At 33.1% G+C, this 72089-nt stretch overlaps 6 protein-coding genes across 6 annotated transcripts; 3 read left to right on the top strand and 3 right to left on the bottom strand.

The window, feature by feature from the left end:
- Positions 1-6680: 6680 nt before the first annotated feature.
- LOC109164011 (putative invertase inhibitor) lies at positions 6681-7519 on the top strand. The gene has a single exon (XM_019312754.1). It carries the CDS (start codon positions 6752-6754, stop codon positions 7325-7327), a length of 576 nt encoding a protein of 191 aa, XP_019168299.1. The 5' UTR covers positions 6681-6751; the 3' UTR covers positions 7328-7519.
- Positions 7520-8687: 1168 nt separating this feature from the next.
- LOC109164012 (acyl carrier protein 1, mitochondrial-like) lies at positions 8688-10762 on the bottom strand. Its single transcript, XM_019312755.1, has 2 exons — positions 10452-10762; positions 8688-9255 (listed from the first exon to the last, which is right to left on the bottom strand). The coding sequence occupies exons 1-2, from the start codon at positions 10641-10643 to the stop codon at positions 9079-9081; spliced, it is 369 nt and encodes a 122-aa protein (XP_019168300.1). The 5' UTR covers positions 10644-10762; the 3' UTR covers positions 8688-9078.
- Positions 10763-15251: 4489 nt separating this feature from the next.
- On the top strand, positions 15252-15659 carry LOC109163963 (1-aminocyclopropane-1-carboxylate synthase 3-like). Its single transcript, XM_019312697.1, has one exon. It carries the CDS (start codon positions 15252-15254, stop codon positions 15657-15659), a length of 408 nt encoding a protein of 135 aa, XP_019168242.1.
- Positions 15660-21357: 5698 nt separating this feature from the next.
- On the bottom strand, positions 21358-24320 carry LOC109163974 (vesicle transport protein GOT1-like). Its single transcript, XM_019312710.1, has 7 exons — positions 24281-24320; positions 23581-23658; positions 22338-22426; positions 22120-22200; positions 21935-22032; positions 21772-21850; positions 21358-21650 (listed from the first exon to the last, which is right to left on the bottom strand). Exons 2-7 carry the CDS (start codon positions 23609-23611, stop codon positions 21606-21608), a joined length of 423 nt encoding a protein of 140 aa, XP_019168255.1. The 5' UTR covers positions 23612-23658; positions 24281-24320; the 3' UTR covers positions 21358-21605.
- A 19941-nt stretch (positions 24321-44261) lies between these two features.
- On the bottom strand, positions 44262-45037 carry LOC109163979 (putative ripening-related protein 1). The gene has a single exon (XM_019312712.1). The coding sequence runs from the start codon at positions 45016-45018 to the stop codon at positions 44446-44448; it is 573 nt and encodes a 190-aa protein (XP_019168257.1). The 5' UTR covers positions 45019-45037; the 3' UTR covers positions 44262-44445.
- A 12963-nt stretch (positions 45038-58000) lies between these two features.
- Positions 58001-58912, top strand: LOC109163965. Its single transcript, XM_019312698.1, has one exon. It carries the CDS (start codon positions 58001-58003, stop codon positions 58910-58912), a length of 912 nt encoding a protein of 303 aa, XP_019168243.1.
- The last annotated feature ends 13177 nt before the right edge of the window (positions 58913-72089 follow it).

Genomic DNA, 72089 nt, shown 5'->3' on the forward strand with positions numbered 1-72089 from the left:
GGTTCCAAGCAACACATAGACCGTAGTCGTTGATAGTTGGATTGCACATTAATGATTATATAATCAACAGTAATTACATTATTCTTGATTAAGTACTTATTTATTCAATTCCTACTTGCTCCTATCTTAATTTATACTAGTTTTACACACACATTGCGCGAAATGGTGGGCTGTGGCTAAAGTGTTTGGGGTAGCTGACGCCGGATTGCCGGCGGTTATGGTCCTCTCCGACGAGTTTGTCGACATCGGATGATGGGGGTTCGACGATAGGGAGAGAGAAAAAACAGGAGGATCTAACCTACGACTTAGCTGATACCAGATGAATGTAATAGAAACTGAAATTGAATAAACCAAAACAGTTACAGAGATAGAGTCTAATACTAGAGAGATCTGTTACACGTAAAAGTCTCCTAACAAATAGACTTGTACTATGCACTATTCCTATACCACATAATAACTTATAACAGGGCCGGTTTTTAGTTTTGTGTGGCCCCGTTCTCAAAATAAACGAGGCCCTATCAAAAGCCTAATTTTTTTTTTAATAATAATAAAAGGATTTTTTGAAAAAAATGAAAGATGTCACAAGCTAGAATTGAACCTTTGACCTCCCAAAGAAAACACAATAATCACATGTTTTTACTATTCCTTCATGTAATCTTTAAACATTAATTGTAATTTTTATGTCTTTTAATATCTTAACTAGTTAAGTAAAAATTAAATATTGGGCCCTCTAAAATTTGGAGCCCTGTGCTGTTGGGCTGCTTGCAAAGCCCAAAATCCGGCCTGAACTTATTACAATAGGAAATAATAATATTCTAATTACATTATTCACAATGTCTAATGTTTACAATTAAATAAATATCTGAAAGTATATCAATGCAAGATTATATATGAGAAGTTCATACATAAGTAATTTAATGTAGAATTTGTTTATTTAAATATGTAACTCATAGTATATGAATACAATGTAATATAGGAGATTCATTATAATTGTTACTAAACTTTTTTTAAATAGTAACCAAGTATTTTTGTTGCAAAGGGTTCTAATAAATTTAATGAATGCACATATATACAAGATCAATGAATGAATCAACGGTATCAGTCCTTTAGGCGTTTTGCTCAGTGTTCATTTTTTTGAAAATCAATAAAAACTTCATTCATCATAACAAGTCTGAAATACTGCTCAGTGTTCATTTAGTTCAACCATTATTGTTGAATAAATTATTATGGATAAAGAAATTCCTAATTTAAGAAATTTAGATGTAGTAAAAATTTAAAAGTTTTAATTATAATGTAACTCAAAGATATTGGACGATTGGTAAATATGATGTAACCCAAAGATCAAAATGCTAAAGAAAGTGTTTGGTTATTCAATAGTTTGAAGCAACAATTTGTTCCAAACCTCTGAAAATACAAATATTGCAATTTATAATATTTTCACTTAGCGTTTTTGAGAATGATTTCCCCAAAACACATCTATATTAAAAAAAAAAAAATTACTGTAGAGTCATTTCGACTCCTTCAATAACAAGAGCCAATTTCACTGGCTCACTGCTTGCCCATCAACGGATGGGCAAGCTTAACTTTTAAATTAGAGGGTGGAAAAAGTGACAAAACTAAGGGGAGCCAAATGTTCGGCTCCGCAGATATTTTATTTTTTATTTTTTATTTTTACTTTTATTTCTTTTAGTGCATTATTATTATTTTTATTTTTTAAAACAATTATTATTATTATTATGCAATATATGCATACCCTTAGGTCATTTTAAATGTTAATCTAAACAGTTAATTTTTCAAATATATTTTTACCAACCATAATTCGCTGGTCAAATCCGCTTACGTTAACCGCCAACCATTGATATAATTCGCTAGTCAAATCCGCTTACGTTAACCGCCAACCATTGATATAATTCGCTAGTCAAATCCGCTTACGTTAACCGCTAACTGTTGATTGTCAAACAGAGACATTTTTTTGGGTAAAGATAGTTTCTCACTTCAATTTGTTACTGGCTCTATTACATTGTAGTATCTGTTCATATACTTTCTCAACCTATTAAAACACAAAGAACCAATAACACCTCCACTGAGGCTTGAACTCGTAATCTTCCAAATGGAAGTCCAACCCGGGTACCATTAGACCACATAGTCCTGGTATTTGTTGTATGATTTGAATACTCTTTTTGTCAACAAATCCCTCAAGTAGTTAATATGATTGGCTTTATTAATTATATATATTTTTAATTTTTTCATGATATTAATAAAATACTTGGTAAATAAATATATAGCATTATTTTGTATTATAACTTTGATATTTAATTAAAAAAATAATGCACAGAAAAGATAATAGATAATGCAGTGAATATAATCAATTGATGAATTTGAATGCAAATAATTTTTACATTGGAGAAAAATAAAGACAATATAGCTAATGAAATTATTTTCTCTTAATTAATTTATTGATCGATAATGAATAATTTTTTTTGAATAAAGACATTGTAGGGACAATGTAGCGAATATAATTAATTGATGAATTTGAATGTAAAGAATTTTTATATTGGAGAAAAATAAAGACAATATAACTAATAAAATTATTTCTCTTATTTGATTTATTGATAATGAATAATTTTTTTTGAATAAAGACATTGTAGACACATAATTCTAAATTAAAGAACTGCATATGAATTATATTTTTGTTGTACCTACTAAATTATTATTTAATTTAATAAGAGTAAAATAGAGTACTAATTATGTCAACTTTGATTGGGATGGGGTTCGAACCTAAATCCTTTTTTTATTGAAATTAATGAGTAAGTTAACGGTGAACTAACAGAAATTAACGGAAAAGATAATATTTAACGGAAAAGTTAACAGATAATCATATAATTAAGGATAAATTATGAAATCTCAAGGAAAAATTAAAATCTGATTAATCTGAGTCATTCATTTGATTAAAAAATTTGACCGTCATTTTTTTTTAATCCATTATAGGACTAACTCTATTTAGCTCTTATTAGTATATATATATAGTAAACATTAAATATTGTCGTAAATAATATAATGTGACTTTTAAATTGATGATTAATTTTATGATAAATTGATCAAATAAAATCTAACCTAGCTTTTGATCGAAATATGCATAATTGATATAAAAGATTTGTACCGAGGAGCATTACTTACGAAAAATAATGCAACTTTGAGTACAACTCAACTATTCAATCAACTAAAAAAAGTTCATAAAAGTTTTGTTTTGCTAGTCTTGTTGTGACAAATTTTATTGTGGATCATACATCAAAACATGTTGACACAAATAATGAACTTTATGCATATAAATAGTATACTTAGATTTACTGAATATCATATTTAATTTCTAAGGAGGTGGGAATATCATATTTAATTTCTAAGGAGGTGGGGTATGCCGAATAAGTTTAGTAATGCTCTACAAATAATAAAATATAATGTACAGTATAAATGAGTTTAGAATATACATGCCTAAATAATCAACCTTCAATTCAATCAGTTTGTGTATGCTCAAATAATGAACCTTAGCACACAAATAATTAATGAATCTCATGCATATAAATAATGAACCCTTAATTAAGTTGTTTTCATACTATTTTGTACACATTCAAATCATAAACATCACACATAACAACAATGTATTATATGCGTAAAAATAATGTACCATATGCATAGAAATAATTAATGAATCTTATGCATATAAATAATGAAACTTAAGTTGTTTTCATACTATTTTGTACACATTCAAATAATAAACATCACGCATAACAACAATGTATTATATGCGTAAAAATAATGTACCATATGTATAGAAATAATAATGTAACATAATAAGTCAAATTCGTACACATTGTTAACCTCCTTCTTCCATTTGTTCATGAAATCTCTTAGGCTCTCTCCTCTTTCCTGCTTTATTACGCAGAGATGAGATAAAGGACTTTTGCATTGTATACTACCGGAAAAGTAAGTTGGCAGGGTTCTCGAAGCCTTACAAATTTAATACTAGCTCACTCCACTAATTTGTAGTAGTGGCAAGACCAGGTCAAATCCCAAGAGAACTAATGAATTTCGTTTTGTAAATTAAAAGGACTCAAAGTGGGAAAAATAGTTTGGAAAGAATTAATAAAATAAACAATACTTTTAAACAAGTTCAAGGATATTGAATTCTGATTCAAGGTAAAAAGAATGTTAAAGATGTGACTTAGATCATTGGCTCTTACAAATAAAGTTTAAATTCAAGTACTTAACCAAAAACTAATTAGGATAGTCATAACTAGCATTTAATCTCTCTGAATTAATTGATTCAAATTAAGCATTCAAACCAACAATTGTTATTGAGTAAACTGGGGGGATAGCGTTCCATATTCACCCAATAACATCATTACACTTAATGGAAAATAACTAAGCCTAAATCACATACTGAGAGAGCTACAACCTGCAACTTAGTCTTCTTGTCCTTTACAAGCTACCGGGTCTAATTGTGTATGACAATTACGGATCATAAATTCATAGATGGTACTAGGAAAATCAATAACAAACTAAGTTGTCAATTTAATTCATTATCAACATTCCTTGGAAATTTTAACTTCAAAAGAACAGGAAATACAAGAATCTAACAATTCAATTAAAATAAAATCTCCCTAAATTCACAACTAGAACTTCAATCCCTTGAATCAAAATTAAGAAAATTAGCTAGACATAGAGAAAACTATTCTAAAATACTAAGAATATGAAAGGAACAATCTACCAAAAATACATCAGAATAGCTCTCCTTTTATAGGGTTCCAAATTAACAAATTTCCCTAAAATCACTGCTCTTACCGCATCTTTCTCTACTAGCTTCATCTTCAAATTCAAAAGCTTGTTAAAATTCCTCACGAATTTCGCGCTAAAACCAGTCCAAGTCGCCGTTCGAAGCCTTCCTTGCGCATTCTCCGTAGCTGCCTACTGAAACTACTCTGGCATTTGGATTCGCTGCTTGGTATTCGTAAACAAAACAAAAGAAAGAAAAATAAATTAAATTAAAGCACCTTTTGGATAGCTCTGCAAAATTTTGGATTAATCCATCAGGGATTGTATTGAACTAATCCTTGGTCGTCCCATCCAAGATAGACAAGAATGCCCTGCACATGATGGCATCGTTTGCCCCAATCATCACCATAGCTGCCTTGTAATGTGTGCACGTGGGTCCAAGATCCCAGCGTAAGCTTTGATAGCCGGAAGCCTGAAATCCTTTGGAAGGGGTGCATCCATTATCCTCGGGGTAAATGGTGCAGCCATCCTTACCTCGGGTTCAGGCGACTGCTCCCTCTCGCCCAATCGTTCCAAGACTGGCATATAAGCTGTCAGACGATGTCGGACAAAGCTGCCTACTTGAACTCCTTCTCCTCGGTCTTTCACCTCTCTTCCCCTGGAGCGAGATTGAGTTTCAAGGCAACCGCCGGTATGATCGGTTGTACCGCAACGTTGGGTACTCTCTCGTCGTGGCGATATCACTTCATCTTTCTGAGCGGATGCTTGGGGCACTTGACCTTGAATCCCTGCCACCATTTGGGTTAGAGCCGTCGCTGCTTGCTGAATGATTTGGGTCGTCGCTTGATGATCCATAGGTGGTACCTGTGCATTGGGCTCTTGCTGCCCTCCACCACGATTGTTGTTGAGTTGGTCCCGGAGGTCATCCTCGCGGTTGCAGTTGAGCTGGCGCTGGAGGTCGCTAGAGTTTGTTTGTCGGGCATCCATATGAGTACTGCCATTGCCATTGATGTTCAGGCCACAGGAACCATGGGAGCCACTTGATCTACATCGTGCCATTGCTTCAAGCTTGTTGATGAGAGAGAAAGATGTATGTTGTTGCCTTGAGTTGATTCTCAAGCTCTCAATGAAAGCACCAATGACGGTAAATATGTTACCGAAATAATTGTATTAAGTGATTTTGTATTTCTTAAGAATCTAGTATAAAGTTTCAGCGTGTCCCTTCTCATGTGTCATTGGCTCATCCTTTATACTATAAACTTGTAATGGTTACAATAATTGCACAACGGCCTCATACTAAGTGCAACGGCGGGCTCCTTAGTTAATTGATGCGCCCTCCTCCATAAGTGCATTGGCTATCCATAACTCCTCTCTTTGATGAGGCGGCGCTCTTGACCGTTACTTTTGACTGTCATCACTGCTTTGATGGGTTAGACCAAGTGTACCGAGTCGGACCCAATACCTTGTCCAATTATCTTGTCAACATCTATCCCTGACTGTATTCAACATTTGTTCTTGATCTCTTAAATTTTAATACATTTCTTTCTTTAAAAAAAATAAAAAATAAAAAAATAAAAAAAAAAACTTATTGAGATATATTTTGTAATTTACCTTCTCCATGATAAAAGCAAGTTAAGAGTCGTGAAAAATAATGTAAGGAAAGATTTCCTCTTTCTATCAAACAGAAGCGATAAAATTAAGTGGAATTATAGATTTTCCATACTCACAAGGACTATTTTCCATACTCACAAGGACTATTTTGCAGATAAGAACGTAAAACAGAAACGAAGTGCATTGGGAGTTAAGTCAAGTCGATTTTAACCGTAACCCCTTCAACTTTCTTTTAATTTAAGAAACACCCCCAAACTCGCCATACCCGCGCGCCTATAAATAGGGGTAATGAGAGACCTAAACAAGAACAACACGCCATACCAAACACACGCAAGAAAATTTAAAAAAATAAAACAAAGATCGATCGAGAATGAGAATTCGAATTCCTCAGAGCTCTTTTCTTCTTCTTCTTCTTCTTCTCCTGGTTTGCTTCTTCAACAATGGCGTCCAAGCCCAGAATCTAATCAACAAGACATGCAAGATTGCGGCGAAAGGCGACACGAACATAAAGTACGACTTCTGCGTCACTTCCCTGCAAGCTGCTCCGGCCAGCCAATGCGCCGCGCTCCGCGGCCTAGGAATGATCAACATCAGACTCATCCGCTACAACGTTACTGATACGAGGTGCCGCATAAAACAGCTGCTGAGGGAAAAGAAAGCGGCGCAGGATCCGTACGTGAAGGGGTGCTTGGGTGATTGCCTGGAGTTGTACTCCGACGCCATTCCCAACATCAAACAGGTTATGAGGGATTACAATGCCAAGAAGTTCTTCGAGGCCAACATCAAGGTTTCGGCCATCATGGACGCCGCCACCACGTGCGAGGACGCGTTCAAGGAGAAGAAGGGCGTGGGTTCGCCGTTAACCAAGAGGAACGACGACGTTGTTAGCTTGTCTGCCATGCTTCTTTCTCTTATGGATATGATTCAAGCAGGATCCGCAGTTTAATTTAATCAGAGTATATATATATATATATATATATATATATAGTATATGTTCACCTTTTTTCTTGTTCACTGTAGTAGTATTAATGTTTACCTATATATATTATGCAAAAATGTTACAGGGGAGTTTGTTAACCAACTTAGATCAATTAAGTTTTATTACACCTTTCAAATCCAAGTAAGCCATATAGTGAGATGTTTTGTGCTTTTTATTGACATGGAATGGAAATATATGTTTTTATTTACTCTTTATACAATCCTATAACTACAACAATACAATTCTGAATCAAATACAATTTTTTCTTAGTGCACATCTTCCGATAGTGACAGGAGCGGGAGTTACCCAAACGCAAATAATACCAAACTATTTAAGGGTAAAATATCATAATTTTAAATTTGTTATCATTTTTGTGAAAAAGTACAAGAAAGAAAAAAAATAAAAATAAAAATATAATCAATCTTAACTTCAAATCTATCCATCCTTCCAGAGCTGATTAGTCAAAAATGGTAAGAAAATGTTTCTGGCAAGGCAAGTTAAATGAGTAATTAGAAGTAAAAGAAACTTTTTTTGCAGGTTTGATGATGAAAATTGAAATTTGGAAAAGTAGTAGTTAAGTGTTTGGTCTTTATATTTCTCCATTCTCAAGCCTCATGACATGTCTTCTTTAGTTAAGTGTTTGGTCTTTATATTTCTCCATTCTCAAGCCTCATGACATGTCTTCTTTAGTTAAGTGTTTGGTCTTTATATTTCTCCATTATCAAGCCTCATGACATGTCTTCTTTAGTTAAGTGGTTGGTCTTATATTTCTCCATTCTCAAGCCTCATGACATGTCTTCCTTTTTTTTTTTTTTTTGGTATACCCAGGATTTCCTTCAAACAAAGTGACTAATCCCCTCGCTGAATTATAGGCACATTTTTTGAGTGAAACAGCTAATCTGAAGATTTAAGGTTGTTCCATTCTCAATCGAACTCTTGACGGTTAAGGATGGATGAGTCACTTACACTCAATCACACCCTCCAGGTTATGACATGTCTTCTTTGATTTGTCACATCAAAAGCTTGACATTGTTCCATTACAAACATGGGCTTATTTCATATTCCATCTGGACATCCAATACTTTATATACAATTACTGAATATCATAACCCCACCCAGATCCATGTTTATCTTAGGCAGTGTGAAACTTGGGACTTACCACTGTAAATTTTCACTGTATTTGCACATTTTTTAAATATGCTTTTCTGACATCAAAAGAAGAATACTATGCACTTTGATATGAAGTGGCAATCACTTTTCTCTCAAAAGAAAAGCAATACCACATTGAAAAGAAAACACAACTCTGGAGGGGGGTTGAGAGTTCTAGTTGCAGGAAAATTATCACAAAAATCATCAAAGGGAAGGCTCATGTTTTGTTCACAGACACAAATTATCAGACAAGCAGAAGGTGTAAAATGAAATTCATGGTTTGATCCCGTTCGAGATCGGGGGCCATATTGTGAGACCATTGACTAAAGTAAATATGAAGAAAGGAAAGATTGCAATTGCATGAAAATTAACCCACATCTGCAGAATAAAAGCAAACTACCAATGAAAAAAGTAAGGAGTCCAAAGCTTCCAGAATGACTATCTGTCCACCATAATGATTATTGGATATTTCCTTATGGATCAGGTTTCCATGATCTTCCACAAATCAGAACATCACAAGTCACAACCATTCCCAAACAAAACTCAAAATCAAGGCTCTGCTTAAAACCTTAACCTGCCATCGGATGGTTATAAATATACTCAATTGCAAGTGTGCATGAGTCGATCCTAACAGCCTCCTTGTCTGGAATTTCAAGTTTGAACTCTTCCTCGAGAGCCATTACAATCTCAACATTGTCTAAGCTGTCTAAGCCCAGATCCTTCTGGAAATGGACATCAGGAGTGACCTGTTGACAGTTGCACAACGTAATATGGTAAACAAACCCATATGAGAGGGAAAGAATATATTCACCAGATATGAGGGAATCAAAAAACTTTCTAAAATCTGAGTACAGACATGGCACATGCATATGGAATGCGCAAGATATATGATACTGTCATGTAGCTGTACCATCTAAAACGTATGCCTCGGATTTAGCATATAGTGAATTATCGAAGATATTGGTTTTACAGAATATTTCAACTTGAATCTCTCTGAAAAACTAAAACTAATCGAGAGCCCCACTCAGTAAATGCATGTATAAAATGAATACACATGAACACAGTAGTGAAAGAGACAAAACCATTTGAATAGCTGAGGAACCAGTGTACCTCACACAATACCATCTGAATATTAGAGGCACCACACATAAAAAGACTCCTTTAAAGCATTCTCCAAATTTAACAAATCCACGCATTGCAGCTAAATCCACCAATATTATGTCTAAATATACTTGCAGAAGCTCCTTGTGATAAATTATAATCAAGAGCTTTAATGTAAAAGATTCTAAAACGCCTTCATTTTTTTTAATCTATTAGCCATTAAACATAGATTTTCATCTGCATATGAGTGTCACAATTCAGAACTGTCATCTTAACAGCCCTCACTTCCTATGAAGATCCCTCCACCCACCCCCAGATAAAAGGAAAAAAAAAAAAAAAAAAACTACCAATTGCATTCTAATATGTTGTGATTCCCCTTAAACTAAAGGTCCTTTCCTTTATTACTGGAATTGAAAAGCTCATAACTCCAAATTAAGCAAATAAAATAAGACTGGCCATTACAAACTACTTAAATATTGAGCTACACATTTCCAAAATATGATTAAACGCTAAACATAAAGAAAAGCCTGCAAATCAATAGAACTTATTCCCAGCCTGCAATAGCTCTCCAAGCAAAACCCTAATTCTTCAGCTACATTAGCCTCTACAGTTCATATATATATCGATAGTTGCCAATCAATCTCATCAATACACACACAAATACGCACCGGAATACATGAATTATCAGAATTTCATTAATTATCAGAATTCATAATTAAATTCATGTGAGTGTATTTTTTTCTGGTCCTATTTGATTTTAAAAAATAGTTACTCCGTAATAAATAATGCAAAAATTAAATCGTTTCCAGCCAGCATAAATTAGGTTAATAGATTTGGATACCTTGGAGGGATCGACTTTGGGGAAGGTCTTGACAACGTCGAGGACTCTGCCGGCGACTTCCTCCTTGCTGAGGTGGTCGTCGTGCGACGACATCCATCGAGCGGAGCTCAGTCGCGATCCGTTGGCTGATATGGCTTGAGTCGCCGGGACTCGCACGTGACGGAGTATAGCTGATCTCAACGCCGACGCCATTCCTATTGTCTCAGGTGGGCTATGTGTCTCCTTTGTCAGTTAGTTGGGGGGATGCGACTGAACTGCCGAGTGAGTTAGACTTTAGCTCCAGGACAATTTCGGTATTTAGACCGCCGGTTTCGGATTGTTCGTTCCTACGGTTGATAAAAATTTCCTTTTATGTAACAGTATTATGAATAACATTGTGTTACAAATTATATTTTTTTTCATTATAATATATTTAATTGGAAAATAACGTTAATATCATTGTGGAAATAATAATTGCTGGCTGAAAATAACGTTTATATCATTGTGAAAATTATATCTAAAATGGACAAATTTTTTGATTGCACCAACATTTGATCATATATACTAGGGCCCTTAGGATTGGGGATCAACCTTTTAGGGAAAAATGAAGTCAAGTTTTTTTTTTTCAAAAATAAAAAATAAAAAATGAAGTCAAAGTTCTTTGTAATATAATGCTCCATATTTATTTTTGAAATAATGCTTAAATAGACCATCAAACTACACACAAAATACAATTCGGACACCAATTCAAAAAATTACAATGAGCTTTTAAACAATTTAAAATTATGCATTTAAACAAAAATTAACTTGTCCTACCGATCTTAGCTGATCTGGCAATTACTTTTATTTAAAAATTATTATTATTATTATTATTATTATTATTATTGATACGGTTAATTCCTCGCGGTACAGGGGACTGCCACACTAAGTAGACAGTATTGGAACTCGGGGTCCTTCGATAGTGGGTCGGGAGGCTCCAGTCCAATTCAATGCCAAAAGTCCCTTTCAAGTAGCAATAAATGCGCTATTTATAGGAGAATGAGGGGACATGCTCTGGGCCTCCTGCATGGACGGCACGTGGCATGCATGCACCGGTCATTGTCGAGGCCGCGACACGCGGCGATACCTCTCTGGAGCCACCAGGGGCGTGGGCTCGAGGGCACGCAGGTCGGGGTTGGGCTCGAGAGGTCGGGCAGCTCGAGCCGACCGGCTAACCCTAGGGGCTAGACCCGCAGATCAAGCAACCCAGGGAAAGACTGTCGGGAGGGCGCCCAGACGGTCGGTTCGGCCGGTCGAGACCACAAGGACTTAGAGCTTGGGTACTAACCAGCCCCGGTCGTACTACTACCTTTACGGGGTATATCCCTATCAATTATTATTATTATTATTATTATATTTTGAAAGTGAATTGAAATTATAAAAATATATAGAAAATAGTAGTAAATTTACAAATATTTTGATATGACAGTAGAGTTAATTTTTAAAAATTGAGAAAGAATTACATGAATGTGGATAATCTTGTACCTCAGTATAATAGAAATGATATTATTATGCCAACAAGCCTCTTGAACCTACCAACTCCCGTAGTAGTAGTAGTATTCATGCCCAACCTAGCTATAAGATTGCGGTAAAGGATTTGCAATCATTTTACTGTGGACCATGATCCAGCTTACAAGATAGACTATTAACATAAAATTTTAATATTGAAAATTTATTTTTAATACATTTAGGGTGTGTTTGATTGGTGGGTTTTGCACATAGAAATGGGTATGAAAGTGATTGTTGTTGTTTGGTTGATAGGTTTTTAGAACACTACTATGGGTTTCGAATACCCCATCAATTGAAAAACCCATACCCAAATAAAATAAGGGTTTCATTCTCTTATTCATTCTCAAGCACTACTATTAGTAACCATTCCCATTCCAGCCTATTACCAAACATGTTAAATACTTTCACCAAAACCCATTACCATTACCAAGTATTTAATACCCATTCCGATTCCGACTCCTATGTGTGAACCAAACACACCTTTAATGTTCATTTTTTGAATTTTTTTTTTTTTTGTGTATTTTATTTATTTATTTCTTTGAAGTGAATTCAAATCTAGTGATATATCTCATGTTTAAAAATGGAAACATGGTACATCAAACATTGAAAACTTATGAGGTTAGGGAAAACAACAGACAAATTCACAACCACAAAACAAAAAGCCATTGACTTTAAAGGTTCATGCATGTTTAGGTATACTATCAAAAAATAAAAATATTTTTAAAGCATATTAAAAATCAACAACCAATATATTATCAATGGTAATATAATTTGTCACGAACTTGCACTAAGGTATGACTTTGATACGCATCAAAGAAAAGAAATAATTGGCGGTAATTGGTGATTTAATTAGTGGAAGGTCTAAAAGGAATGAATCATATGTAATTAGAGGATAATTATTAAATATTAGTATAAGGAAATTATGTATATTAGAATATATCATTACCTTGTATAGTTAGAATAATTTTAGTAACTTCTACAACTTTAATAAAAGCGAATATTGTTAGACCCTTAACCGGAACAAAAAAAATGTCGGTACGCCACATGCTCAACAAAATTGTACTTTGCGCTTTCGTAATTGTACAATGCCAACTTAAATTCCTAATATAACCTCATTCTTCTAAATTATACCAAACTTTCACTGTTAAACTTAACAATTCTGTCAAAAGAAATTTAGCGAATTAGAATGCAAATCTTAATAGATTCCTAATTTCGAATTAGAATATTGATCTCTTAATTAATATGATTTCCTTGTTTAATAATAATTTTCTTACCTAATATTCTATATTTTACATAATTATTTCGTAATAAAATTAATCAATACACAAATAGAAATTTATTTCTATATTACGATACTTTCTTATTTACTAATTATGTCATCTTCACTATATCAAATATATTTACTTGTCATGTCATTATTACCATCTATATACAATTGTAATTTATAATTAGAATATAGAATACAAATCTTAATAGATTCCTAATTTCAAATTAGAATATTGATGACTTAATTAATAGGATTCTATAATACAAATCTTTATAGATTCCTAACTACACCCTTAATCTACCTAGAACAACACTATATTAACTCTTGGTATTCAACAAACACAAAACCTAACTTCTGTTGCAACACACAGTATTCAAGAGACATTCTACAGGTATGAATATAAATCTCCTATCATTACTGCATAATTAATTAATATAATACTTCTTGTTACTCCTTATATTATTTCAATCCCATGATTTTTCAATTTATGTTATGGTTCCCATTATATTATTTCTTTACATTCTTTATGCGCATATTTTCAATGATGAAAGAATATTAGTCATGGCAAATGCACTAAACTTAATTGATATTGACAATACAAATCTTTATAGATTCCTAACTACACCCTTAATCTACCTAGAACAACACTATAATAACCCTTGGTATTCAACAAACACAAAACATAACTTCTTTTGCAACACACGGTATTCAAGAGACATTCTACAGGTATGAATATAAATATCCTATCATTATTACATAATTAATTAATATAATACTTCTTGTTACTCCTTATATTATTTCAATCCCATGATTTTTCAAGTTATGTTATGGTTCCCATTATATTATTTCTTTACATTCTTTATGCACATATTTTCAATGACGGAAGAATATTAGTCATGGCAAATGCACTAAACTTAATTGATATTGACATACAAACTGTGAGATAAAATTGTAAAGTTTGTGTCATTAAGAAAAACGAACCAAGGAATGCTATTAAATCGCCTGAGAAAAAGTATATGCTCATCATCCTCGAGGATGAAACTGTAAGTACATAATACAAAATTTCCTCATTCCATTATTATTATTATTATTATTATTATTATTATTATTATTATTATTATTATTATTATTATTAAAAGGTTATATTGTGTATTGTTATGAGTACATACTATTATGGACATGAATTTAGTGATGGATTTTTATATGCAACGTGATTATAATTATTTTTAAATAATAATAATAATAATAATAATAATAATTATTATTATTATTATTATTATTATTATTATTATTATTAGTCATTTATTAATTTATATTTATTAGATATGTATAGTTCTTTATTTACACTCAAATCAAGGTGCTTTCATTCACCACCAACATCATTGTAAATGTTATATCTATATACAGGGAACTCCGATTCAATCAATATTGTTTGATAATGACATTGAAATTTATGATAGCACTTTAAAGACCAACAAGAGGTACATAATTTCAAATGTCATTGTCAAACCTGTCCAGACGAACTATAGAGTACTTGACAATAAATAAAGTATACATGAATTTTAAATGCTCGGAGTATTTCAAATTTCTTTATCTTTTATTACAATATATAATCACCAAGACTATTTCTATATCTTTTATTAATTTCGCATTTTTCTCTCTCTCATCATTATATTATGTGAATACTTTAACCAATTAAGAAACACTAATTTATAAATACACATTGGGCATTGGTCTAATCGCGCAAAGCGCGTGTCATAACTAGTAATTATTATAGGTGTTAGTAATTTAGTAGAGAAAATTTCAATTTTGGTCACACGACTATAGGGGCTTTGTTAATTTCAGCACCTAACTTTTAAAAGTGTCAAGTTAGTACCTTGAGTATGTAATTTTTGTCAATTTTAGTCACTCCGGCCAAATTTCCGGTCAAATTTGGCCGAAAAATTTAGTCCAACATTTAGTCTAAACTCTGAGGGGCAAAATGGTCTTTTATCTCCTTTCTCTACATGAAATTCACGGAAAACTACGTAGAGGAGAGTGGGAGAAGACTGAAGAAAAGGATAGAAACCATCGTTTCATGGCTCGACGGTTTCGGTATTCGGTGTTTGGAGGGAAATGCGGGATTGTTTTGCTGGGTGGACATGAGGCATTTGCTGAGCTTCAACACCTTTGAAGCAGAAATGGAGATTTGGATGAAAATACTGTGTGATGCTGGGCCGAATGTCTCCCTCGGAGCCTCTTTTCATTGCAGCGAACCCGGTTGGTTCCGCGTCTATTTCGCCAACATGTCGGAAGAAGCCTTGGTTGCGGCGATGCGGCGGATTAATGCGTTTGTGAGTTCCGTGGTCGGCGTCGGAGAAGATTGCCGGAATATTCATCCTGGGAATGAAGAGGTCACTTGTATGCAGTATTGACTGAATTATCTAAACTATAATAAAGCTATATGATTTGGGAAGTAATTAATGTTACTTCCCAAACCATATAGTTTAGATTGATATTACAATTAATTACCAACATTATTATTATTATTACTAGCTATAAATATAAAATAACCACAACATTCTTTACTAAAAAAAAAAAAAAAAAAAAAAAACACAAACATTTGAAAAATAAAATAGCTATGTTTTTCTCGCCCATAACAAAGGATTACATTTATTGAATTAATGGAGTTATTAAATATTATGATATTAGGATTAAGGATTCTGATTCCCGATTAATAGAAAATATGAAACGATGCAATATCAATTAAATCTCTGGCTTTACAATGAAAGTTTATTTGATATGTTTTTGTTATTTATGGTGCTTCTTGGGATTACAATATTAATTAAATTTTCGATGAAAGCCTATTCGATATCTGAAACAGTGCAATTAATGCAAGCCTCTACATATAATTTTTCTCTCTCTCAAATGCTTCAGAAGCGAGAAGGGATGAATAAAGCAAATGCTGCGGGCCGTGGGTCAATTATTGGACTTCAGAATAAAAAAAAATCATTTGAGCCATAAATAAAATTTTAAATGTATATATATCGTATGGGTCTTTAATGTTTTTCAGCATTTCTAAACTTCGGACTTTTAAAGAAAAAAAAATACATTTGAATTATCTCCACAAAAAGTGGTCTTGGACTTATAGAATGACATTTGGGTTTATGGAATGACATGTGCATAAAGAATATATTATATAATCATATAAAAAAATGTGTTCAATTAGAGTTTAAATTTACTCATACAAAATTTGAAATTTGCTTTCTAAATGTAATTATCTTAGTTATTATTCGTATTGTGAAAATTATAATATAGATGAAATACAATTAAGAACAAATCAATGTAATTATGTAAATTCTCTCTATAAGTTTATTTGAATATGTACATAATTAGAGATTATATTAACCATAAAAAATTTTAATTTTAATTTTAATTGTAATTTTATATTCTATAAAATAATAAATACTTGACCAATGGAAGCTCAAAAATATTATTATATTAAACAATTTAAAATATTTTTATTTTTTCTATTTTTTTATTTATATTTATAATAACATAATTTTTTCTCATGCATCGCGAGGGTGATAATTATTAAATAACAAAAATTTATATATAAATAAACCTCATATAGGATATATTTTTATAACATATTTTCTGTGCATCGCATAGGACAAATACTAGTCATAATTAATAATCAAATGGCCTGGTTAAGTTTATTCCACCAATGTAAATATATTTATTATGAAAAATTCTATTATATGGTTTTAATTCAAAACATGTAACCATTCATCTGTGAATTGGTAAAGTGCTTTGGGAGTGATCTTGATGGCAATATGCCAATATCCCCGGTTTCTTGTACCAAACACCGAAACTAAAGGATAGGAAAGACCATTTTGCCCCTTAGAGTTTAGACTACATGTTGGACTAAATTTTTTCGGTCAAATTTGACCGACAATTTGGCCGGAGTGACCAAAATTAACAGAAATTACATACTCAAGGTACTAAATTGACACTTTTAAAAGTTAGGTGCTAAAATTAACAAAGCCCCTATATTCGTGTGACCAAAATTGAAATTTTCTCTAATTTAGTATAAATAGGTCCTTTGTATATGAATATACCAGGAGCCACCCAGAGAATTGTTATTCTAATCTTTAGTTATTCTTCTTGGAGCCCTCACACGCTCGAAGTGTGAAATTGGAGTTTGTCGTGACTCGAATACGGTTATGAGCTAGAAGCCTTTTAAATCTCAGTACGTAACATTGGTGCTTTCATTGAGGATTTGTGGATGAATCACGTAACAATTGGTGCTTTCATTGATTTCATTGGTGAGAGTATCCCCTATCTTTTTATTTTTATTATTATTGTAATTTTATTTTTTGTTGGCTGCATTTCTTTAGAAAATCAAAAAATGGAAAACATTATTCATCGGTGCTTATTGGTTTCTGTACGCCAAGTATGGTATCACATCGATGATTTTTGTATTGTATGAGATCTTTTCAACGAAAGCACCCGTGCAATATATTCATATTTTAAAGGATGATGCTCACACCTTCCAAGCTTTGGTATGGTTTGATTCTGTTTTGGATGCGTTCATGACAAAACAAGTTCTTCATGGCCAAAATATTTATGATGGGTGTTGTGTTTTATACATTAAATATCCTCCTTTAGAGGTGTTGATGGCTGTGTTGGAGAATTACAGACGGACCAAGATGACACTTTGGAATGTCACACTCCTAAGTATTCTAATTCAACTTTTCAAGAAGAACCAAGTAGCTAGCCCAGAGTCCCAAGAATCATCAATGCAATAGTTCTCCCAACCACTCACGATGAAAGCAACATTCAAGATTTCAACAACATAGAGTATCTTGAAGATTATCTTGAGACAAGACTTGTGAGTATTACCTTAGACTTGGAACTCAACATTGGGGAGAAAAAAATAATTTTAGACCGTGCAAGCCAAAAGGAGAGGTCATTTATGTGTCACGATCGAGCTCAAGAACCATTTCAATCATTTGTTTTGCCAACTAGCCAACATCCAAAGTTGCATGAACCGCTTCAACAAAGATGTGTTTATTCTATTCCTCTCTACACCTTGAGGACAAGGTGTTTTTTGAAGGGGTGGAGAGTGATACGCATCAAAGGAAAGAAATAATTGGTGGTAATTGGTGGTTTAATTAGTGGAAGGTCTAAAAGGAATGAATCATATGTAATTAGAGAATAATTATTAAATATTTGTATAAGGAAATTATGTATATTAGAATATATCATTACCTTGTATAGTTAGAATAATTTTACTAACTTAATTATTATAGGTGTTAGTAATTTAGTATAAATAGGTCCTTTGTATATGAATATACCAGGAACCACCCAGAGAAATATACTATTATTCTAATCTTTAGTTATTCTTAGTTATTCTTCTTGGAGCTCTCACACGCTCGAAGTGTGAAATTGAAGTTTGTTGTGACTCGAATACGATTAGGAGCCAGAAACCTGCTCGAAAGGTTTCTTCCGTTGCGTATTAAATCTCAGTACATAACAGAGTTGTAACCTACATTCATACTCATATAACGTAACAACATGACAGAGATATATATATATATATATATATATATATATATATATATATATATATATATATATACACAGTGGCGGAGCCACAATGGGGGCAGTGGGGGCTGCTGCCCCCACTGCCCTACTCCATATAAACTGACTATATATTAAACATACCAACAATTAATCAAAGTTAGGCTTGGTTGAGATGGTTAGGCCATTATTGACCTTATAATTTGAGTGAAAGGTCAGAGTTGTTTAATAGTTATGTTAATTACTAAGGACGAATACATTTGCTAAAAAATCGTTAATGTTAGTTGGTATAGTTGTTTATTTGAAATAATTATTTAATGTTAGTTAGTATATTATTGTTTAACAATTTTATTCGTATTTGAACATTTTTTAATTCATTTTACTTTTGCTTTTTTGCCCCCACTCAACCTAAATCCGGGCTCCGCCACTGTATATATACTTCAATAATCTATCCATTATTTGATCTGTTATATATTTTTAAAAAAGAAGCACCAACAACATTCCTCAACTCTTTTAAAAAAATAATTTACTTCCTTCTAGGTAAGCTAGCATGCATTATCCTAAACATTCATGCATTCTCTAAAATTATATATATATATATATATATATATATATATATATACTAGTATTTGTCCCGTGCGATGCACGAAAAATATGTTATAAAAATATACTCTATATGAGGTTTATTCATATATAAAATTTTTGTTATTTAATAATTATTATGTGTGAATTCCTATGATAAAATTATGAACATAAATATATTTACAATTAAAATAATATTTAAGGTGGTGATTACTACAAATCTTAAACTATATTAAAAATTTAGTACATAGTATTTAATATTACAAAATTTTAAGAACTTAGTAAAGTACAATAGTAATTGAATTACAATTTTAGAGTCACCACGGATCAAAATTTTTAGACCTTTGAGATTTCTAACTCTAGATGTAGCAACATATAATTGACCTTTAAAGACCAAAATCACAATCTTAGTTCGAACATTGATTTTTTCTTCCAAATACTATTGAATTAAGTGTGTAATCAATAAAAGATGAGAACTAATAATTCGAGAATATAATCTTAATGTTACTAAGCCTACTTCACGTCAATTAAGTTGGAGAGTGTTGTTAGATAATATCCGATGAATCCACGAATAACGCATCTTTGTCTCCGTAGTCCTCAATATGCACATCAACAATCTTAAATATTAGGCCACCTAGCTATGTCATATATTAATTTCAAACTTATGAACTTTGGGGTTGCATGCAATAAAAAGTATATTTTAAATATACTAAGGGTACATTATATATGTATGTAAGGTACTTTCAATATAAAAATAATTAATTTTTAATATATTAAAAATGTATTTGATATTCATGATCCATACAATTATGTGGACCATCGTTCACACAATAATTTGCCAGTAAAAATTGAAATATAAATATATATATATATATATATATATATATATATATATATATATATATATATTATCATTATTATTGTTGCAATTATTATTATTATTATTGTTATTGTTATTATAATTAACAATATTATTATGGTCTTGTAAAAATTAAATGTCGATTATCACCATTTAATTTTCACAAGACCATATGGCTTTATTATATATAGGATTTAGTTAACATCTTAGAAGCTCAAAATTAATTGAATAACCAACATAACATTTATGAATATGGAACCATGATCCTAATTAAGAAAGCAAGAGAGAGAAATTAAAGGATGAAAAAACAAAGTGGAGTGTGTGATAGTGAAAGCTAGTGATGCATGTCAGCAATTAAATTAAAAGTTAATTCTACCGGAAGTCCCTTTATTTTTTGTGGTAATTTCAAATTTAGTCTCAGACTATCGTTTTTGTCATTTTACATTCTAGACTATCGTTTTTAGACACTTTTAGTTCTTTGCATAATTTTTTCTATTTTTAGTAAGGGTATTTTTGTCTCTTCATATTTTTCTTTTGTTATTTTTTCGATTTCAACCAGTTTAATTGGTTTAGGACTTTACTAGAAATTGGTTGAAAAATATGGTTACTAAAAATCAGAGGTTACCTAAAGTTCTAAATCAATTAAACTGGTTGAAACCGGAAAAATAACAAAAGAAAAATTTGAAAAGACAAAAATGCCCTTACTAAAAATAGAAAAAATCATAAGAACTAAAATTGTCCAAAAAACAATAGTCTGGGGTGTAAAATAACAAAAACGATAGTCAGAGACTAAATTTAAAATTGCCACAAAAAATAAGGGACCTCCGGTACAATTAACTCTTAAATTAACGTAAGATTGACTATATGAGAAACTAGTACAAGACCGGGGTGTTAAGAAAAGCATGTACTAATATAACTACTTTAAAGAATATATTTTATTTTATACCACATAATTCATGAGTGTAAATTTGATCCAAAAATTATATTTTGACTCAAATTTTTCTTAAGACCTATGTAGGAGTGTAGGACACATCACTATTGTAGAGTAAAAATAGAGAAACTAAGCAATAATCTAAAAGAGAGAAAACATAGTGCATATAGTGAGGTGTGTGCAAATTGTGCCATAATTTTTGAAAACATATATATGAACTATTCCGTATGTAGTGTGTTCAGTACAGTGATCGATACCCTCGGCATATGGTTTGTTTGGTTACTAATGAGTAACTACCTTTACACTGTGAACAGCAAAAAGTACGCAGAGAACTAATTACAGTATATTTGATATTTGAATTGGGATCAGTGGGAGCTTGAGCCTTTCTGATCTGATTGTTTCTTAATTGAATGTTTCTCAGACTCAAATGGGAACGCGCCTACCCCCCATCTTGTAAGGTTGAAAGAACTGCATAAGAAATTCATTTGTAAACACAGAAATGCATATCAATTTTAATATTATTCATGACCTCAACTGATAGTACAACTAATTTATTGCAAATATATATACAGAAGCAAATGAAACATACCGATGAGACTGATGGTTGCCAGAATATCCAACCAACAACAGGTAACTTTCTCAGATAAGCTAAAAGGCCAGGCCAAGAACTGTTGCATGAAGATCTATGAGTTGTAAGCCAAATGTGAAGTTAGGATTCACTTAAAACCACAATGTAAGCTAATTTACTGTACCTAAATACCACAACAAAACCATAGCATTCCAAGATCATGCCTATGATTGGCCACCCAATGCTAACCAAGAATAAACCAATAGCGAATGAGACAGAACCCTGTGGAATCATATATAGCATATGAGAGAAGGGGAGAAAATTAATGTGTAAATAATAAGGCATATCATGAAAGTGGAGCAAGGTTACCTTGAAGTTTTGGCGTTTAAGAAATAATTGCAAGGTGGACTTTACTCCAATGGTCAAGGCCACTCCAAGGAAAATAAGGATCTAAAAAACCAGAGTGCATTCTTAGATATGCGGCGAACATACTTAAGGTATACAAGTAAAAGCACAAAAAAACAGCAATTAGAATACAAGAAATGAAAAGATGGAAATAAAATTGATGTATATTTATCTCTACTTACATTCCCCTTGATGAGAAAATGTTTCTCAAAGAAGAGTAGTCCAACCACAATGAGAACTGCACCAAAACCAGTACATCCATGCCCAATCTCTGTCACATTTTAGAGTAAGTAAGAATTCCAACAGAAAACAAGGCATTACAGAAGCAAAGTAACATGCTTTAACCCTTTGTCCTTTGAGGCAATTAGGAAGGTTTTTAGGTACTCCATATTAATTATGTGCCTAAGATGCATCCAAACTGTGCTTGAAAGGAAGTTCTAATTATTTTCACATCAAACAAGAAAATGAAGGTCCCACCATTCAACAAACTTAGTCATGATGATTCAAGATGTTTTAGGTTTAATCCATTCATTGCAAAGATATTAGAAAAGAACATTCTCAAATAAGAAAAGCAAAGAAGTCTGATAGTTTCTGTTATTCATTTATCCATTCCAAGTTCAATTAAATGATATACTACCCTGCACATCTTTTACTGCTTAGATTCCATCTGATTAGTAGTATTCAAGCTGCACTCTCAATTGCCATTTGCAGTCTTTAGTTCAGGATGGACTAATGAAAATATTCATTATAAAATGTAGACCCATGGGTATATAAGAGAGAACACATGCAAAACTACTTGGCACATCAAAAGTTAATATCTCTATTTCATAGATCCACTCTGTGGCAATTTTAATTGCTTAGTAATCTGCTACATGAAAAACAAGAAAGACAATGAACTACACAATCCATGAGAAACCACAGGCACTCATTTGTAATCCATTATTACAGATTTTTGCAACTTTACCACATACCACACTTGCAAGTATCATTTGGTTTAAATGGAGTCAAGAATGACAAGGATAAATCCTTCAACCTGTAATAAGAAAATCTGCTAGTAGATGCAAATTGATAGCACCACTAATTATGCAAATATTCAGAAGCTCATGCAAGACTTCTGAAGAAAATTACCTTAGTTTAATATCCACACTACACCTTTTAATTTCGAGCAACTATTTTGGTAACAATAACGGTATCTATGCTTCGTTATCAATCAACACCTCAACAGCAACTTCGGTAATTACTACACAGATTACTCAGGAATTAGCACATATCAAAATTACACTACTACTGACAATCTCTTCAGTGATTGAACAAAGCAGCAATGACTCCCACTACAATCAAATGCTTCACTGTAACTAGATTTTCTCTGAAACATGGTAATTAGAGCTAAATAACAAAAGTATAGGCAGAGTGTAGGGGACCTACTCTTCACATCAAGTGACTCAAAGGAAACCATCTTTTCCACTAGAACTTGAAACTTCAAGGAATGAATCTCTGAAGCACCTAAAAAAAAATGTCCCAAGATTGGAGAAAGAAGATCCAGAGATAATTCCATGCTACATAATCAATGAATATGATTACTATTATAACTCAGAGAAAGTTAAGCTGCAGAAAAGTAGCGATTCTGGTGATCATGATGGCGATGACAGAAATTGTAATTACACAATAATTACATCAAACGAAATGAAAAACAAGGGGGAATAAAGATAAGAGGAAAACTTCAGTTGCTCCAGTTTCTACGATTTGTTTGGAGAATTGGCCAGATGATATCATGAAATGAAGTTCAACAAACTATTATCAGCAAAGTACACGAAGGGATTATAACTGTCTGAAAAATCAGGGTTCCAATACATGAATTTCGAACTAAGTAGATGATGCGAACGAATAAAATCGAGAAAAATGAAACACATCCATAACCAGAATCCATATCTGGTAGTACAATGGAAATGAAAATTCGAAAGGAAAAGCTTAGCGAACGTACACCAAATTGAAAGCGCCTCATGGAAAACCGCAATGCATATGCGTGAATCCATACAAACAAATGAAATGACAGTATTAACCTGTGTATATCTACATATACACAATACAAGTGTGTGTATAGAGAGAGAGAGAGAACGATTGTTACCTGTATGAGTAGTGAAACAGAAGAACAGACCAGAACGAGAGGGAATTTTGCACTTTGCTTGGAGTTTTATATCAAAAAAGAAATGGCGGGGGAAATGGGGTAGTTTGCATTTTGACTTTTTTTCTTATTATTATTATTACTAGTATTTTCACCCGTGCGATGCACAGAATGGATTTGTTGTAACATATTAAGAATATTTGAATAGAAATATAACTATTTAAATACACAATAGAGCCGTATTAGTCTCTAATATATTTTTGAGTTTTTTTCAGACTATAACTACATTGGGATTTAAATGTGTTGGAATTTGAAAGGTTGCTGGCTTGGAGCACATCACAACTAACTTGAGTTAAATGATGTATCAAATATCTCTTCAAGTTCTGATATTTTGTATCATCATTTTCCATCTATGAATCTTATATAGTTTAAAGTATAAATTTGAAATATTTTTTGGTATCAACCTTTGAATTTCTGATAATTGTCAATATAGTTCTTTAAGTTCACTTTGCTTAATAATAAATTATTGGTAACAACTTCCTTAGTATTGCCCTGTGTATATGCAGGAATATAATGATGGGCAGATTTGTAAGTAATACTCAACACAGCATGTTTTCCTAGATTTGAAATATATCATATAGTTAGAAATATATGAATTTCCTAGATTTAAGCATAGTTAGAAACATATGAATTTCCTTACAAAAATTAAGCTTCTTACTTGCAGATTTCATTATTGTGTGGACCATGTCAACACAAATTGTGTGGACTATATTTTGTCTACTGTAAAATAATATATATTCAATACAAAAATAATGTACATTCAGTATAAAAAAATATACATTGTATTCAGAAAATATACATTATTTTTGTTCTGAGTGTACATTATATTGTATAATGTACATTCATTACAAAAATAATTTACATTTAATATATTAAACATGTACTTTTTTGTTATAGTCCACATAACATTGTGTGAACCAATAATTTGACAAAGTCAACAATCTTTCAAACTAAACAATAGCAGTTTTAAATCTTTTGCCAGAAAAATACACCATAAAGAAAAAGAACATTCAAAACAAAATTACTATTACAAAAGCAAAATTGAAATACACATTTGTACATAAACACATCTAAGAATTGAATGGTCACACACTCAGGATAAGGACTCTCAATATCTCACTTGTTCTAATTCTTTGAAGTACCAAAATGAAAATTAGAAGTAGCCTTCACAATTCGCCCTCAAAAAACTCAAACAGAAGCTGCTGCTGCCTTCTTCATCGGAAATGCTTCAATACCATCCTTTTTGCCTGTATCCTATCATAGGAGAGGTAGCATACAAAGACTTATAACAGGAAACATTCATACAACAACATTAGAACTAAACACCGAATATGATTCATAACTGAGATTGTATTCTTACAGACCATGTAATAATTTTACCTGTCCATCTGTTGATTTCTTAAAAATGATGTCTTGGAATAATAGGGATGGCTGTGCAAATTTCCTGGAATAATAACAGTTTTATGGAAAATTGCAAATATGACTATTAATTGTCTTGACCATTCATATCTTCAGCTTTAGTATGGAATACAGAACCTGAAAACATGAATTTAAGAATCTGCTTAATTGTTTTTTTAATTAAATGTATTACTCCGTATAAATTAGTCATTCTTTTATTTATCTCATGTCTTAGTATAATATAGTTTTTATAGCAGATTTGTGAATTTCCTAATACTGTATCTAGTGCACAGCTTTATACTATGCATTTGTAAAGCTAACAAATCAATGAATTCGTTCCTTGCAGGATTTAAAACATACCCTAGGATGCAATTCAACAATGTATTCGTGAAGGTATGTACTGTATCAGTATGCAAAAGGGAAAACAATAAAAATGGACACCAGGTACTTGATCCTTTTCAAGTGCAGTATCACGTACTTGATCCATCTTTGTTTGTAAGGGACTTTGTTGTATTTACTAAATAGACTTCTAAACAATTTTGCTAACTTTTACCTAACTTTACTAACTAATAAACACTTAAACACTTGCAAACAATGATGTTACAGTCTGATGCACTATTTTCTTCCCACTAAACAGAAGTAAAATGAAATCTGAAATATTTCCTTGATTTGCTTCATACGTAATATGTACTATTGTTCCAATACATGTATTTAAAAATTGTTATATATTCACAACCAAATCAGCTATAATGTTTCCTCCTCAATTTGAACTACCTGCAAATGAATGATTGAATCATACAAAAAAGATGGTCACCACTGCAATCATCTACTTAGAAGTGTAGGTGATTGAAAACTCAGCTCTGAAAAAGAAAACTGATTGCATCAGGTTTTCAAACCCTTATGTACATGATAACAATCTATATCAAAAGTAAAAACAAACTAATATACAAAACAAAAAAATGATTCTTGTGCCACCAGACACAATTGTTTTATAAGACCACCCTTCCCAGATTCCTGTGCCACCAGGCAAAATTGTTTGAAAAAACCATCAACAAACCAAACCAAAAAATTCTTATTACCGTAAACTGACACTTCCTTAAACTTATTAAGGAACTTAGGAACATAATCTTTTGGGATGTGGGCATAGACTAATGTTCTCTACATATACACGTAATTTAAATCAGTACTGATGCTTCTGTATGAGATGGTGCTTACCGTATGGTAACTCTTTTTTCTGAATTACCCCAGAATCATAAAAGGCAATCTCCATCCACTTGATAGCTTCCTTTGTGTTCCGGTACACTGTATGAACGAACCACAACTTTAATCGCACTCCAGATATTGAATGGAGAGACCTCACTTCCAAGAATGTACAGAGAATACATTCTGTTTGAGAGATATGTATTCTGTGATTTTTTGGAAGCAAATTGTACTTTGCCCAGCAATATGTGGTTGAATGCCGGGTTCTACAATGAATTCACATATTTATACAAATTTGGAAGCACTGATTTGTTGAGACTTTAAGTTGTAATACAAAACGTTTTCTCCGAAATGTAAATTTAATAGTGATTTTCCATTTAAATAGATATTTGTATATTTTTTGAATTTGTATAAATCTGTATACAGGAGAAGGCACCATTATTTTTTGTATTAAATTCCAACTGTTGATATTCCCAAACGGCACATTTACAGAAGGCATTTACTGCATAATAAATCCCCATTTGTTCCGCCAAAATGCAGTGTTTTGACTTGGCGGGAACTTTCTCTATTTTTTTTTTTACCAAAAAGGTTCTGCTTTATTATTATAATAATAGAGGATAGAGGATTTTTGGAAGAATTATTATTATTATTATTATTATTATTATTATTATTATTATTATTATTATTTTTTGACAAACATTATTATTATTATTATTATTATTATTATTATTATTATTATTATTATTATTATTATTATTATTATTATTATTATTATTTGTGATTTGCGAATATCCATTTATCCACATTTAGGTGGACCCAAAAATATTTCCGGAGGCCAAACAATAAAACAAAAGAAATAATTTGAAATAAAAAAAAAAATTGAAACACTTAAAACAATCGATATATCGTGAACAAGGGCCCACAGTACACTGTGGACCCTTATCCAATACATAGAATTTATGTTATAATGCACATAATTCATGTTCATAATACACATACACATAAACACGATATAATGAACATGAATTCTGTGTATTATGAATATTAATTTTGTGTATTATATAGCGGAAGACACATAAACACTTAACATAACACACATGATTCATGTTCATTATATCGTGTTTATGTGTATGTGTATTATGAACATGAATTCTGTACATTATAAAGTCCAATTCTGTGTATTGAATTAGGATCCACAGTGCATTGTGGACCATGGTCCATGATAATTTGTCTACTTAAGAAGTGTCATAAATATTGTTGGTATAACCTGGAGGGTGTGGTTGAGTGGAAATGACTCATTCACTCTTAACCAAAAGGTCAAGGGTTTGATCATTGGCTTTGAGGGTAGAGGCCTAGAGCAACCATAAATCTTCAGGTCAGAAAGAAGGTTAATTCTCATTAAAGATAAAACACATCAGAACTATATGAAAAGAAGGTTGAATCTCATTATTAATAGTAGTCGGCAAACTTATGCACTATATTAATCATACAATATTAATTTAAAATTTTTATATGTAATTATCTTATTTATAAATCTAACAATATAAATTATAATTAGAAAAATTATATTATAACATTTTCCTAAATACATATTTATATATATTATTTGCACATACAAATATAATTATATAAGGAAATACATATACTTGGGATTATAGTCTAGATCTACTCATACAAAATTTAAAATTTACATTTTTTGATTTCTAAATATAATTCCCTTACTTATTATTCATATTGTTAGAATTATAATTATAATATATATAAAATGTAATTAGGAATACATGAATTTAATTGTGTAAATTTAGTTTATAAATTTATGTACATGATTAGATCGGGACTATATTAATAACACTATAACATTTTAATTTTAATTTTGTATGGTATGAAAATACCTGACAATATATGAGAAGTCCAATTATATTATTATATTATATAATTTTAACATTTTTAAAATTTTTATTTTTTATTAAAATTCACAAAAACAGCACGGGTAAAACACTAATCTATATATATATATATATATATATATATATATATATATATATATATATAAAAGTAAAATCCTCCTAACAAATTTTCCCCCCAAAACTTTTGTAGTAAAACTTATTTGGTAAGTAAATGTCAAATGGAAATTAAATAAAATCTATTAATTGGTAATATTATATATGGTATTATATTCTATAATATAATATAATTGATAATATTATTGTTCAAGTATAAAATAAAATTAAAATTAAAATAATAACAATAACAACAACAACAACAACAACAACAACAACAATAATAATAATAATAATAATAATAATAATAATAATAATAATAATAATAATAATAATAATAATAATAATAATCCAAACAAAACTATATACAAAATTAAAAAAAAAAAAAAAAAAAAAAAAAAGGTGGCTCCCCTTAGTAAATGATGTGGGATTATTTTGATCCCACATTGAAAATGTTTGGAAAGAGGAGCTCTAGATCTCCTCTATATAAGAGGAGCAATGCTCCTCTAACAACCATACAATTGCTTGTCCATCAATGTGGGCAAGTATTGAGAAGTCCAAAGGCTTTTTATAGTACTACTATTGACCCGACAAATTATGTTGTGGAACTGTGTCCACCTTGCAAGGTAGACATGGTTCAAAAATAGTTCATAATTATGAATATAATAATCAATATATAGTTCAAAAATTATGAACATATAGTTCTATAATTATGAACATAATGTTGTGAACATAATTATGAACACATAGTTATTTAATTATGAATATAGAGATTCAATAATTGTGAATATGAAGTTCATAAATTATGAATATATATATATCTTTATAATTATGAACATATATTTCAATAACTATGAACATAGAGTTTTGTAATTATGAATATAGAGTTTAATAATTATGAATATGAAGTTTAAAGATTATGAATATATAACTTTATAATAATGAACTTATAGTTCAGTATTTATGAACATAGAATTGCAAGGTGGACACGGTTCCACAACCTATTAAAACCCAACGAGTCAAATGGCTCTTATTTAAAAAAACTTATCTTAATGGATTCTTAATTTTTTTTTTTTAATTTATTAGGGGGTTTGGGAATGATTAACCAAAAATGTATATGAGTTGTTTTAGTTTTTAGCAGTTTCGAGCAAATTGTTAAGTTATTAAATAATATTTTTGGTGTTTTGATAAAATATAAAATGTTAAACATGTGAATTTCTTAAAATTCTGACGAATCTGCCATATACACAAATAACAATAACAACAACAACAACAATAATAATCCAAACAAAACTGTATACAAAATAAAATTAAAATTAAAAAGAAAAAGAATAAAATTAAAATTAAAAAGAAAAAGAAAAAAAAAAAAAGACAAAGGGGTGTCACGGGCTCCCTTTGTAAATGATTTTGAGATCATTTTTATCCCACATTGAAAATGTTTGAAAAGAGAGAGCTCCTCTATATAAGAGGAGCAATGATCCCCTTACAAACATAATTTCTTGCCCATCAATGTGGGCAAGTATTGAGATGTCAAAAGGTTCTTATTTAAGAAGCCTCAACTTTGTCTTCTTATTTTAGTTTGTATTTATTTGTTATTAATGGGGGTTGTGAAAGATTAACACAAAATATATGTGTTGTATTAGTTTTTAGCCCTTTTGAGCAAATTACTGAGTTACTATAAAATTTTTTGGGGATTTTGATTAAAGTTAAAATGTTAAAATGACGAATTTGTTACAATTTTGGCGAATTTATCAATAATCAAATAAATAATAATAATAATAATAATAATAATAATAATAACAACAACAACAACAATAATAATAGTAATCCAAACAAAATGATATACAAAATAAAATTAAAACTAAAATAAATAAGAAAAAGACAAAAGGGTGCCACGAACTCCTCTTTGTAAATGATATTGGATCATTTGATCCCACCTTGAAAATGTTTAGAAAAGGAGCTATTGAGCTCCTCTATATAAGAGGATCAATGCTCCTTTTACAAACATAATTGCTTGCCCATCAATGTGGGCAAGTATTGAGAAGTCCAAAGATTTTTTTTTTAGTACTATTGACCCGATAAATTATGCTGTGGAATTGTGTCCACCTTGCAAGGTAGACACAATTCTAAAATTGTTCATAATTATGAATATATTGTTCAACAATTAGGAACATGTAGTTATATGATTATGAACATAGTGTTGTGAGCATAATTATGAACATATAGTTATGTAATTATGAATATAGAGATTCAAAACTTATTTGGTAAGTAAATGTCAAATGGAAATTAAATAAAATCTATTAATTGACAATATTATATATGGTATTATATTCTATAATATAATATAATTGATAATTGATAATATTATTGTTCAAGTATAATAAAAATATTATTGTTCAAGTATAAAATAAAATTAAAATAACAACAACAACAACAACAACAACAACAACAACAACAACAACAACAACAACAACAACAACAACAATAATAATAATAATAATAATAATAATAATAATAATAATAATAATCCAAACAAAACTATATACAAAATAAAATTAAAATTAAAAAAAAATTAAGAAGAAGACAAATGTGGCTCCCCTTAGTAAATGATGTGGGATCATTTTGATCCCACATTGAAAATGTTTGGAAAGAGGAGCTCTTGATCTCCTCTATATAACCATACAATTGTTTGTCCATCAATGTTGGTAAGTATTGAGAAGTCCAAAGGCTTTTTATAGTACTATTGACTCGACAAATTATGCTGTAAAATTGTGTTCACCTTGCAAGGTAGAAATAATTCAAAAATAGTTCATAATTATGAATATAATAATCAATATATAGTTAAAAAATTATGAACATAGTATTGTGAACATAATTATAAACACATAGTTATCTAATTATGAATATAGAGATTCAATAATTGTGAATATGAAGTTTAAAAATTATGAATATATTTCTGTATAATTATGAACATGTAATTCAATAACTATGACCATAGAGTTCTATAATTATGAATATAGAGTTTAATAATTATGAATATGAAGTTCAAAGATTATGAATATATCGCTTTATAATAATGAACTTATAGTTCAGTATTTATGAACATAGAACTGCAAGGTGGACACGATTCCACAACCTATTAAAACCCAACGTGTCAACTAGCTCTTATTTAAAAAAACTTATCCCAATGGATTCTTATTTTTTTTTTTAATTTATTAGGGGGTTTGGGAAAGATTAACCAAAAATGTATATGAGTTGTTTTAGTTTTTAGCAGTTTCGAGCAAATTGTTAAGGTATTAAATAATATTTTTGGTGTTTTGATAAACTATAAAATGTTAAACAGACGAATTTCTTAAAATTTTGACGAATTTGTCAAATAATCAAATTACAACAACAACAACAACAACAACAATAATAATCTAAACAAAACTATATACAAAATACAATTAAAATTAAAAACAAAAACAAAAAACAAAAACAAAAAAAACAAAAACAAAAAAACAAAAAACAAAAAACAAAAAAAAAAAAAAAGACAAAGGGGAGTCACGGATTCTATTTGTAAATGATTTTGAGATCATTTTTATCCCACATTGAAAATGTTTGAAAAGAGAAAGCTCATCTATATAAGAGGATCAATGATCCCCTTACAAACATAATTTCTTGCACATCAATGTGGGCAAGTATTGAGATGTCAAAAGGTTCTTATTTAAGAAGCCTCGACTATATCTTCTTATTTTAGTTTTTATTTATTTATTATTAATTATTAATAATGGGGTTTGTGAAAGATTAACACAAAATGTATGTGTTGTATTAGTTTTTAGCCATTTGGAGTAAATTACTGAGTTATTATATAATTTTTTGGGGGTTTTGATTAAAGTTAAAATGTTAAAATGACGAATTTGTTAAAATTTTGGCAAATTTATCAATAATCAAATTAAAATAATAATAATAATAATATAATAATAATAATAATAATCCAAACAAAACGATATACAAAATAAAATTAAAACTAAAATAAATAAGAAGAAGGCAAAAGGATGCCACGGACTCACCTTTGTAAATGATGTTGGATCATTTGATCCCACATTGAAAATGTTTAGAAAATGGGCTCTTGAGCTCCTCTATATAAGAGGAGCAATGCTCCTTTTACGAACATAATTGCTTGCCCATCAATGTGGGCAAGTATTGAGAAGTCCAAAGATTTTTTTTTTTTTAGTAATATTAACCCGATAAATTATGCTGTGGAATTGTGTCCACCTTGCAAGGTAGACACGATTTCAAAATTGTTCATAATTATGAATATATAGTTTAACAATTATGAACATATAGTTCTATAATTATGAACATAGTGTTGTGAGCATAATTATGAACATATAGTTATGTAATTATGAATATAGAGATTCAAAACTTAATTGTTCAAGTATAAAATAAAATTAAAATAATAACAATAATAACAACAACAACAACAACAATAATAATAATAATAATAATAATAATAATAATAATAATAATAATAATCCAAACAAAACTATATACAAAATAAAATTAAAATTAAAAAAAAAAAAGAAAAAAAAAAAAGACAAAGGTGGCTCTCCTTTGTAAATGATGTGGGATCATTTTGATCCCACATTGAAAATGTTTGGAAAGAGAAGCTCTTAATCTCCTCTATATATAACCATACAATTGCTTGCCCATCAATGTGGGCAAGTATTGAGAAGTCCAAAGGGTTTTTATAGTACTATTGACCTGACAAATTATTATGTGTAATTGTGTCCACCTTGCAAGGTAGACATGGTTCAAAAATAGTTCATAATTCATAATTATGAATATCATAATCAATAATCAATAATCAATATATAGTTCAAAAATTATGAACATATAGTTCTATAATTATGAACATAGTGTTGTAAGCATAATTATGAACACATAGTTATCTAATCTTTCTCTATAATAAAGCAAAAACATTTTGGTAAAAAAAGTTTTTTTTTTCCCGCCCATTTGCTCTTGCATTTTTGGTCACCAAAACAACTTTATGACGGTTGAATTGTTGTGGGTTATCTTTTCAGATTTAAAAATATGCAATCATTTCTTTTCACCATTTACCAATGATCATTGGTTACTGCACCCATAGAATAACATTAAATAATATTTTTCGATACAAAATATAATATAATAAATATAATATAATTATACATTTAAATTCACAATAAATACAATCTGATCAGAATGCATTAAATGCAAAATGACAATGAAAAGACTATGTGGCATGCATTTACCAATGATCATTGGTTACTGCACCCATAAAATAATTTTAAATAATATCTTTTAGTACAAAATATAATATAACAATACATTTAAATTTACAATAAATACAATCTGATCTGAATCTGATCAGAATGCATTAAATGCAAAAGGAAAAACTGAAAAGACCATGCGGCATGCATTAAATGCACAGAGGCTGAAAATGAAAAAATGACGGTTCACGCGTAATAATGACCAAACCCAAGTGCCACACTTCGTTTTCCCAAATGGTTGGGTTAATGAGGTAATTTGGCTATAAATAGTAGTTGTTTTCCTGCACAATTCACTTCAACTTCTTCAACAACAAATCTGAAATACAAACTCAATATAACATCATGGTAGGAATGTTCATTTTGGCCAAAGATATAAGTCCTATGACTTTGAAAAGAGCTATCAAACTAAGGCTTGTGAGAACATATGAAGTTCATGCTAACCGTGGCAACAACTCTATTAAAAGCAAAGAATGTATCTTCCATGATGAAGAGGTAACATTTTTTACTGCACTTTATATTTCATTTATTTTTACTATTTTTTGTTGACATTATTCTTTTGTTAGGGGACATATCTTCATGCTTCAATACCAAGAGAACAAGTAGAAAAATTCCAGAATGTCTTCAAAGAAGGTGCTGTGTATGGCGTGAAGAACTTTTTAGTAAATGATGTGGGATACCCCGAGCCTCTCGCATGCGAAGCGAGCGCTCTACCATATGAGCTATACCCCCATTGATCCCACATTGAAAATGTTTAGAAATAGGAGCTCTTGATCTCCTCTATATAACCATACAATTGCTTTCCCATCAATCTGGGCAAGTATTGAGAAGTCCAAAGGCTTTTTACAAATGAAAAGTTTAAAGGCTCTTAATTTTTTTTAGTACTATTGACCCGGCAAATTGTGTTGTGGAACCGTATCCATCTTGCAAGATAAACACGGTTCCAAAATTGTTCATAATTATGAATATATACTTATACTATTATGATCGTAGTGTTTTGAACATATAGTTTAGTAATTATGAACATAGAGTTCTGTAATTGTAAATATAGAGTTCAATACTTATGAATATGAAGTTCAAAGATTATGAATATATAACTTTATAATTATGAACATATAGTTCAGTAATTATAACCATAGACTGTGTCCACCTTGCAGGTGGACACAATTCCATAGTATAACTATTCGATTGACCCTGTTACATGTATACTTTCTCAACCTATTGAAGACCAACATGTCAAAATGCTTTTATTTAAAAAACCTTATCTTAATGGCTTCTTATTTTAATTTTTTTTTTTAATTTTTTTAATTTATTAGGGGGTTTAATAAAGATTAACCCAAAACGTATATGAGTTGTTTTAGTTTTTAGCAGTTTGGGTCAAATTGCTACGTTATTAAATAATATTTTTGGTGCTTTGATTAAATATAAAATGTTAAAAAGATGAATTTCTTAAAATTTTGACGAATTTGTCAAATAATCAAATTAGAATAACAACAACAACAACAACAATAATAATATCATCATCAACAACAACAATAATAATAACAACCACAATAATAATAATAATCATAATAATCCAAAACAAAACTATATACAAAATAAAATTAAAAAAAAAAAAAAAGAGTCACGGGCTCCCTTTGTAAATGATCTGGGATCATTTTGATCACAAATTAAAAATGTTTGAAAAGAGAGAGCAATCATCCTCTTACAAACATAATTGCTTGCCCATCAATGTGGACAAATATTGAGAGGTTAAAATGTTCTTATTTAAGAAGTCTTAACTTTGTCTTCTTATTTTAGTTTTTATTTATTTATTTATTATTTATTATTAGTGGTGGGTTATGAAAGATTAACCCAAAATGTATGTGTTGTATTAGTTTTTAGCAGTTTGGAGAAAATTACCAAGTTATTATATAATTTTTTTGGTGTTTTGATTAAAGTTAAATGTTAAAATGACGAATTTGTTAAAATTTTGGCGAATTTATCAATAATAATAATAATAATAATAATAATAATAATAATAATAATACAAACAAAACAATATACAAAATAAAATTAAAAATAAAAATAATAAGAAGAAGACAAAAGGGAGCCACGGACTCCCTTTGTAAATGATGTTGGATCATTTTGATCCTATATTGAAAATGTTTGAAAAAAGGAGCCTTTGAACTCCTCTATATATTACTTTTCTTACAAACACAATTGTTTGACCATCAATGTGGGTAAGTACTAAGAAGTCCAAAGGCTCTTATTATTATTATTATTATTATTATTTTTTTATTATTTTTTTTTTGAGTACTATTGACCTGAAAAATTATGTTGTAGAACCGTGTCCACCTTGCAAGGTAGACACGGTTCTAAAATTGTTTATAATTATGAATATATAGTTCAAAAATTATGAACATATGGTTCTATAATTATGAATATAGTGTTGTGAACATAATTGTGAACTTATAGTTATGTAATTATGAATATAGAGATTCAATAATTGTGAATATGAAGTTCAAAAATTATGAATATATAATTTTATAATTATGAACATATAGTTCAATAATTATGAACATTGTTATAAATATTATTATTATTATGGCCATTATCACAAGACCTTTCATTTGCCTTATATTTATTCCATTATTTATGTTATAGAAAATGAAGGGTTATATGGATGTATATATATATACATGTTCAAGGCATAATGAAAGAGTGAACTTGTGTTCTTGAGTTCTACATTCTTTTGTTATATTTTTCTCTCTACTCTTCCATTCCATATTGCAATATTCTTCATACATACAATCGATGCGTTACCGTACAACTATCACGCGAGAACTAACAAGTTGATAGGCCGAATTACAACACGTTATCAGCACGAATCGCCAACATATTCCTCGGTGAACGGTATGCTCGGACATGTTATAATACATGTTTTTATACTAGGCAAGCATGTTCATAGGTTTCATATAATACATGTTTTTATATGGCACATGTTGATTCTACACCTCTTGATATGATTATGAAATACATGATTGATACGATACATATTGATTCTAAAATTTGAAATATGAATTGCACATATCGGTTCGTATATATATGATTGTGTAAATTCCTGAATATATATTTCCAATTTTATTTTTGATTCTTAAAATTGAAAGAAAAGCATGTGATATATATGTTTGTGTAAATAGATGGGGCTTTTCGTACGAAGATGCAATGTATGTATACATATTATTTTCATTTCGCATACTTTGTATGTTATATACCCTATGATGTAGTGCATTATTATGTTTTTATGATATGTCGTTTGCATGTGATTAGCAATTAGTTTTTGTGCCTGATTAGGCAATGAATGAATGGTTTTTAATTAAGATTGTTAAAGTTTATTTCGTGGAAGTTTAAGAGTGAATAAGACTTTAAAGCTTAATTGATGACTTGGGAGCATCAATTTGGTGTATTGGAGAATGAAACACCACTCGTTGCCTGTAGCGCGAGTTGATGCTATAAACACGAGTCGATGCTTGCTGCATCAATTCGGTGTTTTCGCACCGATTCGTGCCTTGTTGCTTGTAGCGCGAGTTGATGGTATAAACACGAGTCGATGCTTGTTGCATCAATTTGGTGTTTGCCTCACCAATTCGTGTTGCACCATTTCGGTTTTTGTGTATATTCGAAAGATCAATTTGTTTTCTGATTTTATCTTTTGACTTCATCTCGGAAAGTTCATTTTGCATCTAGAAGATGTTAGATTCCTTATTTTGCTATAAACATGTGATATTATGAATGTATATGAGAACATATGATATATGTTTTGTAGATTACGTATTCAATTGTCAAATGTGATTTTATTGAGCTCGCTCATGTCGATAGCAATTATTTCATTTGGGCTTTGGATATTGAAATATATTTGGCATCTAAGAAATCGAGCCAAAATTTTGTTGCTAAGTCACAGAGAACCGATGCCCAGAAGGCACAAGCGCTCATTTTCATACGCCACTACTTGAACTACGATCTTAAAAATGATTATTTGATTGAAAAAGTCCCTATTGCGTTATGTAAGTCCCTGAAGGACCATTTTGACTAGTAGTCATCTATTGTCCTTCCTCGGACACAATTTGACTAGATTAATCTTAAGTTTTAAGATTATAAGTCAGTAACTGACTATAATTCAGCTCTGCACAAAATAGTCTCAGAAGTGAAACTCTAAACAAGAAGTTTTAGAGAAATATTTAATTGAAAAGACATTGTCAACTTTTCGTGTGAGTAATTTGTACTCCAGCAGTAGTACAAGACAACAAATTATGAGAAGCATCCTAAGGTGATTTTAGCACTTCTTGTGGCTAAGAAACATAACTAGTTGTTGATGAAGAATCAAAGTGCATGTTTGGTTGATTTTGCACAAGTACCTGAAGCACATAATGTTACCTAGTTGAGTAACTTCATAAGGGGTTGTGGTCGAGATTATAACCAGTGTGGTATGAGTTTCGAGCTCAGAATAAGAAATAAAGTGATCAAGATATTCAAGGATGACCAAACTTATCGAGGCAAAATCTTAGCCAGAAGCAGATTTGCTAACAATGTGGGTCTGAAGGGCATTGATCCCTACGTGCCGCACACCAAAGCATTTGGTCATCGGAGAATGAAGATCATCTTGATGATTCTAGCTAATTTGCCTGAAGCAAATATTGCGATAAATTGTGATAATGAAATGATAAGGTATTGATGAAGAAATGATTAGTGTCATGATAATGTTTGAGTAATTCATGAAAATATATTCATGGACAAAAAGGTTAGCTCATGCCTGAAGCATGACGTATCCGAGAAGTAAACTCATGCTTGAAGCATCCGATTATGCCTGAAGCACTCGAAAAGTTAATTCATGGCCGCAATAACTTATTGCGTAACCGATGAGTATATACACTCCAAATGTGTTTTTGAGTGCAAAGTTATTTTTGGAGGCAAATTATTATGAGTGCAAAGTGACCTTACTTTGCTGATTTTTCTTGCTAATTTTACTACTCGAATTAACTATTCAAAAAGTTTACCTCTCTAAGCTTACATCTCTTAACTTACCTCTGTAATCTTGCTTCTCGATTTACTTCTTGAAATTTTACTTTCTGGAACTTTATTTTCCAGTGGAAGTTTACTTCTCAGATTTAATTCTCTTAGTTTGCTTGCTTATTTATTTATGAAAATTTTCCTCATGCATGCAACATAACTCTCGTATGCAATTGACTGGCTGCTAATTCAAAATTGAATTATTATTTGTTCCATAAATCTTATATCAATCCCTGAAGGATTGCTATTATCAACAAATTATGATAATCATCTTTTGACTAAATTTAAGATGTCAACATGACAAATCCCTCTCCGACTATGGCTTAGTGCAATTCTGTGTTGTTTAAGGAGTGGTATACTCCTTTATAAGAATGATCTTTGACTTATGTCATACATGATATGATTGATTTAGATGTTATTGGTTTGGAAGATAGAATGGATCATATCATATCAATTTGCCTGAAGCAAACGAAGGACTAAATTATTTCATATTAGTTTGCCCGAAGCAAATGAGGGAATGAATTATATCATGTGAATTTGCACGAAGCAATTCCCAAACCAGTGAGTGAACTAATGTAAAATTGAGGATAAGGATTTTTGGGAGATCTTGAAGATATATTTTATTTGACAAGCTTCACAGCTTCCCTATGATTGTTGTGTACCTTTGTAATATCAATTGATATGTATGCTTTCATATCTGATTATATATTTTTTTCTTGTTGGGGACATCAGTTTTATATGCTATTATGGTTATCACAATCTGACCTACTGCATATCATAATTATTTCCCCTAGAACCTAGTACGTGGTATAAAACCAAACATTTCCCATCTGCGTTTTATTCACAGTGTGCAGTCTTTTTCCTATATCACCACCATAGCGTACCTTTGTGGGCATGTATATGTTGATTATAAACCTCCGTCTGTTATTTAAATTCTTAGAGCCCATGATAAGGGATCAATATATAATTAGGTATGCTGACTGCACACTTTATGAAGATCATTTCACGGCATTAGGGGGAGATAAGATCTCAAATTTTATAGAATGCCGAGAAATTCTATGAATGATTGATCTTCAATATTTAAATCCACGTACTAGGTAGACTGAACTAGAAGTTCAGAAGAAGTAAACTGAACTAGAAGTTCAGTAGATAATTAATCTGTCAATATATATACTCATGAGTGACTAGGTCCTATATATTTTCCCCAACTTGGACCATATATATCTACCAATGCTCCTTGACGCCAGAAGCGTGGAGACATGTTGGTATAATCCGCGGAAAGCTAAATCTAGTAGAAAATGGTGTTATTCTTGAAATCGCTTAAAGAAGTATGTCCTGCAGATATTCGTCCAGAAGACATTCGTCTGGAAGGCGAAAAACCCCAGTAAAATTATAGGTGCACCCAAAATCATAATACTGGGATGCGAAACGACCAGATAAAAATACCTTTGCGAAATGGCTAGAGTCTGGTTGAATTAGAAATTGCCATTATTTTATATATATGGGAGAAATTTATGAAAAACGTTATAGTTGTCGACAACACAATTGCCTTATAAATTGCTCTTAGTATATGAGAATCTGGATCCAGAGCTAGGCACCAGTAGTGCCTTGATTTTTTTTTATGTATAAAAAAGCAATTAAGGCATGTACAGCTCAGCTCGCTAAAACTGTATTCTCTTTATAACACGTACACCATTTAATGTTAACCTTGTAGGTTACAAATGAGTGTTTGTACGAAAGAGAAATACAAACAATATGGTGGTATGATATAAAGCGAGACTGGTAGCTTAAGGGTTTACGCAGAGACCCTGAATTGATTTTGGTCAAATATTCTCTCCCACAACATATGGCATTACGTTCCGCAAATTAACATTATTGGCAGTGAATTATGAATTTAGATATGCAGTTGATGAACGTCATGACCGTAATTTACTGGTCATTAGACGCTAATATTTATTTGTAAATCCCCAATGGATTCAACACTTTTGGAATGTGGAAAGTGAAAATCTCAACGTGTATCATTAAACTACTAAAGTCTTTGTATGAGTTGAATATTATTGACTGAGTGTTTTCCTCCCAAAGAAGGAATGTATAAATAATATGTACCATTATGTGTTCGTTAAAGAATTGCTAATGGAGTTATTTATTTATCATCTCAGTCGATATTGACGGTTTAAATATCATTGAAACACATAGAGAGCTTGGTGATATTAGCTCATGCCGAAAGATGGAGTTTTAAAATAAAAGACTTGGAAATCCAAGTATTGTCTCGACCTAAAGATCGAGCTTCTCCTTGAAGAAGTTTTATACACCAGTTAGCCTACTTGAAAAATATCTTGAAGATGTTTTATATAGACAAGTATTATTTACTTATCACATAAACGGTTGTCCAATAATCTCTTGAAGTAGATAAATGACCATTTAGACTCGAAGGTTATAATGAGGATATTTAGGGACCGGGAGTCCATTACTTCATTGCTATTGGAGCACTATTATTGAACTAGAAGTTCCATAATCGCATCAGGCCTGATATTGAATTTGCGATGAAATTGCTAGCAAGATTTAGTGCTTCTCCCTACAATGAAAATTGGAATGGTATTTAACATATCCTCCAACACCTTCGAGGTACAAAGATTTTGACGTTTATGTGAGAAACTAATATGTGGTTTTGATGGGCAACTTGGGCATTAGCTCTTTTATTTTATCCCTATGATGCCAAGTTCAGAACTGGTTATGTTATATTTTTACCCCCAATGTCTCATATGAGGACAAATAAGATTGTGTTGCACAAGCAAGTAATAGTTTTGTTAAGGGGAACCTTACAAAACATGTTGTATCTAAATCCTTCTACACACATGAACTCTAGAAGAGTTGTAAAATTCTTATTGAGAATGTTTTCCCCACTGAACAATCTTGCAGATATGTTCACTAAGTCTCTGCCTACATCCACTTTTGAGTAATATGTTCATAAAATTGGGATGCGTGGGCTTAGAAGATTGTTATCTTCAGGGGGAGCGACAACGCCTAGCTGTGCTAGAATGGACAATCTAGAGGACTTTTGATATCCTGAATATTATGCTACGAAAGCATATGGTTGTACTCTTTTTCCCTTAGCTAAGTTTTTCCCACAGGGTTTTCTTAAGCTAAGGTTTTTAATGAGGCAACCTATGTTGGTGCACTTGAGTGGATAGTCCTGAAGACTCTTGAAATCTTGAAGATTATGCCCAGAAGGCTTATGTTTGTACTCTTTTCCTTGGCTAAGTTTTTTTCCCACTGGGTTTTCTTAGGCTAAGGTTTTTAATGAGGCAACCGGTGCAACACATGGATCAACATACTTCGTGTACTCTTTTCCTCGTCTAGGTTTTTTCAACTGGGTTTTTCTAGCAAGGTTTTTAACGAGGCATGAGTATAGTTTGATAATGGCCAAGGGGGAGTGTTATAAATATTATTATTATTATGGCCATTATCACAAGACCTTTCATTTGCCTTATATTTATTCCATTATTTATGTTATAGAAAATGAAGGGTTATATGGATGTATATATATACATGTTCAAGGCATAATGAAAGAGTGAACTTGTGTTCTTGAGTTCTACATTCTTTTGTTATATTTTTCTCTCTACTCTTCCATTCCATATTGCAATATTCTTCATACATACAATCGATGCGTTACCGTACAACTATCACGCGAGAACTAACAAGTTGATAGGCCGAATTACAACAAACATAGAGTTTTGTAATTGTGAATATAGAGTTCAATAATTATGAATATGAAGTTCAGAGATTATGACTATATAGTTTTATAATTATTAATATATAGTTCAGTAATTATGAAAATAGAATTGTGTCCACCTTGCAATGTGGACACGATTTCACAGCATAACTATTTATAAATAGTCAATGAAAATTAAAAATGAAACGAAAATATTAGGTAAAAATATCATTGCATTTATATTCTAATTGACTAATTGACTAAAAATAAAAAAGAAATATTGACTGAAAATGAATCTAATATTACTAATTGACTGAAATTATAAGAGGAAATGAATATTAATAATGGACTGCAAATAAAAAATGATCCATAATTGACTAAAATAAAAAAAATAATAATAAAAAAAAGAAATGGTCAAATCATTGCATTTTAATTAAAAATGGAATGGAAATTAAAAATTGGAGGGAAATATTTCAATAATAATATTCTACATTATCAATAGTAAATGCTGCATATTTTAAAAAATAGTAAAAGTAAATTAAAAATAGAACGAAAATATTTCAATAATAATATCTACATTATCAATTAAAAATGGAACGAAAATTATGTAAAAATATCACTGCATTTGATATTCTAATTGACTAATTGACTGAAAATATAAAAGGATAACTAATTGAGATTCTACCATTATATATTTTCACCCAAGTAACCTGTCCTGTTGGATTGAAGGTGTTAGCTCTAGATGAAGATGAACAAGATTGTGTTGCCACTACCAATGTCGTCTAGAAAGAGGTTTCAAGCCCTTAGGGTTGAGGTTCAGCCTTTTGGAAGATAGAAAGATATTTCAATAATGTGTAAATATAATCGGTGATATTAAGTTTTTTTTTTTTAATGAAAAAATTGTTATATATCTAGACAAAAAAAAAAAAAATATCTTCCATACAAATGAATAAGGATAGCAATTCATTTCTAGAACTGAGCTGTTAGAGTACGAGCACATTTGCCTAATTTATGAAAATACTAAACAATGATAAATAAAATCTTTAAAGTTATAGCACCGCATGCGTACATCTAGACATTAGCTATTAATTTGAGCAATTATTTGCACAAACTCAAGAAATGATATCATCAAAATATATAAACGATCTAAACCATATCTTTAATTGCACTATATAATATTTGATGTTCTAATTTAAATAATTATATATAAATTCATATATTCTTAACAAATTCATTCTGTGCATCATACGGGTGCAAATACTAGTATATATAACAATAACAATATAAGAAGTTTGAAGATTTATTTAAAATTGAGAAATTTGGAAATTAAAAGTGCGCGGGCATGCGCACCTGAGGCTTTAGGAGCTGCACATTATTTGAAAGGAGAACATAAAGGTAAAGAGCGCTGAAAACGGAGGAAGTGGATCGGTTCATATGAGATGAATGAATCTAATCTAGCTAGGACAAGGACCAGGTTACATCAAGCCAGCCCCATTGGTTTTCAGGCACACCCAACGCTTTCCACACCGCTTTGGACGCATCCACAATGTTGTTAGGACACGGCGGCTGATAGTCATGCGTTTCATCGCACCCCTGCGCCGAGTCACACTCATCCACCACCATAGCGATCACGCTCCGCCCGTTCCCGTGGACGGTGATGTTGCGAAAGCAGCGGTCTCCGCCGCTGTACCACCCCGTGGACAGCGCCACCACCGGGGTGTCATCGGAGTGGTAGTTGTTGTCACACTCAGATGGCCCTCCCCCGTCGCCGCCCTTCTCGAAGCTGTTTATTGTCAGGACTGCCTTAGTGCTGCTTGAAAGAGGAGGAGAGCATTTGTAGGTGGTGTAGGACTTCCCCTCTTTGCAACAATCTGAATGGTTTTTCTTGTTACATTTTCCTTTGGGTGGTTTAATGCCCTTTAGCTTCCCACTCGGCTTACATTCTGCGGGTCTTGCCTCTATAGAACAAGTGGAAATGGCAAGAATGAGAAGAACAACAAGTGCTCTTGCTAATCTCAACTTCTTCTCCATCTTTAATTTATTTGTTTCAATTCAGTTCGATCTGTATGAGCGGAAAGTAGGCCTGCAATGTTCGCTTTATATACAAGTTCGAGTACACAACATGCCAAGATCTTTGTATAAGTGATAAAACTTAAGTTGCCTAGAAATTGCAGAAATGTTTTTCTCGTTGTTTTTCATCATGACAGATTGTTTAATTATATTATTTATGATAATTAATTAAGACTCTCCAAGGATGACTAGTTTTAATAGTGCTGCATTGATTCAAGAATCTCCAACATAGATTTTATTTGGGACTCATCATTTATTAAAAGATACGGAGTTAAAAGAATATATAGCCTTAGATTGACGTACTACCGGCCTCTTGAATCTTGAGTATTACAATTCACAAGAAATGCTTTCTGCTCTAATGCATCAGTTGAAAGACAACAGCCGTTATTCCAAACTAGTCTATTTCACCTAACAAAGTAACAATGAAGTTGCATAAACAAACACACTTAAGAATCAACCGTAATTATACTTAAGCATCAATGGTTTCACGGCAAATTAATTATATCGTGCACCAGGCACACAATGTATTGTGTGCCCTGGCCAAAACCACGTCATTTTGGTTTTTTTTTTTTTTTTTTTTTAAGAAATTCCGTTTCCCGTTTTTACCGTTAACTTAAAAAAAAAAAAAAAAAAATCCCCTGTTTCGAATGTATATGGCGCACAATGCATTGTGCGCCCTGGTACATGATATAACGATTGACGGTTTCACACAAGAACTACATACTTGATCTAGGCAAATTATGCTGTGAGCACGTGCCCACCTTGCAAGGTGGGCACGGTTCCATATCCATAATTTCTATATTGTAGATTCATAATTTCTATACTGTAGATTCATAAAATTTATACTTTAGATTTCAATTGTTGAACTCTGTTTTCACAAATCAGAGAACTATATGTTCATAATTTGATAACTATACAGTTTAGAAATTATGAATTTACAGTACAGATATTATGAATTTGCAGTATAGAAATTATGAATCTACTGTATAGAAATTATGAATCTACTGTATTTAAATTATGAATCTACGATTTAGAAATTATGAATCTAAAGTATAAATTTTATGAATCTACAGTATAGAAATTATGAATCTACAGTATAGAAATTATGAATTTACAATATAAAAATTATAGTTATGAATCGTATCCACCTTACAAGGTGGGCACGTGCTCATAGCATAACGTTCCCTTGAGTTTTCGGTTAGAATTCTTTGGGTTAGTTTGTGGCTGTAAAATCATCCTTATACCTATATATACTGTATAGTCTCAGCTTAATAAACACATCAATACACAATGAGGTAGGCACTACCATGAGATCTTCCCTTTAAACATTAACATGGTACCAGAGCAGGCGAGAGTGAGATCGTGAGATGTGCTCGGAATAGTAGGACGATGCCGGAGCTTGAATTGGGCCGCCATCAGAGCCACCACACGCCGCCACTTCACCTCTGCTCCAACGCCACGCGCCGCCGTGCGTGGCATTTTTCCACGACGTCTCCGGCCGAAGTTTACGTCGGTCAACTCACCTCTGTCAGTAGGTCCTACCTAGGTATGTTTTGTTTGGAGTTTTGGTTTGTTGATGTTCTGCACTTAGGGTTTGCAATTGTTTTTTCCTAGGTTGAATATGGCAGAGGGAAGTTATAAGAATATTACTGTTGTATCTACGCCGTCCAAATTAATTGATATGGTATTGACTGCTGATGGGTCTACTTTTGTTGAATGAAAATTCTTGGTTAAAATTAATTTAGATGGAACGGGTAAAGGTGACCATTTAGATAAAGATTGCCCTTCAAGTAATGCAACTAAAAAGGAATGGGAAGCAGACGATAAAGCTTTGTTATCACGGGTAATTAATTGTATTGATAGGAAAAGTAATCTTATCAATGCAACATTGTACTATAGTTAAAGGAGTGTCGGAGTTAGTGTCTAAATGGTTTAGTGGGTCAAGTAATTTGAGGGAACTGTATCAGTTGTCTCAATATGTCTATCGACCTAATCAAAAAGGTCGAGATATAAGATACTACTATTACAATTTCAGAAGTTTAAGTGAAGCATTTTGTACTGCAATGCATATTACAAAATGATATGTAGAAAATGAAAGCACAACGTGATCAATTAATTATCTTTAGTTAGATTTCCAGGCTTGAAAAGGAATATGAGATTCTTAGGTCATAGTTGCTGGGAAACTTAGAGTTAGGGTCATTGGACCGAGTGTTCTCTCAGATACAGAATGCAACAGTAAGTACTGACAATAATGAACTTCCCGAGAAGAGTGTTTTTGTATCACAATGAAGTAGTGGTGAAGGAAGTGCAGTTGTGTTGTAAGGGAGGTATACTAACGAAGGGTATAATAATCGAGGTGGATGTGGTCGCCATCGAGGATGTGGTGGTTTTGGAAGAGGTCGTGTAGGACCAAGTGTATGTTTCAATTGTGGAGAACCATGTCATTTCCGAAACCAATGCCCTAAACCACCCAACCTTTGTCCAAACAGATAATCTTGTTGTATGTCTGTCTTCTTCGTCTACACAATGGGTTATTGACTCATGGGCTAGTGAGGATAAGTCAAGTAATTCTAATGTTTTCTCCACATATTCTCCCTCGAATCCTGGGGCTATGGTTACTCTAACGGATGGGTCGTTTGTTCCGGTTTTGTGTAGGGGTAGTGTTGTTGCAACCTCATCATTACCCCTATCATCTATATTATACCTTCCAAATTTTCCCTTTAATTTTCTTTCTATTAGTCAAATCACACGGGCTTTGAATTGTTGTCTCTCTCTTTTTTCTGGGTTATTGTCTATTTCAGGATCTTTTGACGAAGAATATTATTGTTAAGGGGAAGGAAGTCGGAGTGTTGATCCTGAAGGGTTGGGGTACAAGTCTAGAGGCGGGAATAAGATTTCTTCAATCTCCAATTGTGAACACTTGGCTTCTTAAATCTCGATATTGTACTCCTTTTGAACAACAGAAGTCTCTAAAACTAGATGTAGCTTTGAGCTTTTTATTTCTCTCACTGGTCACACTTGAATGTTTTCTTAGAATACTTGAATAATTGTTTTCTCTTGAACTAGACAAGCATCTTCTTTAGTCTTGAATGAAGGTATTTATAGGCGTTTAAAAATGTGTCGGTTAGAGGGAAACTCATTTCAAACGTCTATCACATAGCGAGTAGTGACTAGTAGATAAACCAAAAAGTGGCTATATGTGTTAGATTTTCCAACCTTTAGACCACCTTTTTTGCTAAACTTTACTTTTTGTTTTGCACAAAATGTCTAGGCTTTATGAGAAAAATCTCCCTTGGAATGTACCTAGGACTCTCTTTGCCTTGGACACATTTTACCATAAAGCACTAGTGTTTTAAGGTTTCGAACTGTTGGCTCAAAGAATGTCTCGAGTAGTTTTTTTCGAATGGTTAACTAAAACTATTCAAGTTAACGTTTTGAACCTAATGGAACAAACACCAATGTTTTTCTTTCTTTTCTTTCTTGAAGGGTCATGGCATGTCACCATAGGATGTGGGATGGAAGTATTGAGCAAATTGAATTTGGAGATCGTCAATAGCTCAACCTTACCTTTCAACTTCTTCATTTTGAGCTCTCAAGATGGCCATTTGCTCTTGGTGGAGTTGATATTGGAACACTCTCATACTCTCCCAATCATTGACTTGTGGCAAGTGAGATGGAATGTTGGGCATGTGTGGCGACAATGCGGGTGGCACCCCTTCTTGACCTTCCTCGCCTTCCTCAACCCGGGTTAGTTTTGCCCGAATGAGGTCGAGTATGGTGATGGGTGTCATGGAGGCAATCCTTCGCTCTTTCCTCAATTTAAGATCCAATCCGAGGCCTTGACATAGCCTGGCAAGCAAAGGACCGATGAAAATGTGGGTGGTATTATTGTGGCTTTGAGTAGCCAACCATCTTCTACATTGCACACCCATGTTGATTGTTTTGTCATTCTCCATGCTCCAAAGGTGGAAAAGGTCCGAGCGGTACACCTTGTGCATATTAGAAATTCTCCCCGTAAAGGTCACTGCCAATGCATATCTCACGACCTTCATCTCATTTTTCTCTATGGTCTTTGAGTTCGTGTTGAATCATAAGCTACCGTCCCATCCGAAATCTTCCTCCAATAGTCTGAAACCTCGTCGCCGGTGTAGAAATCGGATTGGTATCCCAAATATGCCTAGGACCTTTGTTACTCTCTAGTGTGTAGCCCTAAGAGGACTCCCAAATCAGTGTGTAGCCCCAAGAGGACTCCCAAATCATTCACCGATAATGTTGTATTCTTTGTTAAAAAGGGTGAATGAAATGGATGGCTTGTGGTGGTATCTTTTCGTTTTCACATTAAGAGTGGCCACAAATTCATAGACTGCCGGGTCATAGGTATGCCCTCTCCAAGCAAACACTTGCGCCCATTGATGATGTGCAAGTACATTCTCCACCTCCTCTCTACAAACAAACGACTCCAACACCAACATATCAAAATACATCCCTCCTAACACCGATAGCATTTTCAACCTTGCTACTTTTTCCATTTGCACGACATTCAAATTCAACCTCCTTTTTTCGGCAATTGGGTCTTGCTCATGCATTTCATTTTGTTGTGGTTCCAACTCCTCATCACCCATTGTATCGGGTTCACGGCTAGAGCTAGCGTGATCATGCTTTCTCTTCTTTGAAATCTCTTTCATCCTTGGCGTAGTTCTTACAAAGTTTCAACACAAAAATTCCATTCCCTATGATTCACAATTGAACATTATTGCACAACAATCTCACCACACTCACATGAATTACACTCAAAACTCTCCACAATTTCCTCTTTTTTCTTTCTTTTTTCAAATTTTCAGGATTTTTTTTGAAATTTTTTTTCCATATTTTTTTCTCAAATTCTACCTCAAGATTCATGCTTCAAGCTCAAAAGATAGACCAATCATCATATTAAACAAATAATTTCAATTCAATTTCATATTCATGGTCAACTAGTCAACTCTTTCTTCTACAATTCAACAATGGAGTTCAAGAGCGTGTGAATGTATCAAAATTGAAGATCAAGTGTAGCATATGTGCAATTTTCATCACAAACAATCATAAAGAACATGTATTAATGCAATTTCAAGATCAATTTTATTCATGCAACACTTACCGTCAAAACCCAATTGAAAAATTCCCAATTAGAAACTAGGGTTCTTCCAAGTATTGCAATCTCAAGAATTAAAGCAATTATTCACAAAATTTCATCTTTCAAGTGTTCTACAATGAAAAACTAGTCAAGAGATTCAATTTTCAAGTATCAATAAGTATAGAACAATGTAGACTAGCAAGCAATTTTCTAGAGAGAGAAAGCTTCATGAACATGATAATGGAGTATGGAAGATGGAAGCTTTTTACCTTTTGAAGATGATTCTTGCAAGAATTTTTCGTTTGAAGCTCAAGAAGATTGAAGAAAAGTAGCAAGAGGAAGCTTTACCTTCGTGGTTATTGTTAGTGTTTTTAAGTCTAAACCCCAACTTGTAATTGTCAAAATTAGATAGTTTCCAGTTTAGGTGTCTGATAGAGTTTGAAGAGAAGACCTGATCGATCAGTCACTGAGCTAGAGCGTATCTGGATTTATCCATCGGATATCATTAATGCAAGCTGATGCGTTGGCAGAAGCAGTTACTTCAAGAGGTGTTTTTACAATAAAGTCCCTATCAGTCTTCTCACCTCAAAGGGTAAGACCGTAATCTGGATTAAGCTGTCATTCAGATTAAGATTACGTGTCTACTCAATTCTCAATTAGAGTTCTATTTTAAGGGAGGTGGTTCAAGGGATTGATATACAACTCTACAACGGCTTGAATCACAAACTAGCTCTCCCTAAATTCTAAAGAAGCATAACCCTGATTTACTATCTTCTCAAGACAAATGTTCTGAAGATACACGAAGAAAAACTTGAGAAGAAACCTTGATGCTTAACTAGTGGACCCTATGATCATGCAATTGTGGGAACAATGTAGGATGTGTCAATGAAGCGGAACAGAGTGACTCTCCAACGAAGGGATTCTTGGACTTCTGATTACTCAGGCTCCGTCTTCAACAATTCACTATACCATTGTAGATTGGGTACTTACCGAGTGTGGAACACTTTGGTTGAGATTCTTTCATCTCTACCTTTCTGTACAATTGGAGTTGGAGATAGTGAATTGCACGCATCGATGATCGTCGCCCAGATGTAGATACACATTGTATTGAACTGGGTAACCAATATTGGTGTTGTTTACATTCTTTCTTTATTTTCCCACACTGTGTTCATATCTGTTGATCTATCTGATAGAGTTTCCGTCTAGGTTCTTTTCAATATCAACTGCGCACTGTTTTAGAATAGAAAGTAGATCAGTCATTGTCGATTATCAAAACACATAAATTCACATTTGGTATCAAAGCTTTTAAGTCTATATAATGACTTGATCCGAAGGGAAAAGCTTTTTTTGTGTGTTCTTGTTAATCTCCTTCAATTATCTGATATTTGTTTTTAGTTTTTGTTGAACGATTGTGCCGTATTTTTCTCTCTGTGTATTCTGTGTGTTGGCTTCTAAATCTTGTAGAGATGGACAGTAACACAAAACCTCCGGAGCTAAATGGTACCAACTACTCTTTCTAGAAAGCTCGCATGGAAATCTATCTTCAAGCTCAGTGAACACGAGTCGGGCGTACCCTAATCACTAGTTGGACTCCACCGACTATACAAAATGCATATAGAACTTCAATGTTGAAGGCTATGGCTGACTGGACCGATGATGAGATGAGTAAGTCTAACCTCAATAATAAGGCGCAAAATTCCATTGTAGGCTCTCTGCATGAGTCAGTCTTCATGCTTGTCACGGGGATTAAAGAAGACTAGTTTGCTCCCATTGCAATCCACACTAGACCACTAAGTATATCATTCTCCAATGATGGGCAGAATGTAACTCTTAAATGTATGGAAAAAGGGATAAGGGGCAAGGAGGCAACAAAAAAGGAAGTTAAGAAGTGGCAGACACAATGAGTGAGTGGATTTTGGGTACAATGCACCACCATCCCAGAAAGTGAAACAAGTAATAAGGTTGAGTTTCGCAAATTCTCAAAAGTAGAAGAGGAATTGCAAGGGTTGAGTATTGTGCTAAAGGAGTATAGTGAACTTTTTAATGAACGAAAAACCCTTCCACCCTCTAGATCATGTGATTATGAAATACCACTACTGCCTCAATCAAAACCTGTCAATGTGGGACCTTACAGATACTCATTTTATCCAAAAATTATAATTGAGCAGATGGTGGAAGAGATGCTGCTGTCAGGAGTGATTGTTCCTAGTACATCACCATTTGCTTCACCAGTTTTTTTGGTACCTAAGAAGGACTCTACTTTGAGGTTTTGCATAGATTATAGAGCTTTGAATGTCATTACCGTGAAAAACAAGTATCCAATCCCTATTGTGGAAGACCTTTCTGAATTAACTAGGGCTAGATACTTTACCAAGATTGATCTAAGAGCTGGATATCACCAAGTAAGAATGAAGAAGGGGAAGGAGTACAAGACAGCTTTCAGGACACACTAAGAGCTATATGAGTTTAGAGTAATGCCCTTTGGCTTAACAAATGCACTAGTCACCTTTCGGACTCTCATGTACAAGGTTTTTAAGCTATATTTGAGGAAAACTGTGTTGGTATTCTTTGATGATATCTTGATCTACAGCCCTACTAAGAATAGTCATTTACATCACATAAAAGAAGTGTTCCAGAACATGAAGGAAAATCAATTGTATGCTAAGTTAAGCAAGTGTTCCTTTGCCAAAGAACAAGTGGATTACTTGGGCCACATCATTACAGCTGATGGTATTAAGACTGATCCAAGCAAACTCGAAGCGGTGTATTCCTGGCCCAAACCTCAGAATCTCAAAGCCTTGAGAGTGTTTATTGGATTAACTGGGTACTATAGAAGGTTCATTAAAGGGTATGGGATCATTAGTAGGCCACTAACTAATATAGTAAAAAAGAATTCCTTTAAATGGAGTCCAGAAAGTGAGGAGGCTTTTACAGCCCTAAAAAGAGCTCTTTGCACAACCCATGTGTTAGCCTTACCTAACTTCCAGAAGCAATTTGTGATAGAAGCCGATGCTAGCCATCATGGAATGGGAGCAGTTTTTATGCAAGAAAGGAGGGCAATGACATACTTCATCAAGGCATTTGGGGAAAGGCATTTAGGAATGTCAACCTACGAGAAGGAATACCTCTCCATAATTAATGCTGTAGAAAAATGGAGGTCTTATTTGCTTGGAAGAAATTTCCTCATCAAGACAGACCACCAAAGCTTAAAGTTCTCACTTGATCATAAGATAACCACTACACTGCAACAGAAGGGGCTTATTAAATTGCTGGACTAGACTTTTATATCCAGTATAAGAAAGGCAAGGATAATGGCGTGGTTGATGTTTTATCTAGGGTAATGACTGAAGATAATTTTGCCCTTAATGTTTTCACTGAAATCATTCCTAGATGGGTAGAAGAAAAACAACTAGTTATGAAAATGATGAATGGGCACAACAAAATTTGACAGCTGCAGTGGTTGATCCTAGAGGGGTGCAAGACATTACCATCTTCAAAGGATTGTTGAAATTTAAAAATAGAGTATATATTGGCTCTCACGACAATTTGAGGAATACATTAATACAAGAGATGCATGATTCTCCCTTGGGTGGACATTCTGAGCAGCAAGCTACATACCAAAGAATTAAGTAGATGTTTAATTGGGAAGGAATGAAGAAAGATGTGATAACCTTTGTGAAGGATTGTGATACTTGTCAGAGATGCAAGGAGGAGAATGTTCTGAGCCCAGGTCTACTGCAACCATTGCCCATTCCAGACCAGGCATGGAGCTCTATTTCTATGGATTTCATAGGAGGCCTTCCAAAATCTCAAATCAAGGATGTGATCATTGTAGTGGTTGATAGACTCACTAAGTATGCTCATTTTATGGCTTTAACACACCCCTACACAGTAGAGACAGTGGCTGACATGTTTATGGAACACATCTACAAACTTCATGGACATCCTTACAACATTGTATCGGACAGGGATAAAGTCTTTATTAGTAAGTTTTGGCAGAGATTATTCAACCAGCTTAAGGTGAAGTTGAGTTTGTCCACAGCTTACCATCCACAAACTAATGCACAGACCGAGAGGGTAAATAAATGTTTGGAGGCCTACTTCAGGTGAATGGTTTTTCATAGGCCTAAAGAGTGGGCAAAATGGCTACACTTGGCTGAATTCTAGTATAACACCAGTTATCACAGTTCTTTGCAAAATTCACCATTCCAAGTTCTATATGGATACAAGCCAACTGTGTTGGCTGTTGGGGGGGGGGAGGGGGGGGGGGGGGGCAACCTTTGGAATAACAGGGGATTGGATGTGGCAGAACGAGCAACAATTCTTGCATCCTTGAATGATAATCTTATTCAGGCACAGAACCGAATGAAACAACAAGCAGATAAGAGGACAACTGAGAGAGAGTTTGCTGTGGGAGAATGGGTATATATGAAAATTCAACCCTATAGACAGGTTACCATGGCAGTCAGAAGTAATATCAAGCTCACGACAAAATACTATGGACCCTATCAAGTGATTGAGATGATAAGAACTGTAGCTTATAAATTGCATCTTCCAGTTGGAACTATGATCCATCATGTTTTTCATGTCTCTCAACTTAAAAGGCGAATCGACCCCGAAATTCAAGCTCAACAAGCACTCTCTCTTACTGGTATAGAAGGCGAAGTGCTAGTTGCACCCGTAGCTGTTGTAACACCCCCAATTTTCAGCATAATTTAAAATCATTAAAGCATATGAAACAAAGGTAAATCTATCATTAATACCCAATCAGAGCGGAAGCTAAACATCAGTGTTGGGGTGTTATGCCACATCTAAGCTATGGAGCCTAGGTATAATCCATAATCATTATCTGAATACAAGCATGGCACACAGGCCGACTAGCTAAGCTACTACTAACTACACCAAGAACCCAGCTCCGTCTAGCGCGCTCTTGATCACTAATCAGTATCTGAAAAACATGCGGTATTACAACCGTTAGCGAATAATGCTAAGCAACCCACTCCCACGCGTTGAGTACAATACATATAGATATAAGAAATCATTTTGAGACTTGGAAATACATAATATAGTCCTAAACGACTCTAGCTTCAAAACCAGGAATCAGACTCAAGGCATACCAATAGACTCGACACGACAAGGCACATAAAGACACAACATGCAGCTAAGACCACAAGGCAAGACAACAATAAGACTCGCCAACAATAAGTAACACAAACATGTCCATGTTCCAACCTTATACCAAGTTCCAACCTTCACGCCTCTCCAACCTTATAACAGTTCCAACCTGGCCTGTACCTCCATGCCACCCTACACAGCACATCCTTATCCCTCCGGGGCAACGCATGCCCCCCGCCTACAAGACCTCCTACATAACCGCCGATCTCATAGCATCCGCGATGCCTTTAAATCACACACCGGTACCGCAGTACGATCACACACAAGCACGCGCAGTGCATCAACCACCAATCACTGTTTTTACCACCAATCTCATATCTTTTATTTTCATCATGGACAACAACACATAAGCAAGATTCAACAATGACTCCACAAGGGGATAATCGGGGAAGGGCACATCGTACACATTGACTCTCAACAACAAGCGTCCTCCAAGCGGCCATAAGACACATAAAGACCACTATAGACCATACTCTGGCACCAGATGATACGAGTATGAACCACATGCAAAGACACGACTCACAATTCACATTGCGGCACATAAGACATCATACTTGACCCGAAAACTCAATGAAGACACCACGGGGCACGAGGTTCGACTCACGGAAATCGAACGACCCCGCATTGGCCCATACCCGCGGGGGGTACGGCGGGAGGACAACCTCCCGCCGGCGGAACCACGCCGTTGCAGCGGGTGGACCGACGGGTGGCCGTCCACCCAGCCGTCCGCCCGCCGGTGGCGGTCCATGGTTCCAGCGTGTGGACCGGCGGGTGGCCGTCACCCGCCCGTCCTCCCGCTGGAACAATCACCCCTATCCGGCAGGTGGTCGAGTGGGGGTTCGTCCCCCCCACCGACTACCCGCTGGAACGTGTTCCTAGGCCAATTTTCCCAACCCGGGAATTCATCCAATTCCCCAAAGTCAAGTCCCAAACACGCCCAAACACATATCAACAACAATAGGGACTTGAACACATAGAACAAGCCAAGAAATAACAAAATTGAAGCCTAAACGCAAACTCTAAACATGCCAAGACTCAAAGATAAACACATAATGGTTCAAGAGCATCAAGAACCTCAAGAACATCAATAAACCAATATACAAAGCCCTAAAGACTAGTCCTAAACCTAGAATAACGCTCGAACATGCATAAACCCACCCAAGAACGTTACAAATAACAAGATTCATCATATAAATCCTAACCCAAGCTCTAAATACTCATAAACTCAAGAACATGCAATTAACCATACTAGTTCATCAAGAATATCAAGAATAACAAGAATCGATACCATAAATCCTAAAGACTAACTCTAACAAGGCAAACATACCAAATCACACATTCAATCATCCAACGGAGCCAATCAATAAAAGATAGCAAGGAAAATAGGTTTTGTAAGACATGGGTTGCCTGGTAGCTTTAATTAAGCTCCTTAAGACTTCTAGGATCTTTCCTCAAGGTCCTTTTCCTAACAATATTTTCTAGGCTTGGTGGCGGGGATTCTTCGTCTGAATTCTGAGATGGGAATTCGAGTGGTGGAGAGGGAAGGGTTATAAAGGCTCCCTAATCCCATTTCATATAGGTTTAGGAATCCCTATTTAGAGTCTAATTAGTAATGAGTCCTCTTTCCTTATTCTAACAGGCTTGGAGTTTCATTAAGGGTAAGGGTCCACGATCCTTCGTGGACCATATTAATTAATTTAGGGAATCCTAACTGAATTAAATTCTTTTTAGATAATCCTTTAACGGGGTTAATTAAATAATTAATCCAAATTTAAAGACGTAACACGGAGTATTATAGCTATGCTAGATAAGAGACAGATTAAGAGGAATAATCAAGTAGTTTCTCAAATCCTGGTCCAATGGGCTAACCTACAAATTGAAGCATCAACTTGGGGAGGATTATTATCACATAAGGAGCCAGTTCCCAAGCTTTGATCCTTGGGGACAAGGATCAATTGAAGCAATTGAGGCCTTACCAACTGTCCAAGGCTTGGGAATCGATAGGCAACAATGAGCTGTTATCCTGTGTGGAACATTGAAGCACAAAAATAGTTGAATTGTTACATTTCTGTTTTAGGCTTTTTTTTTTTTTAAATATCCCAAGCAATGTAATGTTTTTTATTAAACTTTTCAATACAAGAATTCCATATTTCTCTTCTCACCTTCCTCTCAACTCTCTTTTCACTCTGATGATCTGTTTCCCTTCCTTTTTGATTGTCTGTAAGTCGGTCTGAACTTCTAATCTGTTACATATCTCTTATCAGTTCAAATCAAGAAAGTTAATAGACCATCATTACTAATATGACAAAGTCAAAGTAATAACTAAATAACCTTTTTACATACTAAATAGTAATATTACGTTAGAAAGCCATTAATTATTAAATAATATAAGTTGAGTAAAACAGTGGAGAATAATCCATAAAATTATAATAATATATGTTTACAAATAATCATAATCTACAAATTGGAGTCCCCGGTCCCCCCCGACCTTCCAACCTTTTTTAAAGGCACAACCACTTTCCGATGTCTGTTTCTTCTCTACTGCACTTTTGGTTCTGTCATCCACCAAGCCACTTCGCTTCAGAAATGCGGCTATTGCTCGCCGGAATCTTCCTCTTCCCAACACTCTCTTTTATATACAAAAATAGAATCTAAATGAGGTGTAAGAAACATCTTTCCGATTTGAGTAGCGTCGTCGGCGTTTGCGCTACTTGTCTTCGTGAAAAGCTTTTCGTTCTCATCGAGGCCCAAGCCCATCTTCAGCAAGCGCAAGAGCAACGCCGGAGTTCCAACGCCGATCCCGCCGCCGCGCGTATTGTTTTTCCTCAATCCGTTTCGCCGTATGCCTCTCGCCGGGAATCTGATACCGCCGCCACCTGGTGCCTCAGCCGGCATGGCTTGGCGGATCAGAGATTCCATGCTACTCCGCAAGTGGGCCCAACTGGAGAACTAATTTCCGGGAGCGAGTATGCCAATAAGAAGGATAAGAAGAAGAATTCTAGGTTTTCGTTGTTTTATCATATGTTTAGGTCTAAATCGGGTGATCTGGATTCGGATTCGGAGCGCAGGGTGTCGAATTCGGATGATCGGTGTAACACTATGCCGTCGTCGTCTCCGTCGTGGTTCTCCACAATTGTCGCAGGTCGTCGGGGGAGGAAAACGCGGTCGCTTTCGTTAGACGAAGCTACGGTCGGAGTGAGGCAGAGAACTCTCCGGAATTGCGACAGAGGAATGTCGCCGGCTAGGTACTCCGATGAGGAGAACGAAGAGGATTCGAGCGGGCAGTCGTCGCCAGCGTGGAAACAGACACCGAGAAGGACTCCGGCGTATCAGAGAGGCGGCGGCGGCGGCAAAGCTGGTCTCAGCCGGAACGCGTTTTGTTTGAGTCCATTGGTGTGGGCCAGCCCTAACCAACGGTGGAGTCAGAAGGGGATGCAGCCGCCGGAGATGGCGTATCCCGGCGAGATTAGATCTCCCGCGAAGTCCCGCTTCCATAATGCGACGTCGTTCTGCAAGAACAGATCGAGAAAACTTGCGGATTTCGGAAGGTCCCGTCACAACCACTGATCAGCGATGGGCGTTGACATTTGACCCATTCCGACGATTACGACAACGACAGCGACTGTCATTCAACCTTCTCAAAGTACTACTTTGCCCTTCGTATATATTTCCCTTTTCATTTCTCATTTGACCTTTTCCTATACAATTAACAATTCTACCTCAATTTGATATTTGTATCAAGTATTGTATTAAACAATATTGTTTGTAAAAGGTTTTATAATTTTTTTCTATATTTATTGGTATTTTTTTAATCACATGACAGATCTACTAATATAAATATACAAATAAAAATTATATAAGAATCAATATTGTTAAGGTTCTAGGAAATATATAAAATGTGTTACAGTAATCATGTGCATTGATAGTTTATATATTTTAATTTATTTTTTGTACAATGGTAAAATATTTTCAAAATTACGATCTTTATTTTTTTTTCTTTTATATACAAATGTTGATATTTCCTCTGTCTTATTATATTTGTCGGGTTTGAGTATTATGAGGTTTCACTGAAGTTATTTACAATTTAATTTTGAGTTATTACCCAAAATAGTCCCTCGACTATGTCGTAATTACCAATTTGGTCCTCGACTATCATTCTTACCCAATTAAGTCCTCAACTATACAATTTTTACCCAATTTAGTACTTTGTCAATTTGACTGTCAAAAGTGGAAATAAAGTTGTAATTTTACAAGTTTTCTCCTTCCTCCTCATTTAGCAGCGCCAAACCATGTAGCAATAAGCTCCGGTTGGGTTCTAAACCTGTCAGTATCGAAATAGTGGTTATGCATCGGATAACCCATGAATTTGATTTCCAACGATTTTTTGACGATCGAAATCTGATCGGAGTGTATTGCTGCATGGTTTGGCACTGCTAAATGGAGAGGAAGGAGAAATCTTGTAAAATTATAATTTTATCCCGACTTTTGACAGTCAACAAACAGTCAAATTAATACAGAGGACTAAATTGGGTAAGAATTGTATAGTTGAGGACTAAATTGGGTAAGAATTGTATAGTTGAGGACTTAATTGAGTAAAAGTTACATAGTTGAGGACTTAATTGGGTAAGAATGGTAGTTGAGGACCAAATTGATAATTATGGCATAGTCGAGGGACCATTTTGGGTATTAACTCTTTAATTTTTTATAATATTAAGTTTAGAATTAGTATGAAAAATTTATATATTTATAAACTACATTTTTTTTGGTAGAGATATTTATAAACTACATTAAAAGTACTATTAAACACAAAAAATCAAATTTAAAAATTATAAGAAAATGCTAATTGAAATAAACAAAGAAGAAAAAGTTAATTTGACTCATAAATAGTAAGTATGACAAATAAAATGGAACAGAAAAAGTAACATCATATTCTTTTAACTTATTATTATTCTTAACTTCATTTATTACCAATTATTTTTTCAACATTTTTATAATAATAATAATAATAATAATAATAATAATAATAGGTATTTTGTGTTTATATTATTATTATTATTATTATTATTATTATTATTATTATTATTTTCTTTGAATATCTAAACATAGGAAAATTCTGAAATTGACTTCCGAAAGCCTCTTTTTTTTTTTTTTTTTTTTTTTTTTTTTTTTTTTTGGTTTCCAAACGGATCACTAGTCGCTAATTATGGTGACATTCTCAGATTTCGCAAATTATATCATGGACTATTGTCCACCTTTGGAAAATGTGAATTAACAAGTCTGAGTGCATAGTATGGTGTGGATGTCTTTTCCATTGCATATACTGGTTATCTGTATACTTAGTTCCCTGTAGTCTGCTCTTCACCTGTTGAATCATTAGAAGCCTTATATATTGAATCATTGTACATGGAACTGGTGTGACACCCCGTAAATCCAAATTCTATTTAGGGATTAACTAAGTAATTAATCCTAATCTAATTGGTAATTTATTCTTTAAATTCTTGAAAATTCAATAGTCAAGGACTAGTAATTGACTAGTCAACCCAAGTCAATGAGTTGTACTCTAAGCTTTGTGAATAGTTCCATTGTCCCCTTACACTATTCTATCTTAGTAAGGGTAATGAAGACATTTCACCTCATGATTGTATTCCAAGCTAACCTAGAGCTATCTCTCATTCTTTCCCTAACACTCTCAAAACAAAAGCTCCTCCTTCTCTCTAGAATTTAGCTAGCTTTTTCTTCAAGCTAAGCTTGGGCATTCCAAGATCTTCCAGGTTGGTCTCCAAGATTCCACCTTTCCTACTTTTGAGCATCTACAAGGGTAAGATCTTTGGTCCTATAGTGTTTTTAGTGCTTTATAAGGTGTCTTTTTCTAAAGATGAAATCTTTATGGTCTTTTGGTGTGTTCTTGAAGTTGGTGTTGAAGGAGAACCTTGTTAGAAGCTTGTAAAGGTGTTTAAGTGAAGGTTTAGGCTACAAGAGGTAACCCATGCTTTACAAAATCTATTTTACTTACCTATATGATGATTTCTTGGATTCTACTTGTGATTTTGCTATGAAATGTGAGTGTTGATGCATTGTCTTGTGAAAATGCATATCTAGAGCTTGTTATTAGGGTTCTTGTATGCCATTGCTTGGCTATTCCTTTGATTCAAGTCATATGGTTGTATTTTGTGAGATTTTGGGTGTTTTGGACTTGAATTTGGACTTGGAGTTGAAAATCCCTGAAGGGATTATTTTGGTACAGGACATGTACCCGCGGGCGGAATGGCGGGTAGGGGTCCACCCCCCGCCCCACCTGCGGGGTATAGGTGTGATGTGGGATGGTTCCCGCGGGCAGAACCACGGGTGGGGGTTCACCCATGGCCCCACCCGCGGGTACATATATGTTGGTGGTTGGGGATTTGTTCCCCGTGATTATTTTGACTCGGTAATTGATGTTTTGACTTCCCGATGTTCTTTTGTTGGGCTTTTGAGTGTCTTCTTGATGTTTCGTATGTCTAGAACTATATGGTAGGAATCCATGTAGGTTTTTGGTGTCTTGAATCGTGCTAAGTGTTCAACATTGTGATTCGTTGAACCATGATGAGTCTTGTATGTTCTTCGGAACTATGTTTTGTTTACCCATTTGATAAGCATGCTAGTTCGGTGTTGAAATGCTAGCGTGTGTGGTTTGTTCATTCCTATTGTGGGTGATAACTTGTGTTGATCATCGTTGTTGTCGGATTGTGATTCTCTCCTTGTTGAGTATGGTTTCATATCTTTATTGTGATCCATTGATTGATTCCTATGATGGTGTGGTGTGTGTGGCTGTACCTGGATTGCACGATTAATGGTATGGGACATTAGTCACCAAGGTACGGCAGTGGTCCTCGTGGTGGCCATGACGTGATTATGGAGTTGTGAACTAGGCTATAGGCTCATGTGTTTTGGGTGGCTTCAGGCCGTGTGTATTGAACGGTACCCTCGTGTACTATGTGTTGGTGGAAATTGTTGGTGGTTGTTGGTAGGGGAACGACGATTCTCGGAGGCATAAGGTTGGACTTGGATGTACAGGGGTCCTGGAAGTAATGGTTGGAACTAGCTATAAGGTTGGGGGTAGCCATAAGGTTGGAACCAGGCATAAGGATGGAACATGGTTTATTTTATTCGTGATGGGTGATGTCACGAAGGCATGTGTTGCCGATGTGTGTTTCTCTATTCTTACATGTTGAGCATGTCGGGTGGTATTCTACTGAGTGATGGTAGAATACACCTTGAGTTGTACTTGTGCGGTTGTTGTCATGTCTTAATGTGTTTGGGATGTGTTCCCCTTGTCCTTGTTGTGAGTGATATAGAGTCTTTGTGGTTGACTACTATCTTTGGCTTTGAACTGATATATATATATATATATATATATATATATATATATATATATATATATATATATATATATATATATATATATATATATATATATATATATATACATACAGTATTCCGTTTCAAAAATGATTTTGTATATACTACCGATGTATGATACTTAACGCGTATTGATGGGTTACCAGTATTTTCGCTGACCGGGCGTCGTCCCATTTATTTTATGTGCTTTTAAGGTCCTGAGTAGTCGGCGAGCGTGTTAGAGATGGCTAGTTTTAGTCTCCTAGACAGTTTTTAGTTGTGTTTTGGGCCTGTGTGCCCCTTATGTTGAACAATACGTTAGATTGTTGATGTTGGTTTTTGCCTGTGCGTTCACAAGGGTGTAAGCGTGGCATAGCACTCCCTTTTTCTGGCTTTATATATATAGACTTCCGCTGTGTTCTACTTATGTTTGTGGTTAGATTATCTTGCATATTTAAGTTTAAAATGGCATGAAAATCGGGGGTGTTACAACTGGGACATTGGGTAATACTAATCCCCAAGTTTGTTTCTCCGGAAACTGAGGTTGGATTTTTCTTGCTCTCAACTGCTAGTCGGTGTTGTGGGAGGGAGGGGGGGGGGGGGGGTTGGATGGGTGAGGGTGAGGAAGAGGGCGAGGGCGAGAGCGAGAGAGGGGGGGCGGATAAACCGCGAAGGTGAGTCTCGAGTCTTGTTCGTGAATTGTATACATATACTCTGCCGACATCAGGAAAAAGAAACCCAGCAAAGGAAACGACCTTTAATTTTAGCTCTTCACTAACGTCTATCTAACTGTTGGTTAACGGAAGGATCAATGATGGAACAATTTTAATAGTCAAAGGTTTATTTCGTTCAAATTAAAAGATGAGGACCAAATTTAGAAAATCACAATAGTCGAAGGACTATTGTTGGAATTAATTCTTATTAAATATCATTGTTTTACTCAAAATCCTAAAGTAGTACCAACTATCTGGTAACAGACCTTCATATTAAAGAAATCACTTCATCATTAACTCATAAAAGGTTAAAAACAATTGTCTAAATATCGCAACTTAAAAAAGTGTAATTAAGTCTTTGGGCTCTCAATTTTGTACAATTAAGTTTGGGGTGAACTTTGTCACCAGAAATCAATGATTGAGTCTTACCAACAATAGTGTGAGAGCAACATCTCAAATTGAGGAGGGCTCGTTGTGCACAGTGAGCAAAACTCTAAGCCTTTCAATAATGTTTCATTTAAAATAGAGTTAATAACCAAAATGGTCACTCGACTATGCTGTAATTACCAATTTAGTCCTCGACTATTATTCTTACCCAATTAAGTCTTGAACTATGCAATTTTTACCCAATTTAGTCCTTTGTTAATTTGATTGTCTGTTGACTGTCAAAAGTGGGGATAAGATTGTAATTTTACAAGCTTTCTCCTTACTTCCCATTTAGCAGTGCCAAACCATGCAGCAATACGCTCCGATCGGCTTTTGACCGTCAAAAAATCGTTGGAAATCAAATCCTTGGGCTCTCTGATGCACAACCACTGCTTTGACACTGATAGGCTTGGAAGCCGACTGAGCTTATTGCTGCATGGTTTGGCACTGCTACATGAGGAGGATGGAGAAAGCTTGTAAAATTACAACTTTATTCCCACTTTTGACAGTCAACAAACATTCAAATTAACTAAGGACTAAATTGGGTAAAAATTACATAGTTGAAGACTTAATTAGGTAAGAATAATAATCGAGGATCAAATTGGTAATTATGTCATAGTCAAGGGACCATTTTGGTTATTAACTCTTTAAAATTTTGAGTTTGACATATTTTTGTTTTCGTTTTTCAAGGCAATATTGTTTAATGGATTATGGATAAAGTACAAATAAGCCACTGAACTATTTGGGAAAGAGCAATTAAGCCATCGAACTCAAATAACCCCCAAATAAGCCACTGAACCCGGAAAAAAGAGCAATTGACATTTTTAACAGGTTACCTTTCCACTTTTGCTGACTAGGTTGCCACATATTTATTTTATTTTATTTATTTTTCATTATTATATTATAATCTACATGGATTAATTTTAAGCAAATTTTCAAATTAAATATCCAACCCTAAATTATCTCTCCCTAATCGCATGTATCCCTTCTACAACAACATCAAGTTTGGGTTCTTTAGGGAGAGGAAAATCTCGTTCTTATATACTTTCGACATTCCATTGTTTACTCTATTCTCAGGCTTGTACTGCTGCATCTTAATCGCACTTTGAACTTCCAATCAACTGAAGCTTCGTTCTTCTCCATTTCAGAGGCATCGAATTATCCGGCAGTTCAAGTTTTTGCTCAACAAGTTGCAAGGTTAAGATTTTGGAGTTTGTTACTGGACTCATCGATTTCTATTGAGCATTCATAGTTTACTATGCATCTTTTTTATGTTTGATGTGAAATGGGTGAATTGTTGGAGTGTTTAGTAGAACAGACCGTAAGGAATAAGTTTTTCCAAAAGGGAAAATAAGTTGGGGGAAGAAAACTAGGACAAAAGAAATGTGGGCTGGTTATTTGAGTGTTATTCATCGTGAATGTACATGATGTTTGGTTTCAATTTTTGACTCTCTTTTTTTTTGGTTTCTAGGATGGAGGTGTTCCCCACTACAATGGAGGCCAGGCATTGATTTTCGTTAGGCTTGAATCTGGGAAAGCTGATGCTGATCTATTATAAGCAGATGTCTTTGGGGTTGTTTGTAGCTTCTGCGTTTGTGATTCCAAGAGTTTTTCTGTGACTTATATTATAATCTACCTGGATTAGTGAGAGATAATTTAGCGTTGGATGTTTAATTTGAAAATTTGCTTAAAATTAATTCATGTATATTATAGTATAATAATGAAAAATAAAATAAAATAAATATGTGGCAACCCAGTCAGCAAAAGTGGGAAGGTAACCTGTTAAAAGTGCCAATTGCTCTTTTTTTCCGGGTTCAGTGGCTTATTTGGGGGTTATTTAAGTTCGATGGCTTAATTGCTCTTTCCCAAATAGTTCAGTTGCTTATTTGTACTTTATCCCAATGGATTATTACCCTTCTATGAATATTGAAAATTAAATGCACAAAATTTTGCCAAGATTGAATATAATTTTAATCGCATGAAATAAAAAGTTCCAAATATTAATTATAATCCCAAAATGGTACTAAGTAGGTGGAGCATGATTCTTGTCGTGCTGGCTTAATGGTTTATACATTCACAATCCACTTTAAAAAGATATTTCTAGTGCGATTTATCTCTCCTGTAAAAGTGAGATTTACTCGTGTACACTTTTTAGATAGTAACTGTGAATTTTTCTCAGCTCGTCACACATACACATATATAATACTTTTCATTGAGTTACCTAGTAGTATTTCTAGTAAAATTTTATTGTATATTAAGGTACACATTACATTTGATTATATTGAATACAAAATTGAAGTGAGTTGTTAAGTACTCCGTATATAAATTTAAAAATTAAAATAAAATGCAAACTGACAAAAATGGGATACGGTGTCCACCTTAAGTTATGTTTTGATGAAGACATAGCTTTTGCATTGGATGAAGTAGTAGTTGTACCATACTTTGACCATCACTGGCCTTCTCAGGTTCAGGGAATCTTGGTTGATAAGGAATCTCTAATTTGTAATATAGATTTAACAGACAGAAATCATTGGCTAATTAATGATTGAACTTAGAAGGAAAACAATAGACTTAGATTACAAGGACAGTTTTTAGGTGGCATAAATAAATTCCCACTTTCAATATCATCTTTTCTATTATTTTTCTCCTTTGGTATCTCATAGAAATTTTTTCATTGTTTTTGACTCTTCAAATAATAAAATATGTTTTTTCTATTTCTTTTTAAATTAATAGGCAATTTATATTGTGGACCCTGGTCCAATATACTGAATTGGGCTTAATAGAGTACAGAATTTATGTTCATAATGCACAGAATTATATAGCTGAAGACACATAAACATTTAACATAGTACACAGAATTCATAAACACTTAACATAATACACAAAATTCATGTTCATAATGCACAAAATTCATGTTCATTATATCGTGTTTATGTGTATGTGTATTATGAACATCAATTTTGTTCATTACGAATATAAATTATGTACCTTATGAAGTTAAAATTTGTGTATTGGATCAGAGTCCATAGTGCACTGTGGACACTAGTCCACGATATAACGATTGAAATTTATATGACATGTTTGGATTGATTTTTTTTTAAAAAAAATAAAAAATTAGGTCATTAATACCTACAAGTTATGGGCTTCGATTACAATTTTATAAATCGACTTTCTAGCCATCATGTTGGGCCTTTTGTGGAGGCTTGGGATGCATGAATTCAAGGGTAACCTTATTTCTAGAGTTAATACCCAATTTGGTTCCTCAACTATTAGAATTTTACCACTTCAATCATCGACTTTCAATGTCCTGACTGGGGTTCGAACCTGTGACATCCTATTTGGGGGAATCACAGTTATGCCGCTTGACCACAAGGTCTTTGGCACAACATAGCCGAAGAAGTTCGAAGACTTCCGAATGGTCTCCAAAGAATTCATAGCCGAGATCGAGACTCGGTTTATGAAGCTCCTTAGTGCGATTGCCGATTTGGTAAAGGAGCTATCCCAGAAGGAGATCAACTTCAAAATTCCCGAGGACTGTCCAAGTCGTGAGGGATGAATGTGATTGCAATGAGGGACCACCGAGACCTCAAAGCCATTCAAACCTCTCAGATCTTTAGCGACTTGAATACTTACGAATTCGCGAGGGAACCAAGACGTGAAGATGATGAGCCGAAGAGTGTAGCGTTGGTCACTGATCCAACAACCATCAACATCTTCCAGGTCTAACTCTAATGCCTCGAATTTTTTAATTAACGAACATTTTGCTATGTTTGTTAGGAAGTTCAAAAGGTTCATGAGGAAGAACACATACAAAGTCCATCTACACCATCTCCCTCAAACCTAAGACAGTCCGAGAGGTCAAACACCTCGAAGAGTATAGGCTTTGAAAAGTTGCAAGTCTTATGCTACAACTGCTGGAAGGCAGGACATTACAAGGTTGACTGCCCATATCCAACTGTGAGCAAACGGCAAGAGTAGTCGAGAAGCAATAAGGAAGACTCGAGAAACACGCTTGGAGAGTCGAGTGGTAGAAGTTCAAATAACCATTCAAAGACTCACTCAGAAGGTGATAGACCGAGGAAAGCCTTGGTGACCGAAGAGTCAACCGAGAAGCTGATTAATGATTTGTGCTCCTCCAGCTCGAGTTTGGAAAGCGAAAGCTCAGGAAATGAGAAGGGACTCATTTGTCTCTTTAGCCAAGAACAATCTGATGAAGAGCTATGTCTAATGGCTAAGGATGATGAGGTAACATCTCAAACCTCAACCGAATGTGATTCCAGCTTTAGTTATAATGAAGATCCTATGGATTCGGTTGTCAAACTGATGAAGGACTTCAAATTAGTGAAAAACACTCATTCGAAGCTTAAAGAGGAAAACTCTCGACTCATGGCTAAACGCAAATCATTTTGTCCTAACACTTCCAGAACACGCTCCACTACCTCAGCCACTGTTGGGTGAATTCCTTTAAGATCAGCTGGCAGGAGCTCGATTGATGGAATCGCGGATAACCTGGAATTATTTATAAGGGATAACCTTCTCTTCCTCCTTTAGACCATGCTTGATAGTTGGGTCTACTTAGCGTATTGCGTAGATCTTGAGTCAATCACCCAGAGCGAGCTCTTTATCTAGTGACAGCCATGATCAATGGTTAGAATTTTTATTTTCATTTTAGAGGAGCAAACGTAAAATTTTTGTATCGATCTCCACAGACGGTGCTAATATTGATTTTATGATTATTTTGTATTATTGATAATTACACACCTTTCTACCCATATATGGGGGATTATTTATACAAGTGGACTTAAGAGTCCTAAAATGGAATAAATTCATAGATTGCCTCATAATCGGGATCCTTGTTACATTATGAGTAGGAGACCTAGTCCTATTAGACTATAAATGGGCCCAAGGTGTTTTTATCCTTGTTGGACCGTGGTTTGACTGCTTCTTGGGCTTCATTGTCTATGCGGCCCGACCGACTACTAAAAGAGCGGTCTAACCAGTCAGCGCCCTAGTACCCTATCCATCACAAAGTTTGAGTCAAAATCTAGTTTCACGACTTTCATCATATTCAATGATATTCTCTTCGTCCTACGTAATGATATAATGAAACTAAATTATTATTTTTTGTAATTCAATTTTTATTTTGTAATATTTAATTTAGTGTTAGTTTAAAAATTGTATATATTTAAAATTTATATTAAAATGAGAATAAATAAAAGTTCAATTTAAAATTATAAGAAATTGTTAAATAAAACAAAGGAATAAAGAAAAGTTGTGTTGACACTTTGAGTAATGAATAGTATAGAGATGATATAAAATGGGATAAAGGAAATATTATTAATAGTATAGAGATCATATAAAATGGGATAAAGGAAATATTAATATAATAATGTAATATTTCTATTATGTTTTGGTATTAGCATATGAATTTTACTAAATATTATATTTCTATTTGTTAACTTCATGTAATAGTAAAATATATAAATCCAAATGCATATAAATATATTATAGTAAAAACTAAATATTGAATTTATTGATCAAAATTATACTTCAAATTTAAACAATAATTATTAGTTTATCATTAAAGACCTCAATGTTATTTTTAAATGCTACAAAAAGAAAAATCATAATCACATAACTCTTTCAATCATATATAATCATAACAATAACTATTATTTTTTAATTTTCATTTTACTATATTAGATGTTGAAAGTGTTGGAAAAATAGCATTAAAATTGCATTTTAAGTGGCTATTTTGTGGTATAATTATCAGTGGGTTCCACTTCTGATTTGGGTCGTGTCAAAGTAGATTCGGGTTCTTCGTAGTGAGACGAAGAGATTGATATATTGTACGCTCAAAATGGATAATGGGTGAATGAGATATTGATCCTCAAAGTAGACCCATTTGAGTTGGAAAAATGAAGGGAAAAAGTGAGTTTTTGTCCCACATTGGTTTGGAAATATGACTTGCCCCACTATTTATACAAGAGTCTTTTAGAAGTATATTGAATGTATAGCATAAAGGTTTTCTTTCGCGCGTAGGGGTGGTCCAAATCAAATCCCAAAATGAGAGCGAAAAGGCTTGGTTCAGACTGTTATAAGATTAAATTCAACAGTTACGGAATTAAATCCTCTATTAATTCCAATTTTTAATATTTGAATCTAAATCTTGGATAATGGTCATGTTGTTACAAAATTGGTTTTAATACCAACTAGTATTTGCACCCGTGCGGTTCAGACTGTTATAAGATTAAATTCAACAGTTACGGAATTAAATCCTCTATTAATTCCAATTTTTAATATTTGAATCTAAATCTTGGATAATGGTCATGTTGTTACAAAATTGGTTTTAATACCAACTAGTATTTGCACCCGTGCGATGCACGGAATGAATTTGTTGTAATATATTAAGAATATATGAATCGATATATAATTATTTAAATTAGAACATCAAATATTATATAGTGCAATTAAAGATATTGTTTGGATCATTTATATATTTTGATGTTATCATTGCTTGAAATTGTGTAAATAATTGCTCAAATTAATAGCTAATGTCTAGATGTACGCATACGGTGCTATAACTTTAGAAGATTTTATTTATCATTATTTAGTATTTTCATAAATTAGGCAAATGTCCTCGTTCTCTAACAACTCAGTTATAGAAATGAATTGGTATCTTTATTCATTTGTATGGAAGAATATTTTTTTGTCTATATATATATATATATATATATATATATATATATATATATATATATATATATATATGTATATATGTATATATGTATATATGTATGTATGTATGTATGTATATATATAGCAATTCTTTCATTTAAAAAAAAAAAAAAAAAACTTAATATCACCGATTATATTTACACATTATTGAAATCTCTTTGTAGACGACATTGGTAGTGACAACACAATCTTGTTCATCTTCGTGTAGAGCTAACACCTTCAATCCATCAGGACGAGTTACTTGAGTTAAAATATATAATGGTAGAATATTACTCAATTAATTATCCTTTTATATTTTCAGTCAATTAGTGATATCAAATTCATTTTCAGCCAATTATTCATTTTTATTTTCAGTCAATTAGTCAATTAAAATATCAAATGCAGTGATATTTTTACCTAATTTTCGTTCCATTTTAATTAATGATGTAGATATTATTATTGAAATATTTTCGTTTCATTTTTAATTTACCTTTACTATTGTTTAAAATATGCATTTACTATTGATAATGTAGAATATTATTATTGAAATATTTTCCTCTAATTTTTAATTTTCATTCCATTTTTAATTAAAATGCAATGATCTTATCATTTCTTTTTTTTTTTTTCAATTATGGATCATTTTTTATTTGCAGTCAGTTATTAATATTCATTTCCTTTTATATTTTCAGTCAATTAGTAATATTAGATTCATTTTCAATCAATTTTTTTCCAGTTAATTAGTCAATTAGAATATAGATGTAGTGATATTTTAACCTAATTTTCGTTACATTTAATTTGATGATGTAGAATATTATTAATGAAATATTTTCGTTTCATTTTTAATTTATATGTACTATTTTTTAAAATATGCCTTTACTAATTGATGATGTAAAATATTATTATTGAAATATTTCTTTTCTACTTTTAATTTTCCTTTACTTCTTAAAAAAAAAAAAAAAAAAAAAAAAAAAAAAAAAAACCCTTTTAACTTCTCACTACTTAATGGGCAAACAATTATGTTTGTAATCATTTTCAAGAGCTCATCTTTCCAAACATTTTCAATGTGAGATCAAAATGATTCGACATCATTCTTCTTATTTGTTTTTTTCTAATTTTAATATTATTTTGTCTATCGTTTTGTTTGGATGATGATGATGATGATGATGATGATGATTATTATTATTATTGTTGTTGTTGTTGTTGTTGTTGTTGTTGTTGTTGTTGTTGTTGTTGTTATTATTATTATTATTATTATTATTATTATTATTATTATTGACGATTTAAAAAAAAATTGAGATTGACAAATTCACCAAAATTTTAACAAATTCGTCATTTTAACAATTTATCTTTAATCAAAACACCAAAAATATTATTTAATAACTCAGTAATTTAATCTAAACTGCTAAAAACTAAAACAACACATACATTTTGGATTAATCTTTCCCAACCCCCTCTAATAATAAATAATAAATAATGAATAGATAAATAAAAACTAAAATAAAAAGACAAAG

The sequence above is a fragment of the Ipomoea nil genome, unplaced genomic scaffold (assembly GCF_001879475.1).
Source record: "Ipomoea nil cultivar Tokyo-kokei standard unplaced genomic scaffold, Asagao_1.1 scaffold3054, whole genome shotgun sequence".
Lineage (NCBI taxonomy): Eukaryota > Viridiplantae > Streptophyta > Magnoliopsida > Solanales > Convolvulaceae > Ipomoea > Ipomoea nil.

Coding starts and splice junctions, on each gene's coding strand:
- LOC109164011 (XM_019312754.1), top strand. CDS start 6,752: ATGAGAATTCGAATTCCTCAGAGCTCTTTTCTTCTTCTTCTTCTTCTT.
- LOC109164012 (XM_019312755.1), bottom strand. CDS start 10,643: ATGGCGTCGGCGTTGAGATCAGCTATACTCCGTCACGTGCGAGTCCCG. Junction 9,256..10,451: donor CCAAAGTCGATCCCTCCAAG/GTATCCAAATCT, acceptor AACTGTCAACAG/GTCACTCCTGATGTCCATTT.
- LOC109163963 (XM_019312697.1), top strand. CDS start 15,252: ATGAAATTCACGGAAAACTACGTAGAGGAGAGTGGGAGAAGACTGAAG.
- LOC109163974 (XM_019312710.1), bottom strand. CDS start 23,611: ATGGTTTCCTTTGAGTCACTTGATGTGAAGA. Junction 22,033..22,119: donor TTAAACGCCAAAACTTCAAG/GTAACCTTGCTC, acceptor ATGATTCCACAG/GGTTCTGTCTCATTCGCTAT. Junction 21,651..21,771: donor GGCAACCATCAGTCTCATCG/GTATGTTTCATT, acceptor TTTCTTATGCAG/TTCTTTCAACCTTACAAGAT.
- LOC109163979 (XM_019312712.1), bottom strand. CDS start 45,018: ATGGAGAAGAAGTTGAGATTAGCAAGAGCACTTGTTGTTCTTCTCATT.
- LOC109163965 (XM_019312698.1), top strand. CDS start 58,001: ATGAGGTGTAAGAAACATCTTTCCGATTTGAGTAGCGTCGTCGGCGTT.